This window comes from Elephas maximus, chromosome 7, assembly GCF_024166365.1.
Source record: "Elephas maximus indicus isolate mEleMax1 chromosome 7, mEleMax1 primary haplotype, whole genome shotgun sequence".
Taxonomy (NCBI): domain Eukaryota; kingdom Metazoa; phylum Chordata; class Mammalia; order Proboscidea; family Elephantidae; genus Elephas; species Elephas maximus.
The window spans coordinates 55433538-55497358 of NC_064825.1; the positions used below are offsets into that span (position 1 = coordinate 55433538).

Here is a 63821-nt window from a genome sequence, read left to right on the forward strand (position 1 = left end):
GAACCATTCCAGAAGACAACTCATCAGACATGGATTGGACTGGACAATGGGTTGGAGAGAGATGTTGATGAAGAGTGAGCTACTTGTATCAGGTGGACACTTGAGACCATGTTAGCATCTCCTGGCTAGAGAGGAGATGGGAGGGTAGAGAGGGTTAGAAACTGGCAAAATGGTCACGAAAGGAGTGACTGGAATGAGGGAGTGGGCTGACTCATTAGGGGGAGAGTAAGTGGGAGTATGTAGTAAGGTGTATATAAGTTTATATGTGAGAGACTGACTTGATTTGTAAACTTTCACTTAAAGCACAATAAAAATTATTTAAAAAAAAAGGAACTGATAATCAAATGTAGAACAAGCTCTGATTTTTTAAAAATGTACTATAGTATATGTGAATATGCAGATATGGTTGTATAAACATAGGAAAAAAGAGTAAAGAATAAGTAGGATAGTATTTTAAATAACCTCTGAATGAATATGGTTCCAAAACAGTGACTTGGATTATGGATATGCTTTATTTTGGCGGGGGGGGGGGGGGGCGGGGAGGGTTACTTCCTTCTGTGTGTGTGTGTTTTCCTTTACTGTCAATTAAAAAAAAAAGGGTATGTGTGAGTACTGAGGGGACTTCAGGCCAGTTTCAAACCTCTGTGCAACACACAATGCCAGAACACAAGAGAAAATGTACAGAGTCCTCAATAAAATGTTTTCTCCAAAAAAAAAAAAAAAAAAAAGGTCAGCAGTTCAAATCTGCCTGGTGCTCTTTGGAAACTCTATGGGGCAGTTCCATTCTGCCCTATAGGGTCTCTATGAGTTGGAATCGACTTGACAGCAGTGGGTTTTTATAGATTATCTATGTGAAGCAGAAATATTCCCCAATGCATGGTGAAATTAGTCTTTTAGACTGCTCAGAAACAATCATTTGAATGTAATTACTGTGACTATCATGCAGTGTATTTAAAAATTCCAATTTACCTAAATACCAGAATCTATCATTACTGAAAACATTAGCCCGAACATAGCCTACCTGGACATCAGGGTTGTAGAAGAGCAGGAAGCTTAAAGAAATTGTGTCTGCACCTTTCTTTTCCTGGACCATATTAATGACACTCAGAAATTCTTCTTAATTTCCTTTTTATTCATCTTTTACTACCCTCTCTTTTTTTGAGGAAATTCTACTTTATCACCCACCCATTCTGTTATGTAATGTGGGGACTAGTTAACAGGTGTCATATTTATTTTTCATGTTTCAAGGAAAATGTCTTAGCTTTTTTAGCTTGACAATACAATTTCATTATCCCTTTCTAGAGTCCTTAGCTTTAAGAACATTCAGATTCTGTGCTCTCTCCTTAATTGAGAGTGTTTAGTCTGCTCTTGTATAGCATTTTCTATGACATTTAGATAATTGAATTGTTCTGACTGTATATTTCTATTATTGCATTTTTTTCAATATCTAAAATAAAAAATGTACACAGTATTATTAATACAGACATGTCAAAAGGACACGCAAACACAATTTTATCTATTTCTTATTATCCTTCTGGATAAATGTTCTGAGAGTTGTTGCTCAATTAAATTCCATCAGCCTCTTCAAATAAGGTATACAATGGGATGACAATCACTACTCTGAGGCAATGTGATTATCAAGAATTATACATCGAGTACATGAATTGCAGAAAAAGAAGGAGAGGTGAGTGGGAATCATCTTAGGTTAAAAAAAGGAAAAATTAAAAAGCCAACATCATGTATAATCACAGGCCTTTGGTTGACAATTTAAGATTTATCAGCAGATTCAGAAATTTCCTTCTTTTGGACTCAGTTATTCTTTCTTAAATAAATATCTTTCTTTCCCAAGTATGTACTTCAGCAATTTCTTTAGTGAGAGTCTCCTGGTGCTAAAATCTCTGCAATTTGTTCATTTAAAAGTTTTGTTTATTTCACCTTCATTATTTATAAATCATTTTCTTGCTACACAATTCAGTTGTCAGGTCAATAGGTTTTCTTAGTATATAGTCTTCTGGAGTCTATTATTGGTTTAAAGAAGTCTATTGTTGATCAAATATCATTAATTTGTAGGTAACACCTTTTCTCTGATTGTCTTTAAAATCTGCTATTTTTCTTTCATGTTGTGCAGTTTCACATGGGTAAATTTTAAAGGTGTTATGTTAAGTGTTAAAAGTTAGACAGGAAAGACTATGCTTTAATGTATCCTTGGTGTTTCTTATATGCAGCTAAAATTGAGCACCATTGGTAAAATATTTTAGCCAATTACCTTACTTATTAAGGTACATAAGTGAATGAATCAACATTTCTTGATATCTATCAGGTTCCAAGCTGTTTACTGATGTACATAACTTAATCTTCACAATACGTGCTGACATTATTTATCACAGATGCTCAGATGACAAAATAGAATTAATAAACATACTCGATGAGCTAGTGAGTAGAGGAGCTAGGATTTGAGTCTACTTCTAAAACCATACTCTTTTTATAATTCCCAATGCTTGCATACAGACCTTTTGTTGTGTGGTATTGAGTGGATTCCCATTCATAACAATTCTATAGGACAGAGTACAACTGTCACAATGGGTTTCCTAGTTTATAATGTTTATGGGAACAGATAGCAAGGTCTCTTCTTACACAGAGCTGCTGGTATGTTCAAACTGCTGATCTTTCAATTAGCAGCCGAGGGCTTAACCATTGTGCATCCAGGGATCCTTGACATAGGCCTAAATCTCACTTAATAGGGATATAAGAAACACAGCATCTCACAGGCTAAGTGCCAAAGTAGTTGAGAGTGCTTATTTCATCCTCCAGAAGTGGAACACAGACAGCACAGAGAGTGACCATATCTGAGGCACAAAGAGAAGACATAAAGATGCTATTGAGGTACACACTGAGAAAAACCTTTTGACTAAACAATCTTCGCTCTAAACACAAGTTAAGACTAGAGGAATATGAAGCTTGTGATGCAATCACTAACGGTATTCATAGCAACAATAAGAAATAGGTGACCTGAATAGTCCTTTACCTATTAAAGAAATTTAATCTGTAGTTAGCAACTTTCTATCCAGAAGAAAAAAGAACAAAACCGAACACAAACAAGTAAACAAAAAAATAAAACAAAGCTTCAGGTTCAGATAACTGTACTGGTGAATTCTAGCAAATGTTTAAGGAATAATACCTACCCAAATTATCCAAAATTTAGAGGCAGAGTGAACATTTCCCAACTCATTGAAGATACAACTGGGGTAATATAAAATAGGAGACATTTCATAAGTGGATTAAATGGATTTTTTGGTGGTTTTTATAAATGGATAGAAAAAGAATGAGTACAATCTCACTATAGGGGCTCAAGAGTGGACATTTGTGCCCATAATTACTGAATTTTTGGGGGGAGGGGAAGGAAATTGCAATTTCAGGATGTGATTTTAATTAGTGTAAACTTCCTCTTCAAATTTATGGCATCATATTTTCCATTTCAATAACAATAAGTATTTTTTAAGTTTATACTACACCGTCTAAATGCCATGGAAAGGTTTAAAAAGAGTATTCTGAAGCCAAGGGTTTCTTAAAGTTCACGTGAATATTTGTTAACTAAGAGCTCTTGTCAGAGGCGGAGCCAAGATAGTGGAATAGACAGATGCTTCCGGCGAGCCCTCTTTACAGCAAAGACCAAAAAAAAAAAACAAAACAAGTGAAACAAGTCTATTTATGACAAGCTAGGAGCCCTGAGCATCAAAGGTAAGCTTAGAAAATGAACTGATGGGCAAAGGGAGGAAGAGACAGTTCAGAAGCAGAGAAGAGTTACTGGACCTGGATCCTGGGGAGCCCTCAGGTACCATTCCCGGGAGCGGTGGTGGTGGGCTGGTATTAGAGTTCAGCCACAGTTTCCTCAGGGTGAAGCACACAGCCGCACAGTCTACTCACACCCCCTGACCAGAGAAAAACAGCACTCTTGGCAAAAGCTAAGTACTTGCATATATTTTACATGCCCCCCACTGCTCCCAAGCTGGCTTCAGGGACTGATTTCCTTGGGCTTGAGATAGGCCCTGTTGAGTGCCTAGAGCCATCCTCCTGGCCTTGGAGAAGGAATAAATTTGAAACTGGGGGAAAAGAAAATTTGCCAGCTATACTAACCGGGGGAGCTCAGGACAGAAGCGGCCCTTGTTGGCGGACTGCAACCATTTCAGCTGTGCAGCAGAGAGGTGGGTGCTGGACATTTGACATTGCTTTGCCTATTAAACAGGGTCCTCACCTACCCGCATTAGCCACCTAAGGACTGGTAGCTCCATTCAGATTGCCCACCCACCTGAGACAGGAGTCCAAAGATAACCGGTACCTCCCAGTCCTTACAACCAAAAACATTGGGTGCCCATGGTCTGTCTGCGGAACCAACCCACCTGTACGCTTTAGGGAACAGGGACACGCTTTCCTCAGAGACACTTGGGGAACGATTCTCAGTCTCCTGCCTTGTTGAGAGTGTGATGCCCTGCTGCAACCAGATACAGGTACCTACACCAATCACCTCTGCCCGTCTAAGACTGTAGAGCAGAGCCTCTACCACACACTTGATGATCAGCTACCTGGACACCTGAGCTTAATTCATACAAGAAAAGTGAATGGACTCCTAGACTGATATATCTGATAACAGCTCTAGCCATCTGGGGACAGGATGTCAGAGCTCCAAAGGTGAAAATAATCAAACTAGCTCACTCAAACAACCCATTTGGGCATATCAAAACAAAACAATGCAAGTAGCTATGACACAGTAAGCAAACATAAAATAAGCTAATGCAATATCTTATAGATGGCTCAGAAACAACAGTCAATATCAAGTCACACAAAGAAACAGGCCATGATCGCCTCAATAAGCTCTCAAAACAAAGAATCAAGGGATCTTCTAGATGAAAGTGCATTCCTGGAATTACCAGAGGCAGAATACAGAAGATTAATATACAGAACCCTTCAAGACATCAGGAAGGAAATGAGGCAATACGCAGAACAAGCCAGGGAACACACAGATAAACCAATTGAAGAAATTAAAAAGATTATTCAGAAACATGATGAAAAATTTAAAAAGCTGGAAAAATCCATAGACAGACAGCAATCAGAAATTCAGAACATTAACAATAAAATTACAGAAGTAGACATCTCAATAGAAAGTCAGAGGAAAAGAATTGAGCAAGTGGAAGGCAGAATTTCAGAACTTGAAGATAAAGCACTTGACACTAATATATTTGAAGGAAACTCAGATAAAGGACTTAAAAAAAATGAAGAAACCTCAAGAATCATGTGGGACTGTATCAAGAGAAATAACCTACGAGTGACTGCAGTACCAGAACAGGAGGGAAAATAGAAAATACAGACAGAATTGTTGAAGATTTGTTGGCAGAAAACTTCCCTGATATAATGAAAGATGAAAAGATATCTATCCAAGATGCTCATCAAACTCCATATAAGGTAGATGTTAAAAAAAAGTCACCAAGACATATTACAATCAAACTTGCCAAAACCAAAGATTAAGAGAGAATTAAACAAAAAGTTACCTACAAAGGAGAGCCAATAAGAATAAGCTCAGAGTACTCGGTAAAAACCATGCAGGCAAGAAGGCAGTGTGATGACTTAGATAAAAAATTGAAGGAAAAAAAATTGCCTGCCAAGAATCATATATCCAGCAAAACTGTTTCTCAAACATGTAGGTGAAATTAGGACATTTCCAGATAAACAGAAGTTTAGGGAATTTGTAAAAACCAAATCAAAACTACAAGAAATACTAAAGGGAGTTCTTCGGTTAGAAGATCAATAATATCAGGTATCAACCCAAGACTAGAACACTGGGCAGAGCAATCAGAAGTCAACCCAGACTGGGATATCAAAAAAATAAATCAAGATAAAAAAACACTTAAAACAGGGTAACGGCGATGTTATTATGTAAAAAAAAAAAAAAAAAAAACATATTATGTTATTATGTAAAAGAAGACAAAATTAAAACAATAAAGAGGGACTAAGAAATGTAGTCATAGACCTTCCATATGGAGAGGAAGATAAGGCGATACAAAGAAATAAAAGTTAGTTTAAATATAGAAAAATAGGGGTAAATAATAAGGTAACCACAAAGGAGACAAACTATCCTACATATCAAAATAAAATACAAGAAAAAAATAGAGACTCAGCAGAAACAAAATCAACAACAATGAATATGAGGAAAAGACAATATGTAAAGATAACCTACTCAGCACATAAAATTAGGTGGGAAAAAGAAAATGTCAACAACACACACACACACATGCACACACACAAACATCAAAGTGATAGCACTATATTCATACCTATGTATAATTATGCTGAATATAAACTGACTAAATGCACCAATAAAGACACAGAGAATAGCAGAATGGATTAAAAAACATGGTCCCTCTATATGCTGCCTAAAAGAGACAGACTTTACACTTAGAGATACAAAAAAACTAAAACTCAAAGGATGGAAAAAAATATACCAAGCAAACAACAATCAAAAAGAAAGTGCAGGAGTGGCAATATTAATTTCTGACAAAATAGACTTTAAATTTAAATCCATCATAAAGGATAAGGAAGGTCACTATGTAATGATTAAAGGGACAATACACCAAGAAGATATAACCATATTAAATATTTATGCACCCAATGACAGGGCTGCAAGATACATAAAACAAACTATCAGCATTGAAAAGTGAGATAGCTCCACAGTAATAGTAGAAGACTTCAACACACCGCTTTAGGTAAAGGACAGGACATTCAGAAAGAAGCTCAATAAAGACACGAAAGATCTAAACGCCACAATAAACCAACTCGACCTCTTAGACATATACAGAACACTCCACTCAACAGCAATCAAGTATGTTTTCTTTTCTAGTGCACATGGAACATTCTCTAGAATAGAGCACATATTGGGTCATCAAGCAAGCCTTAGCAGAATCCAAAACACTGAAATATTACAAAGCATCTTCTCTGACCATGAGGGCATAAAAGTGAAAATCGGTAACTGAAACAGCAGAGAAAAGAAATCAAACACATGGAAGCTGAACAATACCCTGCTCAAAAAATACTGGATTATAGAAGACATTAAAGATGGAATAAAGAAATTCATAGAATCCGATGAGAATGAAAACACCTCCTATCAGAACCTTTGGAATACAGTGAAAGCAGTGCTCAGAAGTCAATTTATATCAATAAATGCACACATCTGAAAAGAAGAAAGGGCCAAAATCAAAGAATTATCCCCACAACTTGAACAAATAGAAAGAGAGCAACAAAAGAAACCCTCAGGCCCCATGAGAAAACAAATAATAAAAATTAGAGCAGGACTAAATGATACAGAAAATGGAAAACCAGTTGAAAGAATAGACAAGGACAAAAAGCTGCTTCTTTGAACAAATCAACAAAATTGATAAACCATTAGTCAAATTGACAGAAGAAAAACCGGAGAGGAAGCAAATGACCCAAATAAGAAATAAGATGGGTGATATTAAAACAGGCCCAAGTGAAATTAAAAAAGTCATATCAGATTACTATGAAAAAACGTATTCTAACAAATTTGAAAACCTAGAAGAAATGGATGAATTCCTAGAAACACAATATGTACCTAAACTAACACAAACAGAGGTAGAACAACTAAATAGACCCATAACAAAAGAAGAGATTGAAAAAGTAATCTAAAAATTACCACCTCCACCCCGCAAAAAAAAAAAAAAAAAAAAGCCCTGTCCTGGACAGCTTCACTGCAAAGTTCTTCCAGACTTTCAGAGATGAGTTAACACCACTGCTACTAAAAAGGTATTTCAGAGCATAGAAATGGACGGAATACTCCCAAACTCATTCTATGAAGCCACCATATCCCTGATACCAAAACCAGGTAAAGACAACACACACACACACACACACACACACACACACACAATTACAGACCTATACCCATCAGTTCTGCTCTGTCCTATACCGTCGCTATGAGTCGGAATCCACTCGAGGGCAGTGGGTTTGGTTTTAATTTTTAGATTCCTTATGAGGACCCCTGGTGGCGTAGTGGTTAAGTGCTACGGCTGCTAACCAAGAGGTCGGCAGTTCGAATCTGCCAGGTGCTCCCTGGAAACTCTATCGGGCAGTTCTACTCTGCCCTATAGGGTCGCTATGAGTTTTTTAATCCGTTATGAACTTAGAAGCAAAAATCCTCAACAAAATTCTAGCCAATAGAATTCAACAACAGATCAAAAAAATACTTTCCCATGACCAAGTGGGATTCATACCAGGTATGCAGGGATGGTTCAATATTAGAAAAATACTTAATGTAATCCATCATATAAATAAAACAGAAGACAAGAATCACATGATTTTATCAATTGATGCAGAAAAGGCATTTCACAAAGTTCAACACCCATTCATGATAGAAACTCTCAGCAAAATAGGAATAGAAGGAAAATTCCTCAACATAATAAAGGACATTTATACAAAGTCAAAAGCCAACATCATCCTAAATGGAGAGAGCCTGAAAGCATTCCCCTTGAAATCGGGAACCAGACAAGGATGCCCTTTATCACTGCTCTTATTCAACACTGTGCTGGAGGTCCTAGCCAGAGCAATTAGGCTAGATAAAGAAATATAAAGGGCACTCAGACTGGCAAGGAAGAAGTAAAATTATCTCTATTTGCAGATGACATAATCTTATACACAGAAAACCCTAAGGAATCCTCAAGAAAACTACTGAAACTAATAGAAGAGTTCAGCAGATTATCGGAATACAAGATAAAAAAATAAACACATAAAAATCAGTTGGATTCCTCTAACCAACAAAAAGAACATCGAAGAGGAAACCACCAAATCAATACTATTTACAGTAGCCTCCAAGAAGATAAAATACTTAGGAATAAATCTTGCCAGAGATGTCAAAAACTTATACAAAGAAAACTACAAAACACTTCTGTAAGAAACCAAAAAAGACCTACATAAGGGGAAAAACATACCTTGCTCATGGATTGGAAGATATAACATTATAAAAATGTCTATCCTACCAAAAGCGATCTATAGATGTAATGCATTTCCAATCCAAATTCCAATGACATTCTTTAATGAGATGGAGAAAAAAATCACCAACTTCATATGGGAGGGCAAGAGGCCCTGGAAAAGTAAAGCATTACTGAAAAAGAACAAGAAAGTGAGAGGCCTCACTCTACCTGATTTTAGAATCTATTATACCGCCACAGTAGTTGAAACAGCCTGGTACTGGTACAACAACAGATACATAGACCAATGGAACAGAATTGAGAATCCAGACATAAATCCATCCATATATGATAATTGAAAAAGTTCCCAAAATAGTTGAATGGGGAAAAGAGAGTCTTTTTAACAAATCCTGCTGACATAACTGGATATCCATCTGCAAAAAAAAGAAACAAGACCCATACCTCACTCCATGCACAAAAATGAGCTCAAAATGAATCAAAGACCTAAATATAAAATCTAAAATGATAAAGATAATGGAAGAAAGGATAAGGACAATTTAGGAGCCCTAAAACATGGCATAAACAGTATACAAAACATTATTAAGAATGCAGAAGAAAAATTAGATAACTGGGAGCTCCTAAAAATCAAATACCTATGCTCATCCAAAGACTTCACCAAAAGAGTAAAAAGATTACCTACAGACTGGAAAAAGTTTTTATCTATGACATTTCCAATCAGCACCTGATCTCTAAAATCTACATGATACTGCAAAAACTCAACTACAAAAAGACAAATAACCCAATTAAAAAAATGGGCAAAAGATATGAACAGATACTTCACTAAAGAAGACATTCAGGTAGTTAACAGATATATGAGGAAATGCTCACGATCATTAGCCATTACAGAAATGCAAATCAAAACTACAATGAGATTTCATCTCACTCCAACAGGGCTGGCATTAATCCAAAAAACACAAAACGGTAAATGTTGGAGAGGCTGTAGAGTGATTGGAACACTTATACACTGCTTGTGGGAATGTAAAATGGTACAACCACTTTGGAAATGGATTTGATGCTTCCTTAAAAAGCTAGAAATAGAACTATCATATGATTCGGCAATCCCAATCTTTGGAATATATCCTAGAGAAATAAGAACCTTTACACAAACAGATATATGCACACCCATGTTCATTGCAGCACCGTTTACAATAGCAAAAAGATGGAAGCAACCAAGGTGCCCATCAACAGATGAATGGATAATTTATGGCATATTCACACAATGGAATATTACACATTGATAAAGAACAGTGATGAATATGTGAAACATTTCATAACATGGAGGAATCTGGAAGGCATTATACTAGGTGAAATTCTTCAGTTGCAAGAGGACAGATATTGTATAAGACCTCTATTATAAGAACTCGAGAAATAGTTTAAACAGAGAAGAAAATGTTCTTCGATGGTTACAAGAACGGGGAAGGGGGGAGGGTTTAGAGGGTATTCACTAATTAGATAGTAGATAAGAACTACTTTAGGTGATGGGAAAGACAACACACAATACAGGTGAGGTCAGCACAAATGGGCTAAACCAAAGGAAAGAAGTTTTCTAAATAAACTGAATGCTTCAAAAGCCAACGTAACAGGCGCGGGGCTTTGGAGACCATGGTTTCAGGCGACATCTAAGTCAGTTGGCATAATATAATCTATTAAGAAAACATTCTGCATCCCACCTTGGCGAGTGGCATCTGGGGTCTTACATGCAAGCAAGTGGCCATCTAAGATACTTCAATTAGTCTCTACCCACATGGATCAAAGGAGAATGAAGAACACCGAGGACACAAGGTAATAATGAGCCCAAGAGACAGAAAGGGCCACACAAGTCAGAGACTGCATCAGCTTGAGTCCAGAAAAACTAGATGGTGCCTGGCTACAACCTATGACTGCCCTGACAGGGAACACAACAGAGAACCCCTGAGGGAGCAAGAGAGCAGTGGGATGCAGACCCCAAATTCTCATAAAAAGATCAGACTTAATGGTCTGACTGAGACTAGAATGACCCCTGTAGTCTTGGCCCCCAGACCTTCTGTTGGCCCAGGGTAGGAACCATTCCCCAAGCCAACTCTTCAGACAGGGATTGGACTAGAGAATGGGTTGGAGAGGGTTGCTGGTGAGGAGTGAGCTCCTTGGGTCCAGTGGACACTTGAGACTATGTTGGCATCTCCTGCCTGGAGGAGAGATGAGATGGTAGAGGGGCTTAGAAGCTGGTGAAATGGACGAAAAGAGAGAGTGGAGGGAGGTAGTGGGCTGTCTCATTAGGGGGAGAGCAGTTGGGAGTATGTAGCAAGGTGTGTGGGAAGTTGGTAGCAAGGTGTATATAATAAGGTTCTGTGTGAGAGGCTTACTTGATTTGTAAACTTTCATTTAAAGCACAACAAAAATTTAAATAAAAAGCTCTTGTTATTGTTACCATCAAGACAACTCTAACTCATGGTAACCTTATGTATGACACAATGAAACATTGCCCAATCCTGCGCCATCTTCATGATCATTGGTATGTTTGAGTCCATTGTCGTGACTATTAAAATTTCCTAGAAGTTGGATAATAAATACATAGCTAAAATTTTAGTTTCTTTTTTCCTCCCCAGTATTTCACATTTTTTTTTTTTTTATTTAGTCCTTTCTATACTTAATGTCAGAAACCCTGGTGGCATAGTGGCTAAGTACTATGGCTGCTAACCAAAGGGTTAGCAGTTCGAATCCTCCAGGCACTCCTTGGAAACTCTATGGGGCAGTTCTACTCTGTCCTCATAGGGTCGCTATAAGTCGGAATTGACTCAACAGCAGTGGGTTTTATACTTAATGTCAGTAATGTCACATAGAGCTTGAAAACAGTGAGTGATGTCACCTGGAACTAGAGGCCCATTGACCTCCTCTCCACCACATCCCATATACAACAACATCAAAAACAAGCAAAAACACTTGGGTAATGCTGGAATTGGGACACTATTGGTAATTCCAACATTTCGTAACAGTGAACTCCCTCCACGGGGTTCGAAAAAATAATAATAAAAAAAAGGCAGACAAAACCTTGAGAAAAGAATGGTTATTTTGCAACCGAACACACCTTTAAAGTAACAAAGACTATACATTTACTAAGATTACAAAGTTCATATGATTCTGTTCAGAGGAAAAATCTTACCTTTTTCACATAATTATATTCACAGCAGCACACCATATCTTTAGACATTAACATGGCAAAGTCAAGAATAAAGTTTCAGGCTAGGAGTATGAAAAATGGTTCAGTGTCTATTATATTCAGGTCCAGCACTAGTCAGGGTGACCAACTTTTTTTTTGTTGTTAAACTGAGCATATGGAGTGCTTTGTAGTCTTTTTGTTTGTTTCACTTGGTTATGGTTTAAACTGACTGTGACTGTGGAATGTAATGTGCTTCGTCATAATGAAGGCACAAAAAGTGTTGATTTTTTCCACACAAGGGACTTGTATTATTTCCAAAGTAAGAAAAAAAATTTTTTCTTATTTTTTTTCTTACTTTTATTTCCAAACAATGAGAAAATACGAAACCCTTTTACTCATATATTTAGTATGGACTTGGCTTTCCATTTATAGTTTTGAGAAAGAGGCTTCAGAGATCAAAGGTTTGTCATTGACAGGCCTTTTCCAAACAGTCTGTGATGTCTTCCAAATATTTTCCTCCCCTTTTGAACATAGAGACTCAGTGCCACTCTTTTATTAAATTTGATTCTTTATGAATACAAGAATTATTATTTTTTTTCTTAGAAAATGTTTTCAGCACTCATTGTCTAATCTGTTTAGCTCTGACATCACCAATTACAGGATTGAGAGCAAGTGGAATGACCACAAAGAAATTAGCAAGATGGATATGAATGTAAAGTGGTATATTCTGGCCAAAGCTCTCTGTCATCAATGAAAAAAATGCAGGTGTGTAGAAAGCCAATATGACACATGCGTGAGAGCCACAGGTGCTGATTGCTTTGAGCCAGACATCACAGAGTCAAAAGATAGTACTAAGGACCAGGACAATGGCCATGATATCAAACACCTGAATAGAAATGGCACGTAAGCCATACATGATGTAACCTTGATGCTGTCACAATACAGGTGGGCCATGCCCTTATATTCACAGTAGGTATGGGGGATGATATGGTATCCACAGAAGGGCAGTCTGGGGATGAGGAAAACAAAGGAAATTGCAGTGGCTAAGGGTCTCAAGGAAACCCTGGTGGCATAGCAGTTAAGTGCTATGGCTGTTAAACAAAGGGTCGCCAGTTTGAATCCACCAGGCACTCCCTGGAAACTCTATGGGGCAGTTCTACTCTGTCCTATAGGGTCGTTATGGGTCAGAATCGACTCGATTGCCCTGGGTTTAGTCTTTTTGGTTTAAGGGTTTCAAGAGGATGATCAATGGTATAATTGATACCACTTTGTTAGCGCCAATGTGTAGTGAAGAGTGTTACAGACAGCCATATATTGATCACAGGCAATGGACACGAGCATAGCTGACTCCATGCCAGTGCGTAGGTGTAGGAAGAACATCTGGATGAGGCAGCCCTCAAGGGAGATTACTCTTAGTTTGATCCAGAATATGCCAAGCATCTTGGGGATGGTGGATATAGATAGTCCCAGATCGATAGATGACAGAATGGTCAAGAAGTAGAACATGGGCTGGTAGAGGCTACTCTCAGTCTGAATCACAAAAAGTATGCAGAATCATTTACACATAAAATATCAGATTCATATACATTTTCTTGGCTTGAATACCTCTCTCTCTCTTTTTTTTTTATTACAGGTATTGGATATTAGAGGAAGATATCAAAATCAATATCTGCAAGACAAACTCCTGTTTATTGCTCTATAGTTTCTGGAAAATCCCCACAATGCAGATACATATCCCAGAATGCTGGTGTGTGTCTTCCTGGTCATGATGCAGTAGACAACTGAGTTGAGTGCAGGAGGCACCAACAAGTAGACGTAGCCCATGATAACATGAATTATAGGTGGCGTATACTTTCCAAAGCAGTGAATGGTGGACACCCTCAACAGAGGAACATAGACCAGCAGTACAGCACAGATGTGGGAAACACAGGTACTGAGGGCCTTGACTTTACTTCTTCCTCCTGGGAGGCAATACTCGGCACTGTTGTCAGGATTTTCACATAGGAGAGCAGAATGAGCACAAAGTCAACCCCAAATGTGGTGATAATTACAATGAGACCTAAGTGGCTGTTAATATGGTGTTCAGAGCAGGACTGCTTAATAATATCTAGGTGTCAAAACCAACAAACCCTGTGCCGTCGAGTCAATTCCGACTCATAGTGACCCTGTAGGGAAACCCTGATGGTGTAGTGATTAAGTGCTATGGCTGCTAACCAAAGGGTTGGCAGTTCGAATCTGCCAGGCACTCCTTGGAAACTCTACAGGGTGTTGAGGGTGTCCACTATTCACTGCTTTGGAAAGTATACTCCACCTATAATTCATGTTATCATGGGCTATGTTTACTTGTTGATGCCTCTACTCTGTCCCTACAGGGTCTCTATATCTAGGTTTAGCTGGTAGAAATGGGAAAATACATTGTACTCACATAATTTTAGTTGCTTTATGAGGACACAGGCTGGGATATGGACAATAACTGCCCATAACACAAACACCAGAGAAATGTTTACAACATTAGCACTGTTCAGGATGGTAGTGTACCTGAGGGCATTGAAAATGGCTACATAGCAGTCATAGACAGTGGGATATCTAAGTCCATCATGGAAAAAATGTGGACGAAGTACATCTGGCCAAGGCATGCATCAAAGTATATTTCGAGATCATTGAACCAGAAAATCTTAAGCATCGTAGGTAAGGTGGTGACACAGAGGCCCAAGTCACTGATGGCCAGTATGGAAAGAAAGAAGTACATGGGTTCATGCAGTGATTGTTCCACCCAGACCACTTTCAATATGATGCTGTTGCCCATAATGACAACTGTGTATAAGGCACAGAAGAGGATGGAGATCTGAGGCTGATAAACCTCCAAGCCAGAGAGACCAGAAAGCAGCAAAGGTAGGAAATTAGTGCTGTTGAAAAGCCTCATAATTAATATGCTCGAGTACTAAATCTTCGTCCTTAAAATGACAAAGAATAGTAGTTACATTATCATCACAATTATCATCAAAAACATTAGTATTCATTTTTTTCTCTATTTGTTCTGTCTACCTTATTTATCCTGATTACTTGATTAACTTATACCTATTGAATCTATAACCAGATAATGACTTATGGAGACAAACATTGGCTCTACAAACTTTGAGTATAAATACAAGCTGTCATTTTCAATTTTGGATATTTGGTACGTCTTAATAAACTTTTCATCTGGCATAATAGACATATATTGTACTATGGGTTTAAGATATTGGCAATCAATCGCTATTTGACATAATCTCCACATTTCCACTGAGTCATACATAATGAAAAAAAAACTAATATAAAAGTCAATTAGCACAATCGCATAAAAGAATATCTGTGAAGTTCATTAATAAATCATACTACAGCCATACTTTCAAATACGTATGTTTTTCTGATTAAAAATTTAAAACATTTTTTATAGAAGATGGAAGATAAATGAATGTAGAGAAATATTTTTAAAAGAAAAAAATAGATAACTAAACCACAATAATATTTTGTTGAACATATTTTACTTGTGTGTGTGTGTGTGTGTGTATTCTTATCCCTCTGACAACATGGGCACATTTGATGCTACCAAATATGTTTTAAATATTCTGTTATTTAGCATATGATTATACTATTACTAAATAATTCAAGGAATCCAATATTTTTATTTATGAACAAAAATATGTAAGGAAAGATATCTTTAGAAATATCTCTCTGAGAAAATAAAATACTTTTACTGAGAAAGATATATTTAAATTAATGGAGGAAACTCACAATTTTGGAATTTATAATTGAGAAATCATTTCTTTTTAAATAAAATTTTTATTTTGCTTGAGGATTACCTGTATGGACTGAAGCCTCTCTCTTTTTATTTTTTAAAATATTTTCTGAACTATAAATTATGTTGATGAGCTTTTTAAAATTTATTTTTATTTATTAACTTTTATGTTTTTTTTTTTTGTTTTCTGGAGGTGGTGTGGGTGTCACACCTACCTGACAAATCTTCACCTTGTGTGAATCTAAATATTATCCAATTTCTTCAGGTGTACCTACATACCTGTGTACTATGGCAGGAAAATCATATGAACTGGCAGATATGCCAAACTCAACTTTCAAAGCCAACATAATTTTTTTTTTATTGAGTATAGTGTTCTATTTAGTGAAATCACTAATATGAAATTCTTAACTATTCTCAAAATCTTAACCTTCTTCCTCTTCTTCACTCTTACTGATAACCTTTTTGCAAACTTCAAAGATATAACAGAGAAAAGTGAAGCAACTCCAACTTTGCTTCATCAGTTCTACTAAAAATTTACCTTAGTTTTTCCTTCCTCGAGGTGAATATATAGCTAAATGCACAACCAGAATGAAAATTAAAAATTAATAGCATGGCAAGGTAAATATGGAATTCTTCTATAATTATAAAAAATAGAATGTAACTACATTATTCTGAAAATAAAGCATAATGTCAGGAAAAAAGCCCTGCCAATATTGTCATATTATATTCCTTAATTTGTAAAAACAATAGAATAGTGAACTAAAAATGAACAGGGTGACCAACAGAACAGATTAGTTATTCCCAAATTCGACTATATTTGGAAATTGTAAGGTAATACAAATACAGTTGGAAATTTTAGAGCAATTGTATGTATAACAAAAGGGAGATCAAAGCAAATGGTATAGCAGAAAACTTAACTAATATTTGAAAAAATGAATTTTTTTAGATTCTCAGTTTACACAGTTGGTCAGATAAATTTTAAATTAAGAACTAAGTTAAACATAAATCTAAAAAGCAGTTTAATTTTTTTTTAATATAACAGTAATGAGAAGCCATAAGAAATCATGCAGATGTAGCTATCAAAAAATAGACTCCTCTGAAAGAAATTTTAAGAAAGTGCTTCCAGACTAAGAAATTTGTCATGTCTTAATCAGCTTTAGCCAAGTTATACGTTTAATACAATAAGGATAGAAAGGGAACCCCCAGCTCCTGCCGCAGAAGGAACTAAATGAACAGTCTATCAGGACACTTGAGAAATTTGCTTTATCACTGATAAAAAAAGAAGATAAACTTTTCCATTTTTGGCAGTAATAATTATAAATACAACTTCAAGAAGTATATGTCAACAATAGAAATTAACATATAATCTGACATTAAGTTGTTTTGAATTCTTTAGTCCCAGCCAGCTTAAGAGGGTTCTTTTGAGAAAATTGAATATACCTCAAGCAGTATATATTTCATGTCTTTCTGAGGGGGACAAAAAAGATGGGAAGATCACTTCCAAAACATCTTTTTAAACAAGGTTGTAATGGAGCCTTGGTGACACAATGGTTAAGAGCTTGGCTGTTAACCAGAAGGTCAGCAGCTGGAATACAGCAGTCATTCCTTGGAAGCCCTATGGGGCAGTCCTACTCTGTCCTATAGGGTCGCTATGACTTGGAGTTGACTCAATGGCAACGGATTTGTTGTTTTCGGTTTTTAGTGACAAAGTGTATATGTGGTGAGTATATCTGTGTGAGTGGTGTGCGTGCAGATGCAGGTGCACATGTACGTGTGTGTGTCTACATGTGAGAGTTTATGAATAATGCAGTCAACAAAATTTCTAAAACACACCTACCAGAGTCTCTTATAACCTGGGAGTCACAAAGGAATCATGACAAATGAGTCATGTTTTGTATGATTGAGATTCCCCAATCTTAGGCTTCAAATAACTATTTAGACTATATTTCTCCAGTGGGAAAATTTACACTTGTTCATTTGAAATAAGAGCTGCTCTTTTTCTAATTAACAAAATTTATAAGCAATTAAATAGATGTATATATAACATCATTGATCTTTAAAACAGAGTGCTTATATAAGATACTTAACATAACTTTTCTGTTAAAATACAAGCATATAAGAAAACAATATACAATTCACAAAACACTAACAGACAAAATATTAATTGCATCACAATTATTCCCTTATGAATATAATGCCACACAATTCATCTTCAAACCAATGCACTTTGAGAGTGAAAAGAGAAATTGGTAAAAAGCAATAAAGATTCAGACAACCTGAAGTTGTAGGGTTTCTCTATCTACAGGGAAAAAGAAGGGAGCAGGACATAGAGATACAAGGAAATACAAAAATAAATAATGTACAAGAAGGACCTCACACAGATCAATGCTAGTATGCCAAAAAATGAGTTGTATGAATAAACCAACCTTTTAACCTGAGGTTGAAACAGTACTATTCTATGTATGCAATGATTCCTATAACTGCAGTCAAAATGTGTTGAAAAACATCTTCGCCATGTTTGGAGCATGAAATGGGCCTGCTGATAAATCCAGATGTATCTGGGCTGTTGTGAATGATAATGCCAGTTGTCACCTGATGGTTACAGGTCAAGCAAAGTCATGATACCTGACTGAAGAGGAGGATTTTATACCTGTAAATCCATAGACCCACAGACAAACAGTCTTTGGCTTCTATCCATTCTGGTAATTATGTAAGTGTCCCCTCCATGAGATAGGGCAAATCAGATGTACAATTAGATGCCAATGAAAAGGGCTAAACAGGGCTGTAGAAAATAAAGCTGAGCATTTAGTCCAGTAGACACACCATGTTTGTAATGATTCAGGGTGCTAGAGCTGCTGGGTCAACTCTTACCCCACTAAAGCTCCAACGTAGGGAGAATCACCTAGGAAGTGAGTGCCCACTTGAAGGCTTGGAGTTCCTTTAGGACAGCTAAACTTCAAGGTCAGATGCAATAGTGACAGTAGAAGTTTGACTTGGGTGATATTCTATGGACAACACGGGTGACGCAGGTGGCAGCAGCAGAAACAATATGGTAACATCTGTGCCCCTGCACATTAAAGCTTCTTTTGATGAGACTGTTGGACTAGTGTACTCTATACCAGAATCTAACAAACTCTGTCTGCTATTACCTAGTAAGAGACATTGGAGAATTTTGCAGACTTAAAATCTCCCTAAAATGTGAGACCCTGATTTGGTGTTTTTAAAGCTCAAGTCAGAAAAAAATATGAATAAATGTTGGTTATTCTGTGACTAGAAATATGATTAAGCTTTAAAACTTGATGAAACCTCAACTTTAATAATGATGTAGGTACATTTGTCATTTTGATAAAAGTTATAAAAATATTATACTAATGTTTGATGCATTAATTATTTTGTGAATGCTATTTATTTATTGTAAGCTTATTTGTGATACCATGTATAAGTAATTAGTGTCACTGAACTGTACTTGTAAAAAAAATGTTGAAATTAAAATATTTTCCTATATATATGTGTATATATATATTTACCACAGTTAAAAAAAAGAGAAAATCTACAACAAACCACACAAACGCACACAACCAAAGATATGGCAGATCTAGACAAATTAAATGACCAAAGCAAAAATCTCACTGGTTATGTTGTAGAAAGGATATCAATGACCTGTATGAAAGTGCCCTCTAAAACTGAGGTACTTGGCATAATTAAATGGCTGACACAAATCTGAATCGGACTCCATTTTGTCCTAGACCCCTGCTTCTGCTTTTTAGAATATGTGACCCATGACCACACTTTGACTAAGATAACTTGTTCTGCAACATTCTGAGGTGGCCCACCCAGAATGCAGGAAACTGTGGCTAAGTTTGAGTACTCCAGCCAATAAAAATCCTTGGTAAATGAGCCTTAGCACAGCATGTTGAATGTCAACCAATCAAATGTATCTCCCTACTTTTTGCAACTCTGTACAAAATTCCTCAAAACTGTGTATAAAAGATGTGCTTCCTGATTTGCAAATCTTTGAATTTGAATAAAACTCTTATTTTAAAGAAACTCTCCTCCATTTTTAACACCTGTTAGATAATATAAATGCTTGTGATCATAGACATAGTTTTATTTAGGCTCTTTTTTAAGCTTAAAGTGTTAATCAAAGGTCACTCAGTGGAAGGAATAAAAATAAAGGATGATTAAAAAAAAAATCATTTGCTTCCAGAGACAAATTTGACCTTAGTGGAACTTTCTTGCCCTATTCCTCTGGACACTTAACTCTTTCAAGACACAATTATTTTCTCCTTTGATTTTTCTGTTTATACTACATGTTTTCACTAATAGAAGGCATGCTGATTAAAAGACCAAGTCAGAATTTTTGCTCTGAGTTATGGATTTTCAGACCCATTATGTGGGATCACGTATTTGCCAGCGGACCGTGGATGTAGTAAATACTGGAGATATGAGTTGAGGATAAAATCATTCTTTTTCAATTTTCTTAAATTTTATTTTTTGAGAATCAGCAAAACATGAGGGAAAATATGAAGGCACCTGGCAATGGCTACAAATACATTTTATTCTAGTCTCCTTCTTAGCTTTCATATTATTTTTCATGCAATTTTTCAAAACTTGGTAAATGCATTCTCCCTTAGCCAAAACAGTATTTACAGCCCATAGAAATAAACTTGAGGAATTTTTTTATTACAGGAAAATTACCACTACAATGCATTCTTCATTACTGCAAAAGCTGTACTAAACATGTCAAATAAATAAAACTGAAGGAATTTGAATCTAAGGAAAATAGGTTTTCTCTCTCCTGATTAAAAGCAGACTAACACACAGACAAATTTTGTAGCAAGAAAGGGCAGTAGATACTTTAATGAATCGTTAACTTTTGGAATCTTTACATAATGATGTTTACTGTATCAGCAAATATAATACAGGTTAAGTTAATGCTACTTGGTATTTGCTAATGAAGGAAACCCTTCAAACTTGTAAATTATTCTTGTGTGAACTGTCATACCAAATTGTATTTAACAGAGATGACTGGGACTAAAAAGTGTGATTTTCCTTTTTAATATCAGTCATTCGTGGTTTCTTTTTTTATTTATTAATATTTTTATTTTGTCCTTAGTTTTGTGATCATTTGTTTTACATTCCATTAATTTCTGGTCCTGTCTTTATTATTTACATCACTCTACTTATTTTTGTTTAATTTGCTCCCTTTTTCCTTATTTTTCATGGTAGAAATTTAGACCACTGATTTATTTTATTTAAGTAGAAAGCAATACAACCAGCCACTACATAATACACATTTTTCAAGGACACACAAAACAGACCCTATGCTGCACCATAAGACAATTCTTAATGTATTTTAAAGAATATGTTCTTCTACAACAATGTGATTAAACTAGAATTCAATTACAAAAGGTTATATAAAACCCTCAACAATTTGGATATTAAACAATACACATCTCATAATCCCATGAGTTACTGAAAAAATCACAATGGAAATTAAACACATTGCAAACAAAAGAGGAATAAAGTACTTAGTGCAACAAAAGTGCTATTTAAAGAGAAATCCATAACTTAAGTTCACATATTTCAAAAGAATAATGCTTGAAATCAATGATATAAGTGTATTATAAAGAAGTTAAAAAAAAAAGAACTGCAAAAAATTTTAAAATATAAAAGGAAGAAAATGATAAATATAAAATTAGAAAGAAAAAGGAATGCCTATATTATAGGCATAGTATCCTACATAACCTGAACACATTTTATGTCCCACTAGATAGAGTTGTGAGATAAATGCCTCTTGGATTGAGCATAGTGATTGGGAGTCCCCGGTAATAAGCAAAGAGTCTAACTAATCTCCATCTTTAGGCAGTAAATATATCCTCTCCATGGCCATAAACACTTCATAGATAACTGTGACTTAAGATACAGAAGAAAAATCTGTGCCACCCGCTTGAAGATTATTTTTTACACCATAGACAATAGGGTTGAGTGCAGGTGGCACAAGCAGGTAGATGGTAGACAGAAGAATGTGGGTAGAGGGGGCAACATGTCCAAAATGGTGGCTGAAAAATGAGAAGAAAGCAAGAATATAAAACTCAAGGAAGACAAAAATATGAGCTGTGCATGTGTTAAAGCTTTGAGTCATACCTCCTTTTGGTTTAGATGGACAACAGCCTGGAAAATCAGGATGTAGGATACGAGAATAAAAATCATGTCAAATCCCAGAATTGTAAAACCTACAAAGAGACCACATGTTTTATTGACTCGAATGTCTTCTGCAGCCAGCTCGACCACAGCCATGTGCTCATGGTAAGTATGACCAATAACAGTGGATTGGAAAAGATACAATGTTTTGATTAGAATTGGTAATAGGCCCACAAGCACTGTTGCCCTGATGGCCACCACCAACATCATCCAAACCAGGACGGAAAGTGTAAGGATAGTTGTGTGACTCAGAGGGTCACAGATGGCAGCATAGCAGTCAAAGGCCACGGCCAACAGGATGGCAGATTCCATGCACTGCAAGGTGTGGATGAAGAAGAGCTGGGCTAGGCAGACATCAAAGACCAAGGAATGAGAGCCGAACCAGAAGATGGCCAACATCTTGGGAGCAATGGCTAAATAGAGCCCTACATCAGCTGTAGCCAACACTGCCAGGAGGATGTACATGGGCTGATGCAGGCTGCGTTCTGCAGGGATAACGATCAGAAAAATGATGTTTCCCAGAAGAGCTACCAGGCACACTGCAAAGAAGGAAAACCCAATCTAAAACTGCACATGCTCTGGGCCAGGGATGCCAATCAGAGTCACTGTTCTGGGGTCCAGATATGACAAGTTGAAGGATGCCATGGGGGGCTAGGGATATCTTATCTCACCAGTGATTTTGATACCTGCAAAAGGAAAGCTTGAAGGGGTGATAAAAAGACCATCGATCTCACTATCATCCAGATATTTTGAACACTGAACAAATAACCTCAGTGCTTTGGACAGGTGATCCTGAAGGTCTAGACTACATGCTAGGGGAGTAGAAGCAGTTTTGCAAAACCTTCACTAGAGCCATTTTTGAAGGTAAATATCAGGAGAAAGATTGAGAATTTCTTACTTAGCTCTTGTGGAAATGAGAACCATGACTCTGAAAGCACTGGTTGTTTGTGTCTTCCATGATCTGTAGGTTGGGCTGCCTGAAGAGCCATCATTATCCTTTTCTTTTTTGTTTACCTCTAGATTCCAGCCCAATTTCATTGCATTTGGAAATGACCCTGCAGCCTTTGAGGTCCCAGAAGAGATTCTTTTTCTGTTGACCTGTAAGCATTAGTGCATAGTCCTATGAGATCTTTCCCTCTCAGAGGCACTGTCCCTGGTCCCAGGAAGGAGGTTATTTGTCCCTGTATCTTTGGAATTGGCTATCAAATAGGGTTTGGTAGCGGAGAGTTTAATTTTCTTGTATTCACTCACTCTTTTAGCAAAATAATCAAGTCAAAAAACAGATCAAAACACTGCCTGGTCCTGCGTCATCCCCACAATCATTGCTATGTTTGAGTCCATTGTTGCAGCCACTGTATCAATCCATCTTGTCGAGGGCCCTCCTCATTTTTGCTGACCCTCTACCTTACAAGCATGATGTCCTGCTCCAGTGGCTGGTCCCGTCTGATAACATGATCAAAGTATATGAGACAAAGTCTTACCGTCCTTGCTTCTAGGGAGCATTCTGCGTGTACTTCTTCCATGACCGATTTGTTCATTCTTTTGGCAGTCCACAGTATATTCAGTACTCTTCACCAACACCCTAAATCAAACGCATCAATTCTTCTTTGGTCTTCCTTATTCATTGCCCAGGTTTTACATGAATATGAGGCTATCATAAATATCATGGATTGGGTCAGGCATACCTTAGTCTTCAAAGTGATATCTTTGCTTTTCAACACTTACTTGTTAGGTGCCATAGAGTTGGCTCTGGTTCATAGCGACCATATGTACAACAGAAGTAAACCCTGACTGATCCTGTGCCATCCACATAATCATTATGCTTGATCCTATCCATCTTGTTGAGGGTCTTCCTCTTTTCACTGACCCTCTACCTTACCAAGCATGATGTTCTTCTCCAGGGACTGGTCCCTCCTGATAATCTGCCTAAAGTATATGAGGCAAAGTCTCTCCATACTTGCTTCTAAGGAGCATTCTGACTGTACTTCTTCCAAGACAGATTTTTTTGTCCTTGCAGTCTATGGCATCTTCCAAACCCTTCACCAACATCATAATTCAAATGCATTAGTTGTTCTTTGGACTTCATTCATTGCCCAGCTTTCACATGCATAGGAGGCAATTGAAAACACCCTGGCTTGGGTCAGGCACACTTAGTCTTCAAGGTGACACCTTTGCTTTTTAACACTTTAAGGAGTTCTTTTGCAGCAGATTTGCTCAATGAAATGAGTCTTTGGATTTCTTACTGCTGCTTCCATGGGCGTTAGTTGTGGATACAATAAAATGAAATCCTTGACAGCTTCAGTATTTCACTTGTTTATCATTATGCTGCTTTTTGGTCCAGTTGTGAGGATTTTTGTTTTCTTTATGTTAAGGTATAATCCATACTGAAGGCTGTGGTCTTTGATCTTTGTCAGTAAGTGTGTCAAGTCCTCTCCACTGTCAGCAAGCAAGGTTGTGTCATCTGCGTATCACAGGTTGTTAATAAGACTTCCACCATTCCTGGTGATACATTCTTCTAATATAGTCCAGCTTCTTAGTTTATTTGCTCAGGATTCAGATTGAATAGATATAGTAAAAGAATACAACCCTAATGCACACATTTCCTTATTAAAAGCCACACTGTATCTGCTTCTTCTGTCCTAATGACCCCCACCTCTTGGTCTATGTACAGGTTTCACATGAGCAGAATTAAGTGCTCTGGGATTCTCAGTTATCCAGAATTTGTTATGATCCTCACAGTGAAATGCCTTTTCATAGTCAATATATACATATATACAGGTATATATAATATATATATTATATATATATATACACATATATATGTGTGTGTGCGTGCATATATATAAATTATATATATATATATATAAATTATATATATATATATATATATATAAATTATATATATATATATATATATATATACACCAGAATATAATGGAAACCCTGGTGGTGTAGTGGTTAAGTGCTATGGCTGCTAACCAAGAGGCCGGCAGTTCAAATCCGCCAGGCGCTCCTTGGAAACTCTATGGGGGAGTTCTACTCTGTCCTATAGGTTTGCTGTAAGTCGGAATCGACTCGACAGGAGTGGGTTTGGTTTTTGTTTGGTTTAGTATATAGTACTATCTATTCTTCCAAGTAGTTATCAAATGACCATAGTCAAAACAAGACGGTGATATCCTAACTAGTTTTCAGATCTTCTTACAGTAAAAAACTGTCATGTGATTTTAAAAAATACTTTTGATAATTATTCTTTAATTGCTTAGAGAGTAGTAGGAATAACAAGGAGAATGCAATGTGTCTAAATTACATTGAATACAGTTCCTATGAGACAGAACAAGGACATGAGCTAGATGATCCTTAACTTTTTAAAATAATCTACCTTTAGTCAAATAAGGGATTGTGCTGTCCCTGGTTACTGAGTGAAAGGGGAAGAAATGGGGATGATAAATGATTTTGAACAGAGGCAATGGGGCAAAAACGGGATTTTGTGTTCCATTTTCAACCTGTAGAGGAATGAGCTATTAGGTTAAATGGAAGAGATACTACAGCTTTTCAGGACATATGACATATCTATCTTTCTCCTACTTTACATACCACTCAAACGCTTCCACATTCTCACAGGTACAAATGGTAAATCATCTCTAAATTATCTAGTTTCTTTTTCAGTAAATTAGGAAACAGAGTTAATGGACATCCAGACGACTAGAACATAGAAACCCTGGGAACCACCTTTCATAAGTTATTAATTATGTCAGGGCCAGAAATATAAGAAGGGACCAAGTTATTTGTAAAATCTTTGCAAGTCTAAATTATATTAGCCTATCTACTCTCTCCTTTGTTGATGAAAAAACTTAAAGGTAAAGAGATGGCATAAAAATAGAGAAATAAATTATTAAGACAATATTTAAAATTCATTCTATTCATTTTCTCCAAAATAAACACCCACCTCTGCCTCTTACCCACCCCAAATTCTTAAATCAGGCAAAATCTTCACAAGAAAGGAAAATTAATGACCAATATCTATTATGAACATCAACACAAAAGTCTTCAACAAAATGGTAGCAAACCAAACCCATAGCATATAAAAGGGATTGTACAGTATGACTAATTGAAATTTATCTCAGTAAGGGAAGATTGTTTTAACATAAAAAAATTAATGTAATACTATATATTAATAGGATAAAATACCAAAAAATACATGGCCATCTCAATAGAATCAGAAAAGCGTTTGCCGTAGAGCAATATTCTTTCATTATTAAAAACAAAATCAAAAACTCGACAAACTGGAATAGAAGGAACTTCCTTGATCTGACAAAGGGAATATATGAACAACCAAGAGCTATTATAATAAGACTCAGTGGTAAAATACAGAAAACTCCCTCTCTAAGAAGAAGAAGAAGACAAAGATGCTGTTTCCCAGCTATTCAAGATTGCACTGGTAGTTCTAGCCAGGGCAATAAGGCAAGAAAAAGAAATAAAAGGTATCTAGATTGGAAAGAAGAAATAAAACTGTATTATTCACAGATGAAAGACATAGAAAATATAGAACTATATAGAAAATACAAAATATTCCACATACACACACAGACACACAAAATCTACTAGACTGGCTGACTTCCAGAAAGATGGCAGCAGGAGCAGATCTAAAATTCTGACCATCTTCACAAGAACAATAACAAAAGTAACTGGAATCCTGTATTCAGCCCTTTAAGAAGTCTGAAATGATTGACAATGAACAGCAGCAAGAAACTTAAAATGGAATAAAAACAAGGACAAATCACATGGTAAGAAAAGCCAGTGGTGTCACTAGGATTGGTGTAACCCAGTGTGGTAACACGGTGTCAGCCCTCCTCACCCTGTGAGCAAACCTGGCCCCACCCTGTTCCCGGTGCAGAGCCACGTGCTGCTTCCCTAGGCTTGCTGTAGCTCCTCTCCTCTCCCATTGGCCAAGGCAGAGGCCCTCCTCTCCATCCAATGGTAGGCACCATGGCTCACACATCAGCACCCTGACTGGTAGCAGGGGAAGGTAGGAGGTGATGAGTAACACAAACCATAGTGAAGCTACTGCCTTGGTGGCCCCTCCCCCTGTAGCACTGGCCTACCCGCTGCCACCTCCATTGCAGACCCTGGGATCATTTTGGTGTCACCCCATCTGACAGTGTCAGGGAGTGTGGCCCACGTCCCCTGTAACCCACCCCTAGTGATGCCACTGGGAAAAGCAGATCTTCCACTGTCCCACCCTTTGCCCTCCTGGCACAACAGAGGGACCCCAGGTAGTTGCCCACCAACTGCCCCATACCACTAGAGGACATATGGATCTTGGCAGCACAGGAAAGGACCTCATAATCTCCAGCTGCGAAACCACAAGCACATCTCCTGGAGGCTGTTTTTGGGTGCCCCTACCCCTCTCAGTCCCAGTGTGGCAGAGGGAAGTCCAAGATCTACCCAGCAGTAGCCCAGGCGCTGCCCTACGCCACATGTCAGTGCATGGCCACTAACCTCTGGCTCTGAAACCACAACAGGCAGCTGGTCAAGAAACTCCCTGTCTCACCCCTCCCACTGTGACAGAAGGACACCCTGGAGCCGCCCAAAGCCACTGGCCAGTGCATGGAGCTCTGGCACACAGGAAATGGCCTCCTAATCACTGACTCTAAAAACAAAAGCTCAGATCTCCTGAGAAGACTCTTCAGGATAATCTTGCTTCTCCCCTACCCAATACAACGGAGGGATGCCTAAGAGCCACCTTGCAGCACTGGCTGGCAAGCTGAACTCTGCTGCACAGGGGATGACCCCTGAACTCTTGCTCCAATACTAAAAGCACAGTTTTCTGTGAAGGACTGCTCAGGGTGGCCTTGTCCCAGCACAACAAATGGACAGCCCCAGTGGTCTGGCAGTACCCCAACACCATCAACCAGAGCAAGGATCACTTACATACTGAGAAGGACTTCAAGGTTTCGGCTTCAAAATTAAAAGCACAGCTGTACTGGACAAACTTTCCGGAGTACCCCATCTCTTCCCCTCCCAATGGCACTCTCACAGAACAGGGGAGGGAACGGTAACCTAAAGATTAAAGGTAGCACCCTCTTGAGGGCAGACTGATAAAAGTGTGTTATCAAATCTGTTCAAACCCGCAAGACAAAACAAAAAAAAAACCCTGAAGTCTTGGTTTGACTTAAACTGGAGATACCTCAGGGAAGGAGAGGAAGTGACAATCAAAGGCAATCAAATTTTCGAAGGAATCTGTATGGTTAAAAGCACCATATAATTGGTGACATTAAGAAAGCAACACTTTACTGATGGGAAAATAGCATTGACTTAGGGTAGGGTTGTACAGTCGGTTATTGTAATTGCTGTCAATAAGTTGTACATCCGTAAAAAGTTGAATTTTCAAAAGTAGTGTGATAGATATACTTACAACAATGACAAAAAAAAAAAAAGAGTAGCTGCTGAGGCTCCTTGTGTCAACCAAAAACCTCATGGGATTTGGTTCCTTGGTTTGGAGATTTAGGGTCATGTTTTCATGGGATTTCCCAGTTAACTGGCCTAATAATCTATTCTACCTCCTGGTTTGTTTCATAGTGCCTGGGGTCTTGAATGCTTGCAAGAGGTCATCCAAGGCACAGCAATCTGTCTCTATGTGCCTGGAGCCACAAAGGAGGATATGGAATATGTGGCTAATTGCCTCCGTGAACAACTGCCTCCTTCACCATGAGACCAGAAGAACTGAATGGTGCCTGACTACCATTACTGAACTTTTTGATCAAAGATTCTATAGAAGAATCCTGATCAAAAGGGGGAAAATATAAAACAATTTTAGATTCTTGTGGACTTCAGACTTTCTGGAACCAAGGAGACTAGATAAACACCTGAAACTATTGCCCTTAGATAATCTTTAAACCTTAAATCAAAAATATCCCCTGAAGTCTTCTTAAAACCAAACAATAGTTTATCTTTACTGTAAAAAATGTTTGCTTTAAGCATTGCCCTCTTTCAAGATCTACCTATGTGGGATCAAACTGACAACAGCAACACAAAATATTAGATAGGAAACTTAGAGAGCAGTGACTTTGTGTTAATGGGAGAGGAAAAACCTAGAAAAGAAGGGTAAGGATGTTTGCACAATCCAAAGAGTATAATCAATGTCATGTAGAAATTGCTGAATTGGTATATGTTTTGCTGTGTATATTCTCAGCAATTATAAGAAAATAAACAAAATCGTGAAAGAAAGAAAGAAACCAACAGCTTGTGGTTGGTTGGGAAAAAAAAAAAACACAAGGCACAAAAATAAGCCAGAAATGATGACCCATTGATGTGAACAAGAAGGGAGACAACTTGTAACAGGAATCCTAGAATTGACAGACAATATAACTGAAATAATAATAAAAAAAAATGAATGAAAGGACTTAAAAACATATTTGAGCTGGCAGAAGAAAAGAAGAAAGAATCAGTGATTCAGAGGACAAGGATTAGGGAAGCAAAGAAGCAGTATGATAAAAGACTCAAAATGCTGAGCATAGACTAATGGAATTTTGAGATAACACAAAGGGAATGAGAGAGAGATTGTCAGAAAGGATGTCTGAAGAAATAATGACAAAAAGTAAATATAGAGCGGTCTGACATGGAATCCAGTTGTTATAAATCCAATTGCTTTAAAAGATATTATACGCTGTCAAACAACTCATTAAGGTAACAGTGGATGGATTAATCCTAAGTGAGTGAAGGTAACTTCTTCCATTATAACAAGAAGGAGGGGGGAATTAAGGAAATAGTGGTTGAAGATAGGGCCCACATGTGAATTTGGTGACAAGAGATTAAGATTATAACCTGTTGAACTTTTTTTTTTTTTTCTGTATTGTAGAAAACCACACCATATGATGAGAAGGAGGGATGAGATGGCATGTTTGAAAATGTGATAATTATTGGAAATGAGCAATGACTGCTAAAGGGGATGGAGTTAATTTCTGTAGTGATGAAAATTTCCTGAAATTAAATTTGGATGATGGTTGCGGTACTTTGTAGAAGGCATTAAATTGTTTTTCTTAAAAACAGATGAATTTTACAGTAAGTTATATCTCAATAAAGATTTTTAAAAGCTGTTTTAGAGGCTATGTTTGCTATCTTTACACCTGAATCTAGCACAGAGCAGATACTCAGCAAATATTTATTGAATGAGCAAATGAAACCATATGCCTGTAGCTGACATCCTTTTGCCTCAACTGTATTTCACTCATCTGTCTCTGTCCCTGAATCTATGGCCCAACTTTTTATTGTTTACTGACATTTACTATTTGTTTCAGATTGAATTAATTTAGGTTAATGAAAGGAATAAATTGTTTTCTGTTTTTTTCAGTCTGCTTCATGACCGGCCTTGTTAAACCACAATCAAACCCAAACCCGTTGCTGTCAAGTCCATTCTGACTCATACTGACCCTGTAGGACAGAGTAGAACTGTCCCATAGAGCTTCCAAGGACCACCAGGTGGCTTTGAACTTTTGGTTAGCAGCTGTAGCACTTAACCGTTATGCCGCCAGAGCCTTGTTAAGTGGCTAACAAATTCAATTATATCAAAGCGCTGAAGAATAGCTACATCTGCAGCTATAAACCTGAGGAAATGTACAGGCCAGTTATTAACTCTGAAATTATGAAGATTATCAATCATTACCAAGTATGCAAAACATTCTCCCTTCTGCCAATGATTCCGCAGGGACCTGTTCGTGTCAGATGTTTATCCCTTGAGATTATCATGTTGACGCTCATATGTAAAACAGCACATATTTGGGTTGCCTCTTGGCTCTCAATCAATTTCTTCTATGAGCTAATTACGGTTGTTATGACAGTAGTGAGGGATGGAGAGAAAAAGACTAGCCTGAGTGATCCAAGTAAAACTTAGAAAACATGAGACAAATTGTCTTCTCTACACACCACCTTCTTATTTTCCAAATTACCTGGATTAAATGAAGGAGATAAAAACTTTTGAGGAGAGGGAATAAAAATTCCGCAGTCTTCATGGTTGGAATGGTGAAAAAACTAGATTTTAGGAGACAAAATTGTTTTGTAAGGATATCATAGAAGTGAGGGTTATCTCTTTTTGTGACCATGTTTCATATTGTATTAATTTATTGAAGAAACATAAAAACATGGATACCTCATGACTTCCAGACTCAATACAGGTTAGTATTCTTGAGAGGATGATATCACAGAGATTCTATCATGTGTGTTGGTTCAAAAACAATATTTGGGAAATAAGTATATATGTACATCTTTGAATTCTGTTCTTGCAATGCTCTGCATTGCATTTATGTGTCAACATATATTTATTGAGCACCTAATTTGTGGCATCCATGGGTTTAGACACTGAGTTATAAAAATCTCTTGGATTATGTGATTACTTCTGTAATTGCGGGAACCCTTGTTTAATCATAGAACTTCATACTTTGAATCCCAATCACACTAGATTTTCATTCATTATGTCATGATTGTGCTTCCTGATGAAACTTAATTTACGTTATTTTCCTTTGGTGGTAGTGTTGTTAGTTGCTGTTAAGCCGATTCCACTTACGTGTGCAGAGTAGAACTGCTCCATAGGGTTTTCAAGGCTGTGAATTTTCAGAAGCAGATAGCCAGGCCTGTCTTCCAAAGTACCTCTGGGTGGGTTTGTACTGTCAAATTTTTGGCTATGAGTTGGAATGTTCCTTGGGATTTTCAAGGTTGTGACCTTTTCGAAGCAGATCACCAGGCCTGGTGATCACCAGGGAAGCACGGTGTCCTTGTGTGGGTTGGATCCACCAACCTTTTGGCTAGTAGCCTAGCATTTAACTGTGCCACCCAGAGACTCCATTGTATGTTTATTTAATGGCATATATTCTTTGCATACCAGTAAAAGTGCCCTTTACTGAGGGAAGCTTACCCTGACTCATTAAACATAACTTGGTCTCCTACTATCATTTCTGTAGAACCCACTCCCCCACTGCAGGGTAATTTTTTGCCTTATAAATTACTCTTTTAAAGTCTGTTTTATAAGTAAAACCCTGGGAAACACCATATCTGCATTTTTCAAGGTTTTTTCTCTGAAACCCAATGTCTAATAAATGTTATAGCCTAGAAAATATTTTCTCAGTTAATGATGTTTGTAGAACATAGTATGTTGATATGATTCTGGCTCACACATGTAAGGATAACTCTGTATAAGTTCTTATAAGCACACATTATTGATAAGGATATGTTTGACATATGGAAAGCAGATTCTCTTCGAGAACCATTGGTAGCACTACCCAATGCCACTGCCTTGATGGAAGATGTTTGAAAACAGATGGTTTTTCTATAACCTAAGAATTTGTAGTGACTTAACTAAGGCCTGGTAATCTGCTTCTGAAAGGTCACAGCCTTGAAAACCCTATGATGCAGTTCTACTCTGCACACATGGGGTTCCCATGAGTCTGGATCAATTCCATGGCAACTAACAACAACAACAAAAAGTCTTTTCTTTTTTAAGCCTTCCCCTCCCTTCCTCTGCATTCATCCACTTTTTCCCAGGGCATCTCTGCCACGGAGGCTCAGCTCTCCATTGAACTGTGGGATAAGTATAAAGAAATCTCCATTTGTAACTGACATTACAGCCATTGCTAGTCAATTTTACAAGTCCAGTACATGAGCTGCTCGGCAAGTGTTAATGTGGGTTTCTGGATGCACCAATGAAGGAGAACTGTAAGGGTCTATCTCCACAGTGAAATGATCTCAATCTGCAATTTTGAGGATGGAAATGTAGTGAGTGGGGTTAAGTTTAAGGAATGTATTATCCTTAACATTATGTATCTGTTGGTTTAAAGGACAGGTGTTGATGTTGTTATCTTTTCCAGTCCAGGTAATTCCAACTCATGGCAACCTCATGTGTTACAGAGTAGAACTGCTCCATAGGGTTTTCTTGGCTATAATCTTTATGGAAGCACATTACCAGGCTTTTTCTTTGACAGTGTTGCTGGTGGATTCGAACCTCAACTCTTTATTACCAGCAGAGCACAAACCATTTGCACCACTCAGGGACCTAAAAGAAACATAGTATGTACCTATTTAAAGGTACATGATAGAAAGAAAAAAAGAATAGGAAAAAAAAGGGACTTCATAAATTATCTTTCAGATTAGTCACATATGCCGAGTGGTAATGAGAACTGGGAGGTATAGAAAACAATCCCATTTCACAAACCACTCCAAGGACCTCAACATCATCCATATGCAAAGCCTTTCCAATATATATCACTCTCTTACTGCTTGCAAACAGATAAAATATTAGTTGTTCAAATTTCATATGTGACTTCTAAGGCTTGCTTGCCTAGATTTTTTTTAAATTAATTAACTTTTTTATTGTGCATTAAGTGAAAGTTTACGAATCAAGTCAATCTCTCATACAAAAATTTATATATAACTTGCTAAACCTAAAAAACCTAGTGCCGTTGAGTCAATTCCGACTCATAGCGACCCTACAGGACAGAGTAGGACTGCCCCATTGAGTTTCCAAGGAGCACCTGGCAGATTCGAACTGCGGACCCTTTGGTTAGCAGCCGTAGCACTTAACCACTATACCATGCAAAGTAGTGTCTGGTTATCACTAATGTGAAAACAACTCATTAAAAGAATTTCAAACCTTTGGGATGTACTTCTTTGCTTTGTGGAGTGATTTTCTGTATAACTAATCTTGGAGAACCTGAAGAACATATTCTCTTTAAGCTTCAGTTTATCAGAAGTCATAAAACCATGGTGTCAGTATTTACTACGCAGGTATCATATTCAACATTCAATCAGGTACATGTGATATACCTTACTATATACTTCTAATTGCTCTCCCCCTAAGGAGATAGCACACTCCTTCCCTCCACTCTCTCTTTTTCTGTCGATTTGGCTGGTTTCTGATCCCCTCTGCCCTCTTATCTCCCCTCCAGACAGGAGATGACAACATAGTCTCAAGTGCCTACTTGATCCAAGCAGACCATTCTTCACCAGTATCATTTTCTATCCATTGTCCAGTCCAATCCCTGTTTGAAGACTTGGCCTTGGGAATGGTTCCTATCTTGGGCTAACAGAAGGCCTGGGGATCATGACCACCAGGGTCCTTCTAGTCTCAGCCAGACCATTAAGTCTGGCCTTTTTATGAGAATTTGGGGTCTGCAGCCCACTGCTCTTTTGATTCCTCAAGGGGTTCTCTGTTGTGTTCCCTGTCAGGGCAGTCATCGGTTGTAGCTAGGCACCATCTAGTTCTTCTGGTCTCAGGCTGATGTAGTCTCTGATTTATGTGGCCCTTTGTCTACTCGGCTCATAATTACCTTGTGTCCTTGGTGTTCTTCATTCTCCTTTGGTCTAGGTGGGTTCAGACCAACTGATGCATCCTAGATGGTCACTTGCTAGCGTTTATTGCTTGCCTAGATTTTATCTTTCTTCCTTTTAAGTTAAGAAACAGAAAACATTATTTCTAAGTCATTTAGAATGTAGACTATGCAATCTTCTACCTAAAGTCTGGGTCTTTTCTAAACCTCTGTGGATGACTCACAAGGATTCTGCTCGATAAATTCCGGTAATGAAAAATTCACTCAAATACTGAAACATTGACTAAGAGTTCAAAGGAGAGGTACTCCAAAAGCCTTGTTCCATGCAAAGTAGTGTCTGGTTATCACTGATGTGAAAGAAACTCATTAAAAGAATTTCAAACCTTTGGGATGCACTTCTTTGCTTTGTGGAGTGATTTTCTGCATCACTAATCTTGGAGAACCTGAAGGACGTATTCTCTTTAAGCTTCAGTTTATCAGAAGTCATACAACCATGGTGTCAGTATTTACTATGCAGGTATCACATTCAACATCCAATCAGGTACTTGTGATAAAACGGAGATTATGTTAGCTATACAACTAACATTTGGGAGAAGGAAAAAGGAAAAAAAAATACTATGCAATAAATGACAGTATGGAGGACTTACAATGTGATGTACATGAAAAATATGGAAAACTGTGAGAGTATTGTCTATAACAAATTTCACAACCTTATAATTGATGCAAAACTAGGTGTTTGTCAGAAAATTCAGATAGAAGAAAATGAATCAGGGAAGTATGTGAAATCCTCCAGAAAATTGTGGATGTAATGGGCATTTCTGTAAATTGGGCAGAGGAAAAAGTGAAGACACAAAGAAACTGATAATTTGAAAAATTGACCTCATCTTTTACCATTCTCTTGCATAATAATTTCCAGAAACACGCACTTTCTGGTCTGTTGGTTACTAGTTGATAGAAATTTTTCTTGCTTTTTTTTTTCATTTCTAGGAACTATATCCCAGACTTTTAATATTTTAAGTCCCATTATTAAAGTATCAGTTTAAATGTGACATTCTTATCACCCAATCTGATGTGTACAACTCCAATCATGATTAATCATATTATGATGTTCTATTTTTTTTTCTTGTTGAGGGCAAACTCCATGGGAAGACTATCTAATCTGTTCATTTATTTATTACCAGTACTTAAACTATTGTTACATAGTAACTGCTCAATAAATATTTGTTGAATAAGTACAAATGTGACTACTGAAAAGATCCTTTTATTGGCAATGAATGAGCAAGGTGACTGATATGGTCCCTATGATAATATGTAAGATACACACATGATCGTTTTGTACTTCTGAACACAGTAATTCGATATGCTACTGGTTTTAATAACTAGATTTCAGTGAATTTAAACATCCATACTATGCTTTTTTTTTTTTTTAGTAACAGAACATTAAGAGTCCTCATGAACAAAATCTCTGTTTTTCAGAACCCAAATGCAACCATCTTGGCATACTAACTACCTTTGGAAGTACAGATAGAAAACAAAGGGGGAAAAAAACCTTAATGCTACCTCTGAACTCTTCTCTTCCCTCTCGTGTGACTTTTTTGGTGTTGGGAATCCCAGAACTAGAGCGCCCCCATGTCTGGATTGGAATTCCCTTCTGCTCCATGTATGTGGTGGCTGTGATGGGGAATGTGACCATCTTGGCTGTGGTGAAGGCAGAGCAAAACCTCCACTAGCCGATGTCTCTCTGTGCATGCTGTCCGTCACTGACCTGGTCCTCTCCACATCTACACTGCCCCACATGCTCTCTTTTCTGGCTCAGAGCCCATGACATCACCTTTGATGCTTGCCTGGACCAAATGTTCTTCATCCACAGCTTTACTGCCATGGAATCGGGCTTCTTCCTGACCATGGCAATTGGCTGTTATGTGGCCATCTGTGACCCGCTGCATCATGCCACCATTCTCACTCATACTCACATTGCTAAAATGGGAGCTGCTGTGGTCCTCTGGAGGGTGGCCTTCTTTTTTCCACACCTCATCCTGCTCAGGCAGTTGACCTATTGTAGGACGAAAATCATTGCCCATGCTTACTGTGAGTTCATGGTTGTGGTGAAGCTGGCATGTGTGGACACGGGAGCTACCAAGTGTTACAGCCTCAGTGTGGCCTCTATCATTGGTTCCTGTGATGGCTTTTTCATTGCTGTCTCTTATGTTCTAATCCTCCGTGCAGTCTTTCATCTCCCATCCTGGGAAGCCAGCTTTAAAGCCCTGGGCACATGTGGCTCTCATGTCTGTGTCATTCTTGTTTTCTACTCCACAGCTGTTTTTACCTTCCTCACCCACCGCTTTGGCCACAATGTGGCTCCCCAAATCCATATCTTCATTGCCAATATGTACCTTTTGGTACCCCCTTTTCTAAATCCTATTGTTTAAAATTTGAGATCATATACTTAGTTCTTTAAGGGTAAATGTCGCCTGATCATGGTGAAATTGTTTGCTCCGGTGATATCAGAAGAGCTGGTAACCTAGGAAGGGAAGAATGCAAATAACTGGTCATTTACTCATAATCTACATTAATATTTCTCCCACTGAAATCAGATATTTTGTAAGATTTTAATGGGTGTAGCATGACCCCACATAATAGAAATTCCAAAATTCTAATGAAACTAGCAGGGGTAGCACTTTTTGTGTATCATCTCTATAAACAATTTTACCATAATCAGACAACCTTTACACTTAGGTTTAGGGAACTTACTACTTGCTGAATAGAAAAGGGATTCCCTTCTACCCCTTGTAGTTAGTGATCTACTGTAGTGTAACTTGGGTGTAGAAGTATATTTTCACCTAAAAAATCATCTGAAAAGGGAACAAACCCATGAGAATCTCTAAAATTTTTCCCATGTGGTATCAGCAACTTAAAAATTAATAATTATTGTCAATATGCTACAGAAGAGCAACACAACATGATTAATGGTTAAGTGTTCAGCTGATAACCAAAACGTCAGCTGTTCAAACCCACCAGCCATTCTGTGAGAGAAAAGACATGGCGATCTGCTCCCATAAAGATTACAGCTTTGGATACACTATAAGGCAGTTCTCCTCTGTCCTATAGGGTTACTACGAGTTGGAATCGACTCTATGGCACAACAACAACGATGTCCTCTGAAGACATCAAATAAATACATGCTGCATTCACAAGACCTGACATACAGGATGAGTGTCAAACAGAATATGGAAAACTTCAACACTGTGATAATAAAAACCATAATTTCTTAAATACTGTATTGTCCATAAAACGTTTTTTCTCCACAAAGAACTTGGTACTTGCTATTATCCTTCTCCCTGAACTAGCATAATCCCTCTTTAAACCACCATTACAAATTTAACTTTATATTGGAGGCTACATACTTGGAAGATTGATTCAAATATACTGGTCTTCAGTTTTTAAATGCCCTTGTTAAAGGTAGAAACCTATCATTACAAATAATTCAATTTAAATTATTTGTTAATTATGGTATTTGTAATATTGAGAATGAAATCGTTATAAAGAAGATATATATTTTCACTGGAAAATACAAAACTGAAAGCTATCTCCTTCAAAATTATAACTCCTTCTATCTTTAACTTGCACAAAATTACTCAGGAGGAACTTGATACATACGTGTTGAATTTCACTGAAGTTGTCTTTATTTGTGAAGCAATATTTTTGTTTTATGCCCTTTCACTATTTGCCCTCTGTCCATTCTAGGAGTTTCCCAAAGCTACATGTTAGGACTTCTTCTGTCCACTCCTGTTCGTTAAAAAAAAAAAAAAAAAACTGTCCATTCCTGTTCATTAGACTCTATTTATCTCCCAAAAGTACTACCTCTACAATATTTTCGAGTTTCTCATGTGTTTCTTCTCCTTTTCTTACATTACTTCCTAGCTGACAACACACTATTGCCCCTGATTACAGATTCCACTGCAGTTTTCAAAGCATGAGCTTTTTAACTACAACACCCAGTGAATGCTCTACATTGAGATGATAGAAATTTCTAAAAATGGAAGAAAAAAAAAAAAGATTGTGTCAGGCTCACAAAAGCTCCAGATGGTGAAACAAGGCTTTATGAATCACCTTTTCTGCTTCTTCTCTTTCCTTTCTTATTTATACCTTGCATACTTTTTCCTATCCATTAACTCACACCTTCATGCCTACAATAGACCTCTTCAAATCTTCCTGTCTTTGCTTAGGATGCCCTTCTCTGTCCTATTCTATTCTCTGTCTTAATTAATAACTTATTATTTAAGATACAGTTTATATTTAACCTCCCTTGCTGTCTCCAAAATATTTGATTATTTCCATGACTCTTACTAACAAAGCACTCTCCCTAACTCTATTGCAAAAAGAAATATCATGTAATCTTGTAGTTAACTCTTAGCAGTTGTATTTTTCCAATTAAATTTAGTGTAATTAGAGATAAATGTGCCAGCTCCAGAGTCAGAATGCCTAGATTCATTATTCTTACCTGTCCTTTACTATCTGTGGGAATGTGAGCAAGTGTCTGAAATTCTCTGGGCTTTATTTTCAACATCAATAAAATCTGCATACTAGAATGTACCCCATAGAGTTATAATAATTAAACAAGTGAAAGCATGCAAATATGCAAGTCATTTAGAATAGAGCTTGCCATACTGTATGCCCTTAATAAACATTAATTAACAGTATGAATTATAACTAGAACAAGTTTTTTATTATATGCCAGATTCTATATAATTTGAATTATATAATTGTCATAATAATCACTGGAGTAGGTGTTATTCTGATTTTACAGATGAAGTACTTTGCCTCAGAGAGGTTAAATATTGATGAAGGGGTATAGGCTAGATTCAAACCATCACCAGTGTTCTGAATACCTGTTTAAGGACTCTCCCTTCTTTGCTTTTATCCATAGCATCTCTCAGAGCACCATCTGCATACATGTTTAATGAGTGCTTTCCGAAGGAATTAACAGAGCCATAGGTGGTTTGGTTCACTTGTCATATATAACCAAAAGTTCAGCAGTTCTAATACACCAGCTGCTCCTTGGAAACCCTACAGAGCAGTTCTATTCTGTCCTATAAGGTTGCTATGTGTTGGAATCAATTCAATGACTAGTTTGATATTTTGTCTTGATTCAGATGATGGATATCATTAAAGTTTTTGAATTAAAATCATAAGACTACTTTAAGGATCTTTGTTTAAAATAAAAGGAAACAAGGACAACGACAGTAAGGAGAGACTTCTCTCAGACTAAACAGAAAGGGATCCCTCAGGGAAATGTATAACTTTGAAACTATGGCCAATGTGATGGGTTTTCATAATTCTGGACTCTGAGAGGTTTTGTTTGTTTTACTTATTTGAAGCTACCATGAGCCATGGAATTTAATTATAATATATTTTCTGACAAGTATCAGTTATTTACATGTTGAGAAATAAGGTCTAAGGAGTTAGAACTTAAGAGTGATCTACCAGTGGAACTCAAATTGTTCAGTAAAAACAGTTGAACTAAATCCTCAGGAACACTCCATTAAATTCTAGCTGAAAAAGAAAAGATATGCAGCTTATTCATATATAATATTTTATGCAAATAACTCACACCTTCTACATTTGTTTGCCAGCCACTCCCTTCCCTGACCAACACGTAAAAAAAAAAAATGACGTAGAAGTGCTTCTGAAAATACCTCATAGGGAGAGGGAGTGGTTGGCAAACAAACTCAGAAGGTGAACATTACCCATCTTGGGTAAAAATACTGTATTTATGCACAAATACTTATTAAATGAGTAAAATATGCCAGGCTGTTAGATTCTGAAAACAGGAGAACAAAAGAGACACAATCCTTACCTCAGGGAGCTTATATTATAGTGGAGGTGACAGAACTTAAGTCATGCTCAAATGCACAATTACACCTGATAGTAAGCATTATGAAGGAGAAACATAGGTTTCTATAAAGGCACATGGCAGGGGGTTTTGATCTGGTCTGGGGAATCAAGGAAGCTTCCTTACAAGTAGTATTTATTTGAGCGATGAATGAGAGTGAACTAGCTGAGGAAAGAATCAGTGGTCAGGAAATGAGTGTTGTGAAATTATAGGGAAAGAGAGCAGAGTACATGAACATAGAGGGCCTTAAGACATGATGAGGTATAATAAATTGAATGAACTGCAGGAACTCCACACCATGGGCTGGAGCACAGAGAGTGAAGGTGGGTAGTTTGGAGTAAGCCTGGAAAAGAAGGCATGTATAGGTTGGTAGGTTCTCTTAAGGAGTCTCAATTTTATCCTAAGAGCAAGAAAAGACTGAAAATTTTAAACAGACCTCCAACAAACTTGGAAACCTAAAGGAAACGAACAAATTGCTAGAAACACATCACCTATCCAAATTAACACAAAATTAAGATGAAAATCTGAACAGACCCACAAGAGAAAAGATTGAAAAGGTAACAAACTCCCAACAACAAAAAAAAAAAGTCCTGGCTCAGATGGCTTCACTGAAGTATTCTACCAAACATTCAAACAAGAGCTTATACCAGTACTACTCAAACTATTTCAGAACATAGAAAAGAAAGGGATACTTTCAGATTAATTCTATGAAGCCAGCATAACCCTGATACCAAAACCAGGCAAAGACACCACAAAAAAAAAAAAGAAAGAAAGAAAATTACAGCCCAATATCTCTCCTGAATATAGATGAAAAAGTCTCAGCAAAAAACTAGCCAATAGAATTTAGCATCATATCAAAAAAATAATACAACACCACCAAGTAGCACTCATACCAGGTATGCAAGGATGGTTCAACATCAGAAAATCAATTAATGTAAAAATTTTTACTGCATGAATAAAATAAAATAACCACATGACCAACTCAATCAACTCAGAAAAGGCATTCGACAAAATTCAACACCCATTCCTAATAAAAACTTTCCATAAAATAGGTATGGAAGAGAAATTCCTGAACATAATAAGGGGCATCCATACAAAACCAACAGCCAACATCATCCTCAATGGAGACAGTCTAAAAACGTTCCTCTAGAGAACAGGAACAAGACAAGGATGCCCTTTATCACCACTCCTACTTAACATTGTTCTGGAAGCCCTAGCTAGAGCAATAAGACAAGGAAAAGAAATAAAGGGCACCCAATTTTGTAAGGAAGAAATAAAACTGTCTCTATTTGTGGATATTATGATACTATACATAGAAAGCCCAAAAGACTCCATAAGAAAGCTGCTGGAACTAATAGAAAGATTCAGCAGAGTAGCACAATACAAGATAAACATACAAAAATCAGTACGATTCCTATACACCAATGAAGAGAATGATGAAAAAGAAATCAGGAAAACAATACCATTTATAACAACCTTTAAAAAATTTAAAATACTTAGGAATAAATCTAACCAGGGATGTAAAAGACCTGTGCAAAGAAGACTACAAAATACTACTACAAGAAATCTACATAAATGGCAAAACAGGTCATGCTCACAGATAGGTAGACTGAACATTGTGAAAATGACAATTCTAACCAAAGCAATCTACAAATACAATGCAATCCCAACCCAAATAACACAATATTCTTTAAAGAGATGGAAAAACTAATCATTAACTTTATATGGAAAGGGAATGGGTTCCAGATAAGTAAAGCACTATTGAAGAAGAAGAATAAAGTAGGACTCACTCTCCCTGACCTCAGGGACTACTATACAGCTATAGTAGTCAAAATAGCCTGGTACTGGTACAATGACAGGTACATTGACCAATGGAACAGAATTGGGTATCCAGATGTAAACCCATCCACCTAAGATCACCTGATCTTTGATAAAGACCCAAAGTTCATTAAATGGGGAAAAGAGAGTTTTTTTTTTAACAAATGATGCTGGCAAAACTGATATCCACCTGAAAAAAAAAAGAAACAGAAAAAAAAATGAAACAGGACCCATGCCTCACAGCATACACAAAAACTAATTCAAAATAGATCAAATGCCTAAATATAAAACCTAAAACTATCAAGATCATAGAAGAAAAAATAAGATCAATGCTAGAGGCTCTAATACATAGCATCAACAGGATACAAACCATAACTAACAACACACAAACTCCAGAGGATAAGCTAGATAACTGGGGTCTTCTAAAAATTAAACACTTATACTCATCAAAAGACTTCACCAAAAGAGTAAAAACAGAACCTACGGATTGGGAAATATTTTTGGCTATTACAAATCTGACAAAGTTCTAATCTCTAAAATCTACAGGAAAATCCAACAACTCTACAAGGAAAAGACAAATAATCAAAAAAACAAAAATGGCCAATGGAAATGAAAGACACTTCACAAAAGAAGACATTCAAGCGGCAAATAGACACATGAAAAAAGGCTCGAGATCACTAGCCATTAATGAAATGCAAATCAAAGCCACAATGAGATAAAATCTTACCCCAGCATTACTGGTACAAATCAAAAAAACAGAAAATAAAAAACGTTCTGAGATTGTGGAGAGATTGGAACACTTATGCACTGCTGGTGGGAATGGAAAATGATACAACCATTTTGGAAAATGATATGGTGCTTCCTTAGAAAGCTAGACATAGAAATACCATATGATTCAACAATCTGACTCCTAGGAATATATCCTAGAGAAATAAGAGTTGTCACAGGAATAGGCATATGTACACCCATATTCACTGCCGCATTGTTCACAATAGCAAACAGATGGAAACAACCTAGATGCCCATCAACGGACGAATGGATAAACAAACTATGGTACATACACACAATGGAGTACGAAAAAAAAGTACTATGCAAAGATAAAGAACAATGATGAATCTGTGAAGCATCTCACAACATGGATGAACCGGGAAGGCAGCATGCTGGGTGAAATAGTCAATCAGAAAATGACAAATATTGTATGAGATCACTAGTATAAAAACTCAAGAAATGTTTACACAGAAAAAGAAACAATATTTGATGGTTACGAGGGAAGGGAGGGGTGAGGGATGAAAAAACACTAAATAGACAATAGATAAGTGGTAACTTTGGTGAAGGGCTCATAAAACAAAAGGAGACTAAAGGGGCATATCAGCCCAGGGGCAAGGACTAGAAGGCAGGGGGATACAGTACAGCTGGTAATAGGGAATCCAAGTTTGAAAAGAGAGTGTTGACCTGTTGTGGGGTCGTTAACCAACGTCTTAAAACAATACGTGTACTAACTGTGTAATCAAAAGTTAGTTTGTTCTGTAAACCTTCATTTAAAGTACAAAAAAAAAGAGAAGAAAAAAGAAAATTTTAAACCGAGGAGTAACATGATCAAGTTTGTGCTGTTTAAAAAAATACATACCTATATGTGTGCATATATATATATGTAAACCAAACAAACCAAACCCACTGCCATCAAGTTATTCTGACTCATAGAGACCACATAGGGTTTCCAAGTCTATAAATCTTTACAGAAGCAGATTGTCAGAACTTTCTTCCACAGAGTCCCTGCTTGTTTCAAAAAGTTAGCCTTCTGGCTGGCAGTCAATTGTTTTACCCACTTGTGCAACCAGGACTCCTATATATGTGTTGGATCCCTGGCAGTGCAGTGGTTAAGAACTTGGCTGCTAACCAAAAAGGGAGGCATCAGCTTCTCCTTGGAAACCCTATGGCACGGCTCTACTCTGTCCTATAAGGTTGCTATGAGTCGGAATCAACTAGAGAGCAAAAGGTTTGGTTTACATATACCTGTTGCCCTCTAGTCAGCAACAGGTTTGGTATATATATATGTTTACGTATATGCATGTATGTACATATATACCTACCTACCTACATACATACATCTTGATAGTAACAGGTTTGGTTTGGTTTATACAGTTGCCTTCGAGTGGATTTTGACTCACAGTGACCCTATGGGACAAAGTAGAACGGCTTCACAGGGTTTCCAAAGAGCTGCTGGTGAATTGGAACTGCTGACTTTTTGGTTAGCAGTCGTAGCTCACCATAGCTCTTAACCACTGTGCCACCAGGGCTCTCTCTCTCTCTCTAGTATCTTTAATGGCAAAATGAAGCAAAGAATGAAAGGGAGAAATAGAACGGACTTACTAGGAGGCTATAAAAATTTTCCAGGAAAATTTGACAATAGTTTTACTCAGAATGATAGTGATCATTATGAAAAGTAGATAGATTCGAGCATCCTAAATATACTTTGGTTGCATGTCACATCTTAATCCAAACATTAACAGATTAATAGGTTGAATAGCTGTTGTTTACCCTTGGCTGTATGATTGTAGGCCTAGAGTCTAGAGTGGAGCCCTGGTGATGCAGTGGTTAAGAGCTACAGAGAGCTATAGCTGCTAACCATAATAAGGTTTGCAGTTGGAATACACCAGCTGCTCCTTGGAACCCTGTGGGGCATTTCTGCTTTGTTTCCTATAGGTTTGTCATGAGTTGGAATTGACTTGACAGCAAAGGGTTTGATTTGTTTTTTTGGTGGAGTCTAGAGTGGAAGATGGATGAAAACCGCATATGTGTACATGCATGTGCATTTAGCCATACAAAAACAATTGAGGGCTTACAATTTGCCATGTTTTGGAAAATAATAGTGAACAGAGCTCCAGCCACTGTCTTTGGAATATATACATACATTCTATTCCTTTCTCTAACAAAATAGTTTTCAACATTTCTTCTCTTTCTTTGAAATTTACTTGCAAGCTAGACTTCTGACATTCCAAAGCTCAGTTTCTACTGGATCTAAGCCTATTTTTGTACAATAAAATCTCCCCTCCCTCCAGCTTCTCCCTTGCTTTTATTTTAATCTTCCTTCTCTTTGTTTGTTTCTCTGTAACTTCTTTACCAATGTTTTTCATTTAGTCAGTTAATTTGTGGATTCCAGTCTCATTTAGGAAATCAAGGGTCCTAATTTCAATTTTTGTTTTGCTTATGGAAACTCTAAGGTCACTGAAATTGGAAATGAAAATAATTTAAACTATTGGCGTTGAAGCAAGAGATAGCAATTTGTATGTAGTTATCGATATAGGCAAGAATATTCAGAAATTCAGCCCCCACTATTTGTCCAGGGCCCAAGATCCCACTTTATGCCTTATATTCCTTTGTCACCTCAGATGATACCACTGCCCTCCAGTTTCCTTACCATTATGTGCAAACAAATATTGATCGCTTATATCAATGTTGCTCCAAACTCTTTTCTTAAATGATTTTCTAGAACCTTGCTTTTCCATCCTCGGTGCCCCAAGTTCCCTCAAGTAAAAACCTTCTATTGCCCCAGCCCTTCTTTAATTTCCATTGTAAATGAGTTATCTAGCATTTCCATACCATGCCCTCTCTCCTCATATAGCATACCAAAGATTATTTTTACAATATTCCTAAACTTTTGATCTAACTCACGTATGCTAACCTCAATGATTGGCTCTAAAATTCTTCTCAAAAATATCCAAGCTAAGAAAAGCACTTTGGCTAATTAGGTCCCAAGAGGGCAGAATTTACCAACATAAATCTGCCTCAAGCTCAAACTCTTCATTTTATTCTGAACATTGACAGATCTCCTATATCTCAAGTGGACAGTTGTTTTGCTGGTCCTAGTCATGTTGTGACAGGACGAACAACCACCTGCAGGTATTACTACAGGAAAAAGGTAAAAAGAGGGATGGAAGAGATTAAAAAAAAAAAAAAATCCTGGAATGCAAAGAGACATGTGAGATAAAGTGGTTCTCAAATGTTTTCATCCAAATACAACAATCACTAACTTTTCTTAAGGTCATCGTTGGGATCTTTAATTTTTTCACTCTCAGTGACATTCTTTAAAAAGTGGTGAATACCTCTCTAGATTTTATGCCTGGGTGGGTGGTATCTTTACTTATAGGTAATGTTGATACAGTTGTTGCTAGCAATTGTTCCAGATATCTCAGACAAAACCCTGTCTTGGTGCTTAAAGCTCCTGTAACAAAACAAACAAATCAAACTCACTGCCATGGAGGCGATCTGGTCTCACAGCAACCATATAGGACAGAGTAGAACTGCTCCATAGGGTTTTCAAGGCTGGAATCTTTATGGAAGCAGGTTGCCATACCTTTCTCCTGCAGAGCAGCTGCTGGTTCCCACCCACTGACTTTTTGGTTAGCTGCCAAGTGCCTAACCACTGCACCACCAAGGCTTCTATGGTATCCTTCTAATGCTGCCACCCACATGGAAGATGTCCAACTGCAGTGCTCCTGATAGATGATCATTTAGTTTGTACCTGGAAAATCTCCACTGACAGTAAGCTTCTGGTTTTACAGGACTGACTGTCTTTTTCTTTGGGGACAGCTTTGTGTGACAGAAGTCTTTCCCATATTGAATCAAAATGTACCTTTTAAATTTTGAGCATCCTCTGGTTGGTCAGGTATCTATCTCTGATGATACTAAATGAATCTAATTTTCTTTTTTTCCCATCAGTGCATAATTAATCTAAAAATATTTGAATATAAAATAACCAGGGCCATCAAATATTACATCTATGGTACAAATCGAAGACTATTCATTATCCACCACAGTCCTTTGCAAACAAACAAAAATCCAGAATAACATTATGTTTTACATGCCTCACTTGAATTTCGATATTTATAGAAAATGAAGAAAATTTGCACTCCAGAGCACAAATCCATTCAAAGGAAGATGCTAGAAACATTGTAGCATTGTACAATGTTGGAATTTAATGGCACGTTCAATCATCACTACAACTTATGCAAGGTATGTCTTATGCCACTTTGTCAGGTTAGGAAACTGAAGATCAAAGCTTGAAATGACTTGCTCAAGTAACGTGTCACAGGTGTCAGGGCTGAGACTCTATCTCAGATACCCCTTACCTAAAACGGCTTGCTATTTTCACTGTGGCAAGTTACCTGGCAAATCCCCATTGTTCAGCTGTAACATTACTTATACCGAATGCAGTTGAAATATGAAATATCTAGATCAGAATAACTCCATTCATGATATATAAATGCTACAACAGTATTTTAGCAGATAAGCCACTCTATTTTGGTAACTTAAATATTTATAGAAAAATAATTAACAAAATCTCTTTATAGTCTGTATTTTGTTTTAAAGATTTGTTTTTAGAGGCTGGGGTATAGGTTAAGATAAAAAAACACAATTTCTTAGAAGAAACTTAAAAATGATGCATTGGAATTAAAAACAAATTGCGAGCATATTAGACTGGAATATGGGATTAATACATACATAAGTAAAAAGACTAATAATCCAAATACATCAAGTAAAGCAAAAGGTGGTTGTTGTTGCTGTTTTTGTTATATGCCATTGACTCATAGCAACCCTATAGGACAGTGTAGAACTGCCCTATAGGGTTTCCTAGGAAAGAGATTTGAATCCATCAGCTACTTTGCAGGAGAAAGATGTGGCAGTCTATTTCTATAAAGATTACAGCCTTGGAAACTATGGGGAAGTTCTAGTCTGTCCTGTATGGTTGCTACACATTGAAAAAGAATTGACTTAATCCTTGAAGGCAATAGGTTGTATTTATCTTAATCTTTATGGGAGCAGATTGCCAGGTCTTTTCTCCCTCAGAGTCGCTGGTGGGCTCCAACTGCTGACCTTTCGGTTGTAAGCCTAGTGCTTAACCATTTTGCCACCAAGGCTCCTTAAAAGAATATTCTAAAACATAAATATTAGTATACTGTACTTTGATTTTTTTAAATAATTTTATGACATATTTTCCATCCCGTTATTTCCACCTTCTATTGAAATTTCTTTTGTGTGTGTGATTGCCTTTATTAGGCATTATTGGATTCCAGTTCTGTCAACTGATACATCTGTTATTGTTTTTGTTTTGTTTTTACTGCCATACTTTCCTGTTATAAGATCAGCAGTTATTTTCTAGGTCCTTTGTCAAACTTATTAATATGTAGCTAAACACCGCTGGGAAGAATACAAAGGACCAAGGCCAATCTCACTATCTGAGGACCTTGGGGCGATTAAATTCAGTTTCTTTGTCTTGAGTGAAAGCCATGCTTTTTGACTTGTTTATGATGGCCCTGTAATATTGAGAATATTGGAGCTCCTACCAGATCCTGCTGTCTAAAAAAATAAATAAAAAGCTATATAATTGCCATAATTGCATAAATTGAATATTAACCAGGATCACAGCCACAAGAGATTCTAAATTATAAAGGTGATATATCTTTAGTGATAATTTATCCACGAGAAATCTTCTCCCTTTTGCAAAGGTAGTAGTATAAGAATATCTCCCTCCCCACCCCAAGTTATTGAATCATTCACTTAATCATTAATTTATATAATATAAACACAATTATCACCATAAATTCCTGTAGCTCAACTTTTTGTAGGTGCAAATGATGCACTGATTTCAAAGTGTCCCCTGTTCGTTTCTCCCTAGGAATCAGACTTTGAGAAGCTCAGGTTAGAGATGTCCGCTTGCAACAACTCCGTTCCTCAGCCTTTGGTATTTATCCTTGATGGAATCCCTGGTCTGGAATCTTCCCATGGCTGGATCTCTGTGCCTTTTTTCTTGGTGTTTATTATTACAGTCATTGGTAATGTCACCATTTTATATATCATCCAGGAGGAGAAGAGCCTTCAAGAGCCCATGTTTCTCCTCCTGGCCATGCTGTCAGCGGTTGACCTATCCTTGGTCAGTGTCACTGTGCCCCGCATGCTGGCTATCTTCTGGATGAATGCCAAGGAAATCAGCTTCAATGCTTGCCTCACGCAGATGTTTTTTGTTTCTTCCTTTTATGTCATGGAGTCTGGAATCCTCCTGGCCATGGCTTTTGATAGATTTGTGGCTATCTGGAACCCTCTGAGATATACGACCATCCTCGATAACAACATTCTTTTGAAGATGGCACTGGCTGTCGTGGCAAGGGCAGTGGCAGTGCTGACCCCAGCACCCATCCTTGCAAAAAGCCTGGAAAGCTTCCAAACCCACGTTATTGCTTACTCCTACTGTGCTTACATGGCTGTGGTAAAGATAGCCTGTGGAGACATTTCTAATCACATTGTCCATGGCCTCATGGTTATTGTAGCATCTGTGGGACTTGATCTGTTCTTTATCATTCTGTCTTATGGAATGATCCTTCATGCTGTCTTTCGGATACCGTCTTGGGAGGCACGGAGCAAAGCTCTCAGCACATGTGGCTCTCATCTCTGTATCATTGCTCTCTTTTATTCTCCTGTTGTCTTTTCAGTCCTGGCTCAGATTTTAGGCTACCATATGGCTCCCCACCTACAGACCATCTTTGACAACCTATATTTCCTGGTGCCTCCCATGATCAACCCCTTGATTTATGGGGCCCGAACCCAGCAGATATGGGAACGGGTACTGCGGATCCTCCACTGTCATAGAGACAGAGGTTGATACCTTAGGTGGACAGGAGATCTGGGGATGTGGATCTAGAAATCATGTGAGTTTGGAGATAGAGGTGATTTTTGCCAGGTTTGTGGGTTCATGGGAAAAGGAATAACTAAGGCAATAGTACGACTCAACTAGTAACTGTGAAATGCTCTTTTGGTCAATACGTAGTTTTTATGAAACCCTCAAAATAAAAATTCCCCTCCCTAATACTTATATAAGTAGTAAAATAAGAGGGAATCTTATTGTTAATCAATACAATGATGGTCTAATTGCCGCACATCAATTAATTTAGAAACCCACTCTTAGATGACAGGAGGTGAAAATACAATTTGGTTATAAATACTTGAGACAGGAAAAATAATTTTCCAATGATTCTTGTTTATTGTTTTTCTTTCTTATTAAATACAGTTCTGGTATTTCACCAACAGAGAATTATGTATCATGAGTATATCAGTAAACTCTCTTTTGCTGTCTGAAGGGTTTTAATAGGAAAGGACCATCTTAGGATAATGTGGCACCAGCTATATAATAGACTGGACCTGAGATGTAGGTATTTTACAGATGAAAAACCTGGATACCTAAAAAAAACTATCTTTTCTGTAGCTTTACTTTTCATCCATCTGACATCATCTATTGCCACAAATTCAAGAACCCAAATCTGTGCCTTAGACCATTAATTATGTCTGTGCTTCAGGGAAAAAAAATATATATATATGTACGTATATGTATAACTACCTTGTGAATCACTGTTCATATGCCCCCTACTCTTAAGGTGCTCCAAACTAAACTTGTAATCTCCTTGCCAACTTAATTGTCCTTTGGCATTCCTCACCTTGGTTCATTTGACTTGAATTAGCAAATCTTGAAATGCCCTAATTATTTATTTTTTTCCTTCCATCCATTCATCTGGTCACCAAGATTTACCTGCAATGTCACATTAATGAATTCACTTCTCTGCCTTTCATTATCTTCACCCTACCTCAGGCTGTCATCATCTTTAATTTATGTACTACAAAACCATTCTAAATAGACTTCCTATCTCCAACCTGTCCTGAATTTAAAGAATATTCAAAGATATTCTTAACACTGCACTAGAGTTTTTTTCCCCAAACAGAGATAATATCTCATTCACATAAAATCTTCAGCAGCCTGTTCCTAAGGGTAAAGTTCTAACTCTATAGGATGACATTAACGTTATTTTATTACTTGACTCCAATTTGCCTTGGCAGGTTTTTCATTCTCACTAAACCACAGTGTAGACATCAATTAAGCCCAACCTATTTTGCTTAAAACATTCCTTGCAACTTTGGCTGACTTTCCTTGCAGCATTGGCTTACTCTCCTAAGCAAATTTTCCCTCAACATTTCACAATCAAAATCCATCCCAACTCAGTAGACACTTTCTTCAATTTCTTCTTCTTTTTTTTTTTTCTCTTACTGCTTACCCACTGAGCAGTATCAATCATCCCTTCTCCGTACTCCCAGGGCATTTTAGTTTTCCTTGAGTCAGTTGTATGTGTTTTGTCCTGTACCTTAGTTATTTGATGCATTGTCATTGCTCTTACACTGCCATTTCTTTAAGGACAAGGCCATGCTTAGATATTAGATTTTACACAGAACATAAGCAGGCTCTAAACCCATATCTTAATTAAGGAAAAAAAAAAACTATAAAACATCAACACACAAACTATGGGAGCTAGATATATAAAGCATACCCATTCTTCCATCCCTTAATACTCACAGTCTAGATATCCTCAGGTCTATCTGGCACAAACATATACACAAATAGATTGTATTTATCCACAAACTATCTTTCTCACATGTATATACATTTATACACATCACCTGAGATCTGCATGCATTCACAAGAATGTGTATACGTGCATATACCTGATAGATACATATATACAATTACATCAATACATGTGTAAAACAACTCTTAACCTCCTTATGGTTTGCCTGCACCAATTTTCAGTGGCATATGATTGCTTAAGGAAATTAATGACCTATCTGAGACTCAGTGGCAACGGGTTTAACAGGTATCCATGAATGTTGGCACTACATGCTCTTATGTAATTTTTGCAGTGTGTCTTATGCAATATTTTCTCTGTAAGCCTCTCTGACCTCTCCAGTCTCTTATTTCTCCACTCTGTATTGAATTTGATTTCATTGGTCTTCCATGTCACCCATTTTTTCCTTAATCATTGCATGTATCACTCAATATTATAATTGGCTCTTTATATGATCTTTCTCTACACTAAACTGAATGCTTTCTTTACTTTTGTTTTCATGCTACCTAGCATTTTCATGGCATATAATACAAGTTTAGTAAATTTTTTTTTTTAGGTAAGTCCCATTTTATGCTCAGGTGAAAAAAATTATAAAACAATGCATAGACTTACAATTCAGCCCATTAGACTAAAATTAATTAATGAATTACTCAATTGATTAAAAGGAGGAAAGAAAAAAGGGAAGGAGAAATGGAGGAGAGAAAAAATTGGAGCATTTTGTTTTCCCAGCCAACATTCCTCTTCATCTAAGATCCTGTCATAGTGATACCGCTTCAACTCTATTCCTGAATATTATTTAGGCCTAATTCTTTCACCTTCAGTAGACCAATGTGTTTGTTCAGGTATAAAGCCTCTTCTGACTTTTTTTTTTTTTAATTGTGGTAAGTGCATATATAACAAAACATTTGTCAATTCAGCTTTTTTTACACATACAATTCAGTGACATTAATTATGTTCATCATGTTGTACAACCATTACCACTGTCTGTTTCCAAAATTTTCCAGCACCTTTTTAGGAGAAGCTTAGTGGCCCCTAAGCTATGAATTTCTCTTCTTCATGAACCTCTTATAACCTCTTGTGAACTTTCTTTTGCCCTGTAAGAACCCCAAAATTTAAGAATTAAAAATAAAAGTTATTATCTCTCACAGTTATGTGGGTGGACTAGCTCAGCTTAATGTTTCTAACTTGAGGTCCCTCATGTGGCTGCACAAGAAAAATCAGCGTGGGGTGGAGTCATCTGAAGACTCAATAGGAGAGACATCCATAATGGTTTCTTTGCTGACAAATCCTGGTGCCTCAGTGCTGTCTTCATTAGATTAGCCCACATTTCTTACGTGGTGTTTCATGTCTTCAAGAGGTAGAAAGCAGAAGCTACTGAGCCAGACTACCCAGAATTGGTACAGCATGATCTTCACATTATTCTATTTTTAAAACCGTCAGAGGATCTTCTAAATTCAAGGGATTGGGAAATAGACTCCATCTTCTGAGAATCACGTTGAAGAACATGTAACATAAAAGAAAGGTATTTCTGTGGCCATCTTTAAAAATCCAATCTACCTTAATCCTTCCTATGGTTACAATTCACACCCCTCTCATCTGTAACATACATTCATGCTTCCCCCAAACTACTATAGTCTCTACTCATTACAGCATTGGTCCTGAAGTTCATCATTTAAATCATATCAAGATATAAATGAGGCTTATTGGGTGTGGTTCCTTGCATACAGTTCCTAGAATATGGTTCATCTGTTAACTAAATAGATAAGTTATCGTCCCCCCCTCCACCACACACACACTGCTAACATACGATGGTAATAAAGTGATAGAAAAACTTCAAAAATATTCCCACTCCAGGAGAGAGATAAAGAAGGAATCTGGCAGTCATTGGTGTACAGCACATGTTAACTTTTGGATTAGATACTATCCTGATCTATGAGGATGATGCTATGTTTCTCTGTGGTTCTTTGCTTTACCTTCTGGACTCTTGTCTCTGTACTCTGAAACATCCTTCATTTTCTATATGAAGTGGCCAAATTTTTCAGCTCACATTGCTCATCCTGCAGAAGGTCAGTGACCTCAAGAATCAGTGACCCCAAGTGGCAGATGATTGAACTATTAACACATATTCCCTTATTGCAGAACGAATTATATATTTTGATGACTGATAAAGGTAGAGATGAGTCTTATTTTTATGAATTGGGTGTTCAACGAAGTCAGGTTCATACACACATGACCTGAACAGATGAAACATCTGTGAAACTCTGAAAACAAAGTGGAATACTTCTACTGCATCAGTGGGCTGTGACTAAACCATTTCAAAGCAGATTTTTAACTTTAGTAACAGACATCTCCTGGTATTAGAAATCTCCTGGTATTCAACATCCTTTGGTTTTGGTTTTCAGGGGTTTTTCTTCCCTCCTGAATTTACATAAAACATTTATTGCTGTTATTTTCTAGTTATAGAGAATTGTCTGAGAAAGATCATCTCCCTGAAGAAAAAGAAAGTTGATGTTGGGATGTCAACTTAAGCATCTCTCCACATGTATGTAAGTTCTGATCCTAGTTAGTACTTTATAAATATGAATTGAAATTAAGGTGAATAACATTTTATTCTCTGAAGTCAAATGAACTAATCAAATCTCACATTTTTCACAATTTCCTCTGAAAAGTATTTCACTATCCTTTTTCAAATCTATATTAGCATACCCCTTGTTTCTACTTCACCATACTCTAAATTACATTAAATTACATCTGCCCAGTATTTGGGTGTCATCATTATACTGTGAGGCTTTTGAGATCATGGAATGTGTCTTTTTCATGTTTGGATATCCAAAGCATAAACTTCCTCTTGGTAATGTGGACAGACGCAGTAGATATGTGAACAAAGAAGGCAGAAAAAAAAAAAATAGAAATGAGAGAAAAAAGAATAAAAGACTAGTGGAGGATGAAATAATGGAGGGATGGAGTCAGGATGGAAATTTATGAGATACATACATAATTCTTGTTCAAGTGTGTTTCTTGTTTGGAATGCTCTAATTTTAAGAATATAAAGTCTTTATGGGATATCATTATCATGTAAAAATTCAGCAAAATGGTCACACATTCATACATAGTCCAAGGAACCTCTGTTTAAAACAATTAAATCTATTTTTCCCTGTGACATTTTAAATGTTAGATCAGTGCTCGGTGTTAGGCTTCAGACTAAAAATCTGAGCTACCTGCCTGCGGATCACTTTGGTCTTTACACCATAGACAATGGGGTTAAGGACAGGGGACACAAGCAGATAGGTGGTAGACAAGAGAGTGTGAACATAGGCTGACACATGACCAAAACAGTGGTTAAAGAAGGAAAAAAAAGGAAGGATATAAAACTCAAGAAATACAACAAGATGAGCAGTACAAGTGTTGAATGCTTTGAGTCATACTTTCTTCTGGGGAAGATGAAAAACAGCTTAAAAAATCAGAATGTAGGAGACGAAGACAAACATCATATCAAAACCTAGAATTGCAAATGCCACAAATAGCCCACATGATTTGTTAACGTGGACATCTGCAGCCAGCTTGACTACCGCCATGTGTTCACAGTAAGAATGAAAAATAACCACAGAGTGGAAAATTTTCAGTCGTTTGTGTAGAATGAGTAAAATGCCAAGAAGTGCTGTTGCTCGGATTGCCACCACCAGCACCATCTTAACCAGAACGAAACATGTGAAGATGGATGTGTACTTCAATGGATCACAGATGGCAACATGGCGATCAAAGGCCAAGGTCAACAGGTTGTCAGGTTCCATGCCCTGCAAGGCATGGATGAAGAAGAGCTGGGTGAGGCAGGCATCAAAAGCCATGGAATAAGAACCAAACCAGAAGATAACCAACATCTTTGGAGCAATGGCTATACAGACGCCTAGATCAGTGGCTGCCAGTATAGTCAGGAAAACGTACATGGGTTGATGTAGGCTGCATTCTGCAGGGATGATGATTAGCAAGAAGATGTTCTCCATCAGAGCCAACAAACACACACCAAAGAAGGGAAACCCAATCCAAAACTGTACATGCTCTAGTCCAGGGTTGCCAATCAGGGTCATTGTTCTGGGGTTTGAATATGACATGTTGGAGAATCCCATGGAGGCTGGTAAATTCTTTCCTCACCACTGATTCTGATACCTAGTCAGAGAAAGATCATGGGTGGGAAAGAAGGGCAAGTTCCTCATCATTTCTCAAAGAACATGAACAACAGGAATGAAAGTGACCAGGTGACCTTGAATATTTGGGCATTATTTCAGGGAAGTATGGGAATAGTCTCTTGTAATATATTTTTCCAAAGCCAATACAGCTGTTTGTGGAAGAGGAAGATGGTTAAGTGTTCATCACCTAGAAATTCTAGAAATGGAAACCTTGACTCTAAGAGCACTGATCCTGTTATTTTTCAAGTGTCCTCAGGTGGTGTCATAGATGGCAGCATTAGCTTTTCTGTTCATCTCCATTTTCATACTCCAGACCCATTGCAGATTAAGTGGCATTTTTTGTGACACTTGAGGCTATGGTAGAGATCCTGCATCCCTTACCGAAACAACCCAAACCCATTGCCTACAAATCGATTTTGACTCATAGCAACCCTATAGGACAGAGTAGAACTTTCCAAGAAGGTGTCCAAGTCTGTAATCTTTACAAAAGCAGACTACCACATCTTTCTCCCATGGACCAGATAGTGGATTTGAACTGGCGACCTTTTGGTTAGCAGTCTAGCACTGTTAACCATTACCCTCTTATCTATCTTCTCAACACTCTGTCTCCTGCAAGATTTGTGAGTACTTGCATCACCTACCACTTCATTCTACCTGCACATCCTCTTTGAAAGATCATCCCAGAATTAACACAATGTGTCACTCTTAGCTACAACTGATAAAAGAATAGCTCCTCCATATCACCTTTAAGAATCTGAATAACTGGCTTGTACATGGGTAATTCAGCACATATTTGTGCAAAACTGGGTCTCCTCACTATTATCTGAGAGTTAATGTCTAAATGTGAAGGGAGGTATTTTACTTCTGAATCTAAAGAGGATGGGAAGCCTGGGAGAGCTGTCACCATCTGAAGATTCTGAACTTTGAACTAATTGTGCAGGGCTTCACTCACCCCAACTTCTGATCTTTGTATAATTTGTTTACACTTTGCCTTTTAGTAAACTAATCACTAAACCTTAAGGCAATCTTTTATACATATATATATATATAACTTTTTATCAATAATTTTACAAGCTTAAAATCATCCAAAAGTTTATCCTATTTCTTTTCCCACTAGTTCATTATGATTTTGCCCCAGAAAGACACATTGAGCAGGGAAACATCACTCCAAACATGATTTTACCTACTTTTATTTCCCTTTGAAAGGAAACTACAGAGGTCTACTTCCTTAAAAATATAGAAAAATAAACTGGGGCACAGTTACCAGGAATACATATGCAGGTGTAACTAGAAAGCCTCCAGTGTAGTACAATTTTAAATGTTTAATGATTGATGGATATAGGGGATCATATTATATGATTTTCTGTAGCCACACACACTAGTAGGCTGTGGCCAAAACAATAAAGGGGTATTGATTAAAGCAATTAGATATTTTGTGAGAAGAAATTTATATATGTAATCATGTTAGGTGAGGGAAGTAGTGGATTCTGTAGAAATGGTTATTGATAAATATGAATATGTGTTGTTAAAGATGGCATAAGCTGACAAAGCCAGAGTCTAAAGGTTAATAGTTAATATATCCTAATTGTTAATAGGAAGCCTAAATGTCTAAGGATAAAAGTAAAAGTTAGTTCCAGCTTCTTTATAATAGCTAACAATTTATAAATCAGGTTTATTTTTTCTATATACCTTACTAGGTAAAATCATGAATTTGGATTTAGAAATGTAAGATATAATCTAAAGCTGATTCTATTATTTACCTCACATGGAATCCTGTCCAAGTTCCTTAAATTTACTCGACTATAAACTGGGGCCAGTAATATTATCTTCCTCACTGGATTATTGGGAGAACTAAATAATTTTATACCTGATGGACGTGCCACAAAGTATGGAATAGAGTGAGCACCCGATATATGGTAGCTAATATTTGCCAGAGCCTGTAGAGTATCTCTGTGAAGATAGAGGCACGCTACTGCCTTTTGAGGAGATGTAAGACAAAAGTACAGAAATCAGGAAACTTCCTGAAGAAAGAACTGATAAAAGAACTTTCTAAAGCTGAATGATGTTCGGCCTTCTGATCCATACGATTGAGCATCCATGTAAGCAGAAACAAATCTACCGCAGTAGAAGCGACTTCCCAATCCTGGGCACACCTTGTTGGATTTAGCAAGTACCACTTATTTAAATTAATTTTGCCACTTTAACTGGTAAATAATTATATCCAGTTTTAAAAGCTTAATGAGCACATGAGAAAACCATTAACAGGAATACCAATTTTTTAAAAAAAAGCTTAAGTTAAAAATAACTTCTGTGAGAACAATAGCACACATTTTGTGCAACTTTGCTTTGCATGGTACTCAGATAAGAAACTGTTCATTCTCAGTCTCTAAGGGAAGAGAAGAAGGAAATAGGAGTTTTTTAATGGACAGAGAGTAAAGTATAGAACATGGAGACCAAAATAAAAGATTTACTGTCCCTGAAACAGAGAAGACTATATTTCAGGGGATGGAATATGAACTGCGATCTCTGTGCTTATCGACCATATGTCAAAGCTATTCAAGGCAGTAGGATGGTCCTATCTTGGATTTGCTCTCCACACCTTACAAGCTCTCCTGGTCAAGCTATACTCATGTGCACACACACACACACACATACACACATTCACATGCATACACGCACACACACACACAGAGAAAGAATTTTACAAGCTCCAAACTATCTCTTCTTATTTTTACAAACCAAGCAATGTTAGAATCACTTTGTGGGTAAAAATGGGAAAAGGAGCCTGAATATTTTATTCTCATTTTGTCCTTGCCACTAATTAACTGAGGTGTTTTCTACTCAGTTTTCTTCACATGCAATTAAGTAGATGGTACTAGGTTACCCAGGCATCTCCAAATGACATGAATATACTCCGTCTTTCATTTTGTTTATAAAGAAACCTGGGCCCAGAGAAGGTATGTGGCAAGCCAAAGGACAGGCTGTTACTGAGACACAAGATTAAGATCTAATTCTATTACACTTCTGATTCCTTTTAAACTTTGCTACAAGAAGAGACCCTTAATGATACACAGGTTCCAATCCATGAGGAAGAAACTCACCCAGATAGACAGATGGCTAGCTGGAATATAAGGACTATAGGTGGTACAGCTCTTTTCTGCCAGGTTTTGGGTTTGGGGAAGGTATTAATAGTTAAATTTCTGTCATCCACCTCTAGCTGTTGCTTTTCTTGGCTTTTATTAGAATCTGATCCAATCCCAGGGCAATGCTATAGACCTGACCCCTAGAAAAGTCCTTACACCTCTGAGACTCAACCTCCTTTGCAGGAGAAAGGTAACCTCTGCCCACTGACACAGAGCCAGAGAGCATTAAGTTACCTATTGAGAAGTTGTCTCCAAGGAATGAGACAAGGGGGGCCTGAGGAAAGAGAGCCAGGAAATCTCAAAATATGGTTTACTTTTTGAGATTATTAGGAGTGTGGGGAAAGAAAAATGAGCCCTGATGCCATAGTGGTTAGAGAGTTCAGCTGGTAACTGAAAAGTTGATGGTCCAAAACCACCAGCTGCTCCATGGGAGAAAGCTGTGGCAGTGTGCTTCCATAAAGATTTACAGCCTTGGAAACCCTACGAGGCAGTTTTACTATGTTCTATAGCATTGCTACGAGTTAGAATCGACTTTTTTTTTTTTTTATAGCATTGCTACGAGTTAGAATCGACTCAATAGTAGTGGGTTTGTTTTTAATTTTTTGGTTTGGGAAAGAAAATCTGAGAAATGGAGAATTCTTAGAGTAGAAAGATGGAATACGGAATACAGTAATTTGGTCAAGTTTCTGGTATATGGCTAGGCTTTTAGTTTAACATGAAAATAGTTGATATTATATCCCTTCATAAATGTAATGTTACCACTGCTGCAACTTCTGTATCTACAATGATTACTATTATTACTACTACCACTATTACAACTACTATAATGAAACCATTATAGCACTTTTAAGTGTCAAAAAAAAAGTTAATATTTTTTACCTGCATAAGTGAAAATCACTTCAGAATTTCTGTGTTGCCTAGACCAATTCTGAGGATTCCTAATTCTGTTCTTGTTCACTGATACCACTTGGTGGGTTTGTATAGCGACTACTGGATATTTCTAAAATTATAGTAATTTACCCAAGATCTCTGGGTGATGAGCCTCATAGAATATAAGGGCGTATGTCAAATGTGAGGTTGATTTTCTGACCACACATTCATTTCGTATATTTCATTGTAATAGGGCACCATTAATTGTATGCTATATTAAACTGAATAACCTGCTTACTTCTTTACTCCCTGATACAGGGCCTGGTGTGCTGGTTTGAGTTTGTTTGTTTCTTTGTTAGTTTGGTGGGAGCCAACTCTCTAACTCCAACCTTCAGATGATACCTCCTCATAGTTGGGACTATAATCAGACTTCTGGGATTGCATAAGCAGTTCACGACTGTCTATTCCAGGAAAATTTCTACCTTACACACTCACTATTCCCAAGACTTAAAAGACATTAATAGTATATTTGCACATATTTTTTCTTCATTTAATGTATATATGTATTTTTTCCCCTACCAGACCTGTGTGGTCGAGTAAATTACTGCACGACTTTCCTTTAGATTTTATCACATCTTTTTCCCACTTTTAATTTTTTTTTCTGCAAATATCTCACCTCCTTCATTTTGTTTGTCTGTGATATCTCAAGATATCTAGACTTCATAATTTTTACATTAGTCATTTTAGCTTTTTATCAAGACCACTGCATCATAGTTAATACAACTTTGTGAGTGAGACGTAATGAAGCCTACTAGGAATAGAGAAGCATGATTTGATCAGTTGTCTGGGGACTTGCAGCTATATTATAGATGTGCAGCTACAAATTGCCAAGTTACCAGGTGTCAAGTTGGTAATTAAGACAATGAGCCAAACTGAAAGTAGCCAGCAAGACTTTATTCACTTATTATGACAGTGCAAAAAGGAGACCAAAGGAGATGTCTATGGCCCACTGTTCAATTATTCCCCATGGAACAGCACTGGAAAGGCTCAGCTGAATGTAGCACAGATGACGGAATTGTCTCACTTATGCGGAGCCTATAACAAAAGGACTTGTGGACTTTTAGCCTTGGATAAGGGAGGGGGGAAGAGCTAGGAGTGGAAAGGTCCTGAAACACAGTAGAGAAAAGTGCCTCGGCAATGACCGCTGATAAGAAAGTCTCTGGGCTAGGAATGCAGAGATATGGCTGGCCTGGGGTGCCTGAGTCCGGCAACTCTCTCCAGAAAACTGCAGTGCACTGGCTGTGCATCAAGTCTGGTTACGGGAAAGTGCTTTCCCCCATTAGGCCTGCTGGAGAAAGTTTTGTAATTGCTTCTCGTCAGGTCTGAAAGATCACACAGAAGATTTTGGCCTGGATCCAGGCTCCTTACATATGATGCAAATATTCTGTGGTGAGACTATATAATACCTGCTTAGATAAAAATATCCTAAGAGCATGACATAGATGTAGTCATGTGTTTCTTCTTCTTAGTTTATCTAACTCCCCTAGAATTTTCACCAGCATTCTCTGTGCAACCTCCATTTGAGAAGTTTAGAGAAGATATTATTTATAGACAAGATCATGAGAGAAACATTTATATGAGGTGAACTTGTCCCCCCAGCATTTTAGATATTCTGATTCTATTCAGTCTTCTGATACCCTTTAATGTCAAATAAATTGTATTTTACACAGATATTTAAAAACATGATAATGTTCTACAACACTTTGAGAACTGAGTGGAGTTACAGATTAATTAGCAATGTTATTGGCTTAGTGGAAGTTATCAGGAGAACAGGTTCAGGATGAGAACATTCCAGGGTGACTAGAAGAGTGAGCACCCATACTCTGGAACTTGTAACAGAACAAGGAAAAGATATAATCAATGCGTTTGAAAAAACTATTGAGTGCAATAATATACGCAACATTTTTGTCCATGAATCAAGAACTTTGCCTTACTGCGAGAGAATAGGACACTGTACCATGGCAGAGACATAACTTCACATATGCAGCCAAAGCAATTGACTAAGTGAGTAAATTGGGAAACATGATGCAGGCACCATTCCCTTCACCATGACTTAGATATTGCTGTTGTTGTTAAGTGCCATCAAGTCAATCCTGACTCCTAGAAACCCTATATGACAAAAAAGAACTGCCTCATAAGATTTTCTTGGCTGTAAACTTTACGGAAACATATCACCATGTCTTCCACCTGCAGAGCAGCTGGATGGGTGTCAAGTCCAGAGGAAGAATTTATGAAGGCTGAAATGAACCTAAATTTGGCCTGAGAGAAAGACTTAACTTCTTTACTTATGGACCATGAAATGGGCCAGCCCCAAAACCCAGACATATAAGTGAATGATAATGTCACTGAGTCAATTAATGGTTATAGGCCAAACCAAGTCATGAAGCCTGAGAAAAAGGAAAGAGGTTGTCTTAGGCTAGGTTCTCTAGAGAAGCAAAACCAGTAAAACGTATATAGATTTATATCAAGGAAATGGTTCCCGCAATTGTAGAGACTGGATTGTCCCAAGTCCTTGGGTCAGAATAGCGGCTTCTCCTGATTCATGGAGCAGCAGGGGCTGGCAAACTCAAGATTGGCTGGTTGGAGAGCAGAGTTCTTGCTCACAGGCTGTGAAGATCAATGAAATCTAAGATCTGAGGGCAAGACTGCAGGTAAGCTGCTAGCTCAAGTCCCAAGAACTGGAGGTCAGAAGAACAGGGCCTACTGCAGAATGCAGAACAGGCAAAAGTCAGAATGACTGCTTATATTCAGATATAGGCCACAAGCCCAAGGAAATTTCCTTTCAACTGAATGGCTACTCACAGGATAATCACATATAAACACTGAGACTCATGGTCCAGCCACATTGACACACAATCTTAACCATCACAGAGGTGTATCTGCAAGCCCATAGAACAACAGACCAACATATTTGGGCTCCCATCCATACTATTAAGAACATAAAATTTCCCTCCATGGGATGGGACAAAGCAGATATACTAGTAAATCACTACCACAGGGCTAAGCAGGACTGAAAGCGATGAAGCCCAGTATTTAGTCTAACCACTGCCATCAAGTCAATTCCAACTCATAGTGACCCCAAGGCTCTATGGAAGCAGACTGCCACATCTTTCTCCCATGGAGTCATTGGTGATTTCAAACCGCCAACTTTTCAGTTAGTAGTTGATCACTTTAACCGCTGGGCCATCAAATCTCCATTTTCTTATTATACAGTAAGAAATATGAGAAATACAGACTCACAAAACTGCCCACCAGTTTTCTTAATTAATTCCTTTAGAAAATATATTTATTTTATTACATTGTTGATTTTATTTGCAATAATTTTATTGTTGTATTAATGCATGCAATGATATCTTCCATTCTCGCTTTATAACAATGAATTGTATTTTCTTTCTAGTTTTTTGCTTTGTCTTTGTAGTTTTTTAAAAAATCTATCAATTGTTTTACATTTTATTAATCCTTGTTCCTATCTTTATCAGTTCTTTTTACTGGAGCCCTGGTGATGCAGTGATTAAGAGCTCAGCTGCTAATCAAAAGGCTATTTTTGTTTAATTTGTTCTCATTTTCCTCTCTTCCTATGCTATAAACCTACACCATTGATACACACACACACATATATATAAATATACATAAAACAATACAAACAACTACAGTTTTATCGCAAAGACAGACAAAATAAAACTTATACTGAGCCATATAAAAAAATATAGCAAGTTTTAATACATTTCAAATATTTGAAATTATAAAGAGTAGATTCTTTGACAAAACTAGAACTGGAATTAAACTAGAATTCAATAACAGTTATGTAAATATTCTCAATTGTTTGGAATTTAATCAACACACATCAATTAAAATAGCAATTAAAATTAAACGTATTTTGAATTTAATAAGAATGAAAATGCAGAATGTCAAATAAGGTGGAATGCAACAAAAGTAATTGTTAAAGAGA

General features: G+C 37.3%; 1 protein-coding gene and 4 pseudogenes across 1 annotated transcript; 2 read left to right on the forward strand and 3 right to left on the reverse strand.

Annotated features, from left to right (window-relative positions):
* Window positions 1-12703: 12703 nt before the first annotated feature.
* LOC126079940 (olfactory receptor 52E1-like) lies at window positions 12704-13707 on the reverse strand (annotated as a pseudogene).
* An 8080-nt stretch (window positions 13708-21787) lies between these two features.
* LOC126079941 (olfactory receptor 52A1-like) lies at window positions 21788-22792 on the reverse strand (annotated as a pseudogene).
* A 13222-nt stretch (window positions 22793-36014) lies between these two features.
* On the forward strand, window positions 36015-36890 carry LOC126079942 (olfactory receptor 52D1-like; annotated as a pseudogene).
* An 11988-nt stretch (window positions 36891-48878) lies between these two features.
* Window positions 48879-49829, forward strand: LOC126079943 (olfactory receptor 52K2-like). Its single transcript, XM_049891294.1, has one exon. It carries the CDS (start codon window positions 48879-48881, stop codon window positions 49827-49829), a length of 951 nt encoding a protein of 316 aa, XP_049747251.1.
* Window positions 49830-54791: 4962 nt separating this feature from the next.
* Window positions 54792-55739, reverse strand: LOC126079944 (olfactory receptor 52A1-like; annotated as a pseudogene).
* Window positions 55740-63821: the final 8082 nt, after the last annotated feature.

What these genes read in the sequence shown, in the direction of transcription:
- LOC126079943 (XM_049891294.1), top strand. Translation starts at nt 48,879, where the DNA reads ATGTCCGCTTGCAACAACTCCGTTCCTCAGCCTTTGGTATTTATCCTT.